The sequence below is a fragment of the Antechinus flavipes genome, chromosome 2 (genome assembly GCF_016432865.1).
Source record: "Antechinus flavipes isolate AdamAnt ecotype Samford, QLD, Australia chromosome 2, AdamAnt_v2, whole genome shotgun sequence".
Taxonomy (NCBI): Eukaryota; Metazoa; Chordata; class Mammalia; order Dasyuromorphia; family Dasyuridae; genus Antechinus; species Antechinus flavipes.
The window spans coordinates 75,953,479-76,025,567 of record NC_067399.1 but is presented as its reverse complement, the minus strand read 5'-3'; the positions used below and the strand labels follow the sequence as shown (position 1 = coordinate 76,025,567).

Genomic DNA, 72,089 nt, shown 5'->3' with positions numbered 1-72,089 from the left:
AATTTTTAGCTCTTAATTCTTTTGTAGTAGAATTTATTTATTAAAGTGCCATCTAAAAATAATTATTACAGAAGTGGTAGGAGGGACAAGCTTAGCAAGCTTGACAAAGGTGACTTTGAGCAGCTGCTGCTGCTGCAGTGCATCAGATGGGAGACTTAGGTGTAGAGTTGGGGAGATGGTGTAAGTCAGGGCATTCTCTCAGCTTTGGGTAGAAATAAGAGTGAAAATGTTTTGTAATCGTAGAAGTAATGATTGTGTCAGAGATGCTATTATAATTTTAGTTGCTTAAAATTGCACTAAGACTTTTGGGGCATCTTATATTAACATCACCTATTGATAGTGACAATTAACATGTTCCTTTTCCAAAGTATATTACAAACAACAGAGGCAAGACATATTCAAGTGAGAAGTTTAGTAATAATGAAGTATTTAAATAAAATTTCAAGATACAGTAGGAAAGATTTTTGCCAATTTGTACATAAAGAATTGCTAAATGAGAGATAAACACTGAGTGATTCAGGAGTTCAGAAAAAAGTTAATTGATTTCTCTGTGGGACGGTCAGGGAAGACTTTAGGAAACTGGTGTCTTATACAGGGTCTAGTATATTATATTTATTCAATAAATGTGAGTTGAATGAATGAATAAAGAGAAATTTTAGTTGAATTTTAGAGGATAAAGAAAATTGAATAACAAAAGTAATGTAGCATGGAGAGATAAATAGAGGCCATGAGGAGACCAATTTGTTTTGAATGTAGGGAAGCATGGGAGATAAAGCAGAAAAAGTTAGTCGGGGCTCAGAATATTGAAAAGTTCTTAAGTATGGGAGAGGTTTAAAAAAGAGTTGTTTTAGAAAAAGTAATCTGAGAGTGCTGCGCAAGATTTTGGGAAAAGAATGGGAGAAAACAAAAACAAGATCAGATAATTTGTCATTATACAGGCATCATACTATAAATTCTTATCCTCATTAGAAAGACTTGTACTACAAAGCTCAGCATTATGGTCTCAGAGAGAGGGGAATTTTCTTGCAGCCAGAAGCTTCCTGAAGGCTCCTTTCATGTCTTGATTCCTCAGACTATAGATAAAAGGATTTAGCATTGGTGTTACCACAGTGTACATGATTGACATGACTGTCTCCTTGACTGTGGAGTTGTTTGTTGAAGGGCACAAGTAAAGGCCAATGACTGTTCCATAGAAGAGAGAGACCACTGAGAGATGGGAACCACAAGTAGAGAAGGCTTTGCGGATGCCCCTCACAGAGGGCACCCTGAGGATAGAAGAGATGATACGAGCATAAGATGTGATAATTAGCAGGAATGGCACAACCAAAATCAGTCCCCCCATGACAAAGATTACCAATTCATTTAGCTGGGTGTCTGAACAGGCTAATTTCAGTAGGGCAGACATGTCACAGAAGAAGTGGGGGATAATGTTGTTGACACAGAAAGATAATCGAGACATGAGCAGGGTGTGCAGTAAGGCATGGAAGGCAGTAAGGACCCAGGAAAGCACCACAAGAGAGCTGCACAACTTGGGGTTCATCATGACTGTGTAGTGTAGTGGATAGCAGATGGCTACATAGCGGTCATAGGCCATGGCTACCAGCAGGAAGCTCTCTAAGTCTGCAAAAAAAAGGAAGAAGTACATCTGGGTCAGGCAGCCAGGATAGGCAATGGCTGGTTTTTTGCTTTGCATGTTTACCAGCAGTTTGGGAATGGTGACAGAAGAGAAACATATGTCAGAGAAGGACAGGTTGCTGAGGAACAGATACATGGGTGTGTGCAGGTGGGAATCCACATGAATCAAGAGGATAATAAGCATGTTCCCAAGGACTGTAGTAAGATACATAGTCAGGAAGAGGGCATAGAAAGGAGCCTTCATCTCTGGATGGATTGGCAGGCCCAGGAGAAGGAACTCAGAGATAATGGTTTGGTTTTCCTTTTCATTATGAACTTGCTTCATCTGAAAGAAAAAAAAATTACTTACTATTTAATTTAAAGAAAGTGAAACAATCAATTTTAATAAATATACAAATATCCTGAGATTCAGTTCCTAGAATTTCAGAGTTGGAAGAAATCTTGGAAAACACCAAATTCAACTCCTAATTTTACACGTACAAATTGAATTCCTGAGAAGTGATTTGATCAAGGTCTCACAATAAATTAATGTCTGAATAGGGATTTGAACTCAGATGTCCTGAATTCAAGTCCAGTTCTCGGCTACTTGTCTCTTTCTTTATAGTTCATCATGCCATAGGAGCAGAAATTTAATAGAAGTTAATAGAACATTTAGGGCAGGAAAATTTATGCAGAGGGATTCCAACTCTCTAATTATACAGATGAAGAAACTGAGACCCAAAGGTTACTTGCTCAGATTTACACTGATAGTATCGAAGGTGAGATTCTAACCCAGGTCTTTTTGAATCTAATTACCATGCTCTTTCCATGGCCTCGCAACTAAGAACTACCAATCATGCTTGGGTTATTCTAAAAGTTAAAAAACAGAAACAATAACAATCTCTAAGAAATGAGTCATATTGGGACTGGTTACTTTAATAGGCAATAAAATTCTTTTGCTAGAATTCAGTCTAGTCTGGGTTGACACTTATTAGGGATAACATAAAAGGGATTCCTACTGTGGTAGGGAGTAAAACTGGAAGGTCTAATGAGTAAAAGCTATTAAGATGTACATTCTTCTAAGATCTTTTCAAGTTTTAAGATTATTGGGTTCTATGAATTTAATCTACTCATTTTCCTATTTAATTCCTCATTAATTATGAAAGATCCTTTCTTTTTTTTTTTAATTTTTTATTTAATAATTACTTTATATTGACACTCGTTTCTGTTCCGATTTTTTTTTCCCCTCCCTCCCTCCACCCCCTCCCCTAGATGGCAAGCAATCCTTTATATGTTGGATATGTTGCAGTATATCCTAGATACAATATATGTTTGCAGAACCGAACAGTTCTCTTGTTGCATAGGGAGAATTGGATTCAGAAGGTATAAATAACCCGGGAAGAAAAACAAAAATGCAGATAGTTCACATTTGTTTCCCAGTGTTCTATGAAAGATCCTTTCTACATAAATTCTCAGGTCATAGGACTCTTTATCCTACAAGTCAAGGTCCTAAATAATTTGGGATGCCAGTCCATTTGTTCTACATTACTAGAATGCATAAGCTGTGGCTACTATCTCTTGGGAGAGAACAATATTTTTTTTTAATAGAAGAGTTACTAAAATTTTTAAGCAGGGAGAATTTCCTGTCAATGTACTTATACTCTTATCTCTAATCATTTTGTGAAAATAGGGATATGATATATCTCTTTCCCTCCTCCCTTCCAATTTGTATTCTCCTCTTCCCTCAGGTAATCTTGTCAGTCTCTGGTCTAGATGAGATCAGAGAGTCATAGAATTTCTATTTTGGAACTTCAGTGGTTATCTAATTAACTTTACATAAAAAGAATATACAACCTATACATAAGAAGAATTCCTTTTATAATATGCCTGGAAAATGATGATTCCAATCTCTGATCAAAGATTTTCAGTGTTGGACAGATTACTACCTTCCTGGAAGGTCACTCCATTATTGGTAGATTCCCCTTTTTTTCCCCCTGATAGGGTCTTAATCCAAGCTCTGACCTATAAAGAGAAAATGGAAAGGATGTTGGTTTGGAAGCCAGAAGACCTAATTTCTAATCCCATTTTAACTATTTTTTCATTGTGTGAGCAAATTTCTTCTTGGCCTATTTCCTCACCTGATAATAGAAGCTGGGCAAGGTGATCACTTTTGATTCATTTTAGCTCTGATATTAAATGGTTTTATGAAATCATTTATTTTTTATTTAAAAATTATATTTATTTCCAAATGAATTTTTTTGGGGTAAATATTACTATATTTCTCATTTATCTCAAGCAAGATCATCATGAAAAAGGTAACTAAATCATCATTTCTAAATTTCTTCTTCTCTTGCCTATTTTTTCAAAGCATCAGATTCTTGTAGATTTCCTCTTCTGGACTCATATATTAAATGTAATGGCATCTTATCAACATGTTGATATACTTCAATTTCTGCTTATCCATACTAATTTATTTTTTCCTGATTAACCTGTAATTTACAAAATCCTCAAATTCTGTTGTGTATGTATAGTCCCTAATATAGCTTATACTATTTATTGCCAGCTCTAATAGGAAAAAAATTTTTTTTCCTCCCATTATGTTAAATTTTTTTTTTCATAATTTTCATTCAGTGAATCTAATTTTTATGTAGATACGAAGCAAAACAAGTCCAACACCTTTTAAATATTTGAAGAAAGCAATAATCTTCTTCTCCTATTCACTCAACAATGCTTCTATTCTTCCAAATACATATCTCTAGTTCCTTAGTGGATATGCAGTCAATCTCCTGACTTCAAATTCTTTCAAAAGGTCTTTAGGAAAAACTTTGATTGTTGCATACTATAGAAGGAATTCAAAAGGCATAGGTATATATAGTATATATAGGTATATATCTTAGGTATAGGTATAGGTATGACTAGGTAACCTCTGAACTCCATTCTGATTTTATATTCTATATTTTTGTTATAATACAAAGTTTTGAATTTAATCAACCTGCTCTGGATATGCTTTTTGTCATTGTCCCTCTCTTCAATGAGATATGTAGACAAAAACTTTTTTTAATTTAATTTTTGAAATTAATTTTATGAAAGTACTCTTAAGATCACACTTTTTTTTGACAGGATGATGTCATGGTTGTTTTGTACTGATCTTGCAGTACAATCAAACTCCAAGGTCTTTGGAATATGTCTTCCCCATCTTATATTTTTGCAACTGATATTTCAAATTGAAATATAATACTTTACATTTTTTCACTATTAAATTTTATGTTGCTAGCTTTGGCCAATATTACAGCCTGTTGGTATTTTTTTTTGGTCCAAATTTTATCGAAGGTGTTAACTATTTCTTCAATTTAGTGTTAATTTTAGATGTAGTAAATATATGTCTTTATTCAAATCATTAATAAAAATATTAAAGAGAACATGACCAAGGAAAGAATCCTGAATTCCTGCCTTAGAAACTTTTCTCAGGGTTGATTAAGTCCATTAATCCATACACTTTGGACATAGTCCTGTAATAATTGATTTAAAACCCAGTTTGCTCCTCTTCATCTTATATATTGAGATTATCATGAGAGGTTATGTTAAATGCCTCAGTAAATTATTAAAACATGTCAATATAATTTTGAACTCTAATGAACAGCAATTTTCTTCTTAAATGCTCAGAAAGAATTCTTCTGTTAATTCAAAATTTCTAGCAGTAGAAGTCAAACTCACTGGTTTGAAGAATTCACGTTTTTCTTTCTTTTCTTAAATTTTGAAATATTTGGCCATATTTCACACAAGGTTTCTATTCACTCTGAGACTAAAAATAATTTAATGATCATGTGCTTATGTATATTCTTTGGTGAAATTAATCTGTTACTTAAACTCACAGACAAGCTAGCTGCTCTCTAACATCTTCTTAGTCATATTGGATTTTAATTCCATATTTGAGGTGACTCCCAATTTGCCATTTCAAAGCCTGGGAACAGTGATGCCCATTGGTTAGTGTTCTGAGATGAAACATGGCTTTTAATTTTAGTTGATATGAGTACACATCAATCTTTGGTTGAAATTCTACCATTGAATTTCTTATAGAGTAGACTTATAGAGGAAAAATGATTCATGCCAGTATTAGAGAGCATGACACTAACTTCTTCAATCTTATCACTCTCTGAAATTCAACCTACACTTTTCATTCTTGTCCTATTAATCTTATCATAGGACCTGAAATCTGAGAGACTGGATAAAAAACCTCCAGGGGAGTAAGGAGGAAGAAGAAATCGCTCAGCTCCTTTTTTAACATGGATGACATTCATAGAAAAATTCGAATTAACTTCAATTTAACAAATATTTCATTAAGCATTTAATTATTTTAATATATGCATACACTGTGCTAGATCCTGAGGTTACAAAGACAAAAATAAAACAGGTTCTAGCTTTTTAGAAGATTATATTCCATTCTTTATATCCTACTTTTACATATACTTATAGCATATAGTTAGCATTTGTATTGCATTTAAGGTCTGCAAAACACTTTACAAATATTATTTAATTTTAACACTCACAACATCTATGAGGGGTATATGATATTATTATCCCTATTTGATAAGATGAGGAAACTGAGACAGAAATTAAATGATTTTTTTTTGAGAGTCACAATGTAGTAAGTGTCTAAGGGTAGATTTCAACTTAGATCCAGGTCTATTACTCTATCTGTTGCACTCCCTAATTCTGTATAATAATATAAAGTGTTGAGAATGGGGAGTGAGATGACATAATAGATAGAGAATAGGGCCTGAAATCAGGAAAATTCATTTTCTTGAGTTAAAATCGAGTCTTAAACATTTAAATCTGTAGCCATTTGTAAAAGGAGCTGGAGAAGGAAATGGCAAACCTCTTCACTATCTTTGCCAAGAAAACCCCAAATGGGATCATGAAAAGTCACACATGACTAAAATAATTCAACAACAAAATTTAGAATGGAGAGAACATTAACTATTTTTGAGGGAAAGTTTCATGGAGAAATTGAATTTTAAAAGTAGAATTTTGAAGGACAGCAAGGCTTTTGATAGTTGTGCCTCCAGAGATAAGAGATGATTGGTGAGAATGTAGTGAGATGAGAGAGAGAGGTTGAGTTTGGAGAGAACTGGTTAGTCCATTCAGGCTGGAACACAGAATATGTGAAGGGCAATAATGTAAAATAAATTTGAAAGGTAGATTGGAGCCAGATGATGAAGGGCTTTGAACACTAATTTCGTATGGCTAAGGAATTTGCCTATTATCTCAGAAGCCATATGAAGCTATTCATTGATCTTTGAGGAAATCCAGAATCTTTGGGAAAGAAAGAGGCATGTTGCAGGGGGACTGTGGATTTCGTCATATTTTAGGAGCTGCAATCTAGATAGTAAAGTAACCCATGTTTTCCAAGTTAAAAATAGTAGCATTTGCATAATACTTAAGCTTTTCAAACATTATCATTTGATACTCACAATACCTCTGGGAGTTGTTATTTCCATTTTTTTAAAAGAGGAAACTGAGGTAGGTAGCAATTAAGTGCTGATCCAGGTCACAAAGCTCATTCCCTCCCAGTTTACCTGGCTATCTTGAGTGAGACTCCTGGACATTCTTCCTGTTTCCTGCTCATCTGTGGCTTTCTCCTTTCTCCTTCATATAGAATTTTTCACCTTTACCTGTTTCTCTCTCTACTTCCTTTCTTTGATGTCTCAGTCACTGGGGACTTCTGGTCTCTGGGAAATTTGTTAGTGACAAATATGGGAATTTTCTCATGACTAGGTCCCTTTCTCCCTCACCAACTAGAAAGATCTCTCTGGGACATTCTTCTTAAGTATTTGGGGATAATATTTATCCTCTTAGCCATCCACTGGGGCACAGAAAGTCTCTTCCATGATGCCTCTCTTCCTGACTACTACAGACTATCTTGATCGGAATTGTAGTTTTTTGGGCTGAACTTTTCATTATATTTCTTTATTTTAAAATTTTATTTCCATTAAAAATTATTAAAATTATTGTTTCACTGTTGTAATTCTCTTTAATAAAATGGATTGTTTTTATGATTTGTCCTTTGACCCATTTGTTTTTTAGGATTAGATTATTTTGTTTCTATTTTTTAATATGTGCTTCCAAGTCCCTTTACTGAATATAATTTTATTATATTATTGTCAGGGAAAAATGTATTTTGTATTTCTGTTTTTTTTTAATTTTTGCATTTGTTTGTGAGGTTTTTTTGCCCTAATGAATGGTTCATTTTTATGAAGGTGTTTTAAAAATATGAGAAAAAGCTATACTCATTTCTTCTTTTTCTTTTTTTTCCCCTAAGGAAATTGGAGTTAAATGACTTGTTCAGGATCACACAGCTAGGAATTATTAAGTGATTGAGGTCAGATTTGAACTTGGGTCCTGCTGACTTCAGAGCTGGTACTCTATCCACTGTACCATCTAGCTGCCATGGTATACTCATTTCTATTACCATTCAGTTTTCTCTGGAAGTCTATCATACCTAACTTTGCTAAAATTCTATTCATCTCCTTAACTTCTCTCATATATTTTATGATTAGATTTATCTAATTTTGAGTGGTAAAGTGAGTTCTATCACTTGTATATTCTACTGTTTATTTTCTCTTTTAATTAATTTAACTTTTCCTTTAAGAATTTATTTGTTATGGCATTTGGTATATATGTGTTTAATATTTATATTACTTCGTTGTTTACTGCATCTTTTAGCACAATGTTATTTCTCTGATTACCTCTTTCCATTAGGTTTACTTCTGCTTTGTCCGAGATTATGACTATTTTTCATCTTTTTTACATCAGCTGAAGTGTGATAGATTTTGCTCCATTTATTACTATGTGTGTCTTAATGTTTCAAGTATGTTTCTCATAATACTTGTTGTATTATGATTTCAAATATATTCTGATTTCTGATTCTATTTTATAATGAATTCACCATATTTACACTCACAGTTTTGATTTACTGTGTATTTCCCCCCATTCTATTTTTTTTTTCTGTTTACTTTCTCTTTTTAATAGTGCTCCTCCTCAAAAATCTACTTTTCTTCTAACCACTGTCTCCCTCAATCTGCCCTTCTTCTTATCACTCCCACCCCCTTTTTTCTTAGTCCCTTCCCCTCCTACTTCCCTGTTGGATAAAAGAAATGTGTGTGTGTGTGTGTGTGTGTGTGTGTGTGTGTGTGTGTATGTGTGGTGTGTAGGTATATATATGTATATATGCATATATTCTTTCCTTTTTGAACCAATTCAGATCAGAGTGAGGTTTAAACATTGCTTACTCACCTCTATTTCCCTCTCCACTTAAAAAGCAAAACAAAACAAAACAAAAGTCTACACTTTTATGTGTGAGGATTTTCCTCATTCTTTCTTTTTCTTTCCTCTTCTCCCAGGGCATTCCTTTTTTTTTCACCCATCTATTTTTTGAAATTATCCCAACATAATCAAGTCACAGCCATATCCTTTAATAACTCTTTTTAACAGCCTCAATAGTGATAATGTTCTTAGGAGTTACACATAAGATCTTCCCATAAAAAATGTAAAAAGTTTAACCTTAAGTCTCTAATGATTTATCTTTCATGCTTATTGTTTTATATTTCTCTTAAATCTTGTATTTCAATATTAAATTTTCTATTCATCTCTGGTCTTTTCATAAGGATTGCTTGAAAATTCTCTAATTAAATATCCATTCCTCTTCTCCCCTCCCCTCTGGATTCTACTTAATTTTTTTGGAGGAGAGAGGTATGGTTATTCTTGGTTGTGATCCTATCATTTTTGCCTTCTGGAATATCATATTACTGTGGTAGTTGTTAAATCTTGTTTGATTTTGATTGTGGCTTCATGGTTCATTTCTAGATGCTTTGAAGTATTTTCTCCTTAATTTGTGAACTCTGAAAATTGTCTATAACATTCTGGGACTTTATATTTTTGAATCTCTTTCAAGTATTGATTAGTGCATTCCTTTAATGTTTATTCTGTTCTTTGGTTCTGAGATGTAAGGGTAGTTATCTTTTATAACTTCTTGAAATATGTTATTTTGGCTCTTGTGGTAGTCCAACAATTCTTAAATTATCCCTCTTGGCTATACTTTTTAATTCACTTGTTTTTAATGAGATATGTCATATTTTCTTCTATTTTTCATTCTTTCAAATTTGTTTTACTGTTTTTAAGTATTTTATGAAGTCCCTAGCTTCTATTTGACCAATTCAGTGAAATTTTAAAAACTCTTTTATTATTTGACAAATTCTGTTTTTTAAGGTGATATTTTCTTTAGCATTTTTGTGTAACAATGTGCTAACACCCAGGGCACCCCAGAATTAGCCAGAATCAGGATAAGCAAAAGTCCTTAGTCTTTATTCTTGGTCTTTAGATGCAGGATTGAACAGGATGGAAGCAGAATCTCTGCAACGCCTTTTTCCTTGTCTACCCCAAAAAGTGATTGGCTCCTCTTACTCCACCCCCTAGTCCCTCCTACAATCCTCTGTATACGCCAATCATCGAGCCAGCACAGGATAGGGGGAAGGACCATTTTCCAAGCATATGCCCATAGAGTATTGTCCAATCAGTAACTAGCCCTAAGTGCTTGAACCGACCTCAGTACAACAACTCAAGAGTTTCAGCCCTCCACATTTTTGTATCTCTTTTATCAAACTATTAATTTTGTTTCATAATTTTCTTTCATTGTTCTCATTTATTTTTTCCCATTTTCCTCTTCCACTTTTTCAGATAACTAGAGAGGTTATTTCTCTAAGATCACAAGTAGAAATTGTAGGAAATAGAATTTGAATCTGGATTCTTTGACACAAATTTGGTACTTTTCCCACTGTTTCAGACTGTCTCTCTAACTCTTAAGCACGAATTTAGTTTCAGGAAAATTAGAGAAATTTATTCAATCAATGAGAATCTATTAAGAGGTTACTATGTACTGGATATTGTGAATTGGCATATGTAAGATAAATATAAAGTAGGTCCAAAGTAAGCTTAAGAAGGAATGTGAATAGCTAGGAAGGCTGGGAAAGTCCTCTTTTAGAAGTAGCATTTTAAGGTGAATCCTGAAGCAAGGAAAGAATTCTAAAAGGAGATGAGGAGGGAAAACATTCTAGATATAAAGGACAGCTAATGAAAGAGATAAGAAATAGAATGCTGTGAATGAGAAAAAACAATTCGTCCAGCATAGCTGGATCATAGAGAGTGTGAAGGAGGAAAGAAGGAATGGTGAATCCATTCAATCTATACATTCAATCTATTTCATCTTCTTGACTCTATACTGTTCTATCTCCTCTCATTCAGTTATACAATAATTCAAGCATTCATTTCTTCTCATGTTATTCACATATAAATTCATAACACCAGAAAGTGTTCATAACTGTTCATTCAGAACTCTATTTACATATTTTAAAATCATTCTATTCATTTAGTAAATAATTATTAATCTTCATTTATAGATGTGTTCTCTTACTGTGTGTAGTCTGTCAGCCAGCCCACAAACAAGATTCTTAAGCAGGGTAGCTCTTCCATAAATGTTTGATAACATTTCAGAGTCAAAGATAAGGCAGGAGAAACCAGACCAGTGTTTTTGTATTTCTCTTTCTGGACATCTTCTATGAGCTAGAACACCACTGACTAATCTTTAGATTCTTCCTATTTGTACTTCTAATTCATGATTGAGAACCTATTGTGTTTCCTGAATTTATCTTTGATGAACTTTGTCTTTAGGGACTATTGAGTTGATATTAAGTAGGAAATGGTTTCTTTTTGTCTTGGATCCTAATTCTTTCTCTCTGTAATTCTTTGTCCCTATTTCTTTTCAGAGTCTCGAAATTTTTGAGCTGGAAGGAACCTTTGCAGATAAATACTTAGTAAATTTAATCATTGTTACAGCTCAGTAAATAGTTGCCCTAAAGAGAAATGACTTGTTGAAGATGATACAGTGAGAACTATTTGGGGATGAGAATTTAGTTTTCCTGAATTCTAGTCCTATGTTTTTGCTGCATGATATGTTTTACCTTTACACTTATCTCTTTATCTTTGTATTTATATGTGGTAGGATACAAATGTCTATATGGTTGTTTTCATATTCTAACTGGACTGTGACTTCATCAGTGTGAATATTTACTTCCTTGAGGCAAATTACAATTCTTATTTCTATTTCTTATGTCTATGGTTTCTCATAAATCTTTCAAAGAGGATCCACCCAAAATACTGGAAATCTTTTTCTTTTAATATCTAGAAGGTAGCAGTAGTTCAGAGAATGTGCTATCTTTCCAGAGCTATTGAAAATGAGCCCAATCTTGGCATTTGAGAAGAACATAGGCCATTCCCAGAGCTTCTTCCTTGTCTTCCCCTATCTTTTTAGGAGGATAAAGAATCACCATGTTCAAACCTAATGGCTTTAAATCTAAGCATAAATTAGTAACCTGCTTCCTCTTTCTCCGTTGGGAAAGAGGTTGGGCACAAATTTTTATTCTCTTATTTTAGCTTGGGAAAGAATAGATTGTTAGTTTGCTTCTTTGATACCTAGAATGCTAAAGAATTAATTTCCTTTGAAGGCATCCCTTTCTTTTTTGGAGTGCTTCTAATTGCTAAAAACTTCTTTCTTACGTTGAATTTTAATCTTCTATTGCATGGCCCCAATACTTCCAGACTTCCATGGAAGTCAAGCAAAAGAAATCTAATCCCTTTCCCTCATAGAAATCTTTTAAATATTTAATAAGAGATATCTTACTCTTCTTCCTTAAGTTTTCACCAAATTAAATACCTGCTATTCTTTCAACCATCATATAGCATAGTTTGAATACTCCCATCATCCATCCAACTTCCTTATGAACTGGACATACTTTTTTATCCAGTACAATCTTTGTCCATGTCCCTCTGTCATTCCTTCACAAGGAACTTTGCCCAATATTTTGGGGGCCCTTTTTTAGGTTTCTGAACATTACTGGTATATCAATGAGGCATGTATATAACTCACACATACACAAACATACAATACTGTTCATTTTTTGTCTTTTGCTCCATGATTGCCCTACCTTCTTATCTGATCACAGAGTTCTTTAATGATATTTTCATTAAGTAGTCATTACTCCAATCTATAACCACAAAGAATATCATGCTTCAATAATATTTTTATAATAGAACATTTTAAAATCTTACCATCTAAATCTGTTATGAAAAATGCATGTATATATATTTGGCTGAGGCAGTTGGGGTTAAGTGACTTGCCCAGGGTCACAGAGCTAGGAAGTGTTAAGTGGGCTGAGGCCAGATTTGAACTCTGGTCCTCTTGACTTCAGGGCTGGTGCTCTATCCACTGTGCCACCTAGCTGCCCTAAAGTGTATATATTTAAAAAAAGTAATACTATATTTGTATTTTCAAAAACAGTATCTGTAACTTCATTGGTATAGGGGAGTCTTGGTAAGGAAACTTCTTTCACAAATATGTTAATAAATCTGTAACTTACACTTTTAATGAGTTACATGGAGTTTAGAGTAATTAGTAATCATTTTTAAATTAAGCTGTTTTAGTTAAAAATTTCTCCTTCCCCCAATGAAAAGGCATTATAATATTCCCATCTTAGGGAAAACTATGCTAATAATATCAACATAACTGAAACAGCACTCCTGTGAAGTCCTGGTTTTGATGGTTACTAGCTATGTAATTTTGGGAAAACTACTTCATATGACCCTACAATATTTTGTAAAATGAGGGTAGTAATTCTAAGTGTACTATTTACTTCATAGTTATTGTAAAGATTACATTAAACAATGCGTATAAAAATGGTTTATAATCTTAGAGTGACATTGTCAACTATTAATAGTGATGATTGAAATGTTCCTTCTTCTAAAAGATCTTACAATCTATCTGGGTGAGATAGGACCTTGACATGTGAAAAGCTTAGTAATCTCAATATATTGAAATAACTGTCCTAGTTATAGGAAAAATATTTAGTAAGACTGAATATAAAAAAATTGTTAAATGAATGATAGAGGCAAAATGTTTTAGGAGTTTTGAGGATAGATTTATCTATCCTTAGGCAGAGATGGTCCTTGAATGCTTTTGAAAGTTAGTGTCTAATAAAAAGTCTAACAATACTATTTTGTTATTCAGTCATTTCAATTGTGCCCAACTCTTCATTATCTCCACTTGTTGTTTTGTTGGCAAAGACAGAGGATTAGTTTGCCATTTTCTTTTCTAGCTTATTTTATAGATGAGAAAACAAGGTTAAGTGACTTGTTCAGTGTTATGCAGCTAGTAAGTATTTGAGGCCAGATTTGAACTCAGAAAGATGAGTCTTCCTGACTCCAGGTGCAGCACTTGACCCATTGCACTATTTAGTTGTCCACTAGCAACAGTATATATTTAATAAAAATTGATTGAATGAATGAAGATGAATTTGAGCTGGATTTTTAAGGATAAGGTGAACTGAAATATGAAGGTGGGGAAATGTGGTGTACAAAACTAGACTGGCTGGAATGTAGACTATGGGCAGGGGAGTAGGGAGACTTGAAGCAGGAAAAGTCAGTCAGGGATGGAAATATTGAATGGTATTTGTTCAGGGGAGAAATGTAATAAAAAGTGTATTGAACAAAGATAATTTGCTATGAGGATAAATGGGAAAGGAATCAGTGAAATAGAAGCAAAGTGATCAAAAAGGATATGTTTTACATTCCAATTTCCCAAATTATTATTATAATATATATTCTCATCTTTATTTTAAAGAATTGTGATACAAGCCTCAACATCAGAGTTTCAAAAAGAAGGGGAATTTTCTTCCTTCCAGGAGTTTCTTGAAAGCCCCTTTCATATCTTGATTCCTTAGACTATAGATAAAAGGGTTCAGCATTGGTGTTACCACAGTGTACATGATGGACATGACTGTCTCCTTGACTGTGGAATTATTGGCTGAAGGGCACAAGTAGAGCCCAATGATTGTACCATAGAAGAGAGAGACTACAGAGAGGTGGGAGCTACAGGTAGAAAAGGCTTTGCGGATGCCCCTCACAGAGGGCACCTTGAGTATAGAAAAGAGAATACAGGAATAAGATGCAATAATTAGCAGGAATGGAACTACAAGAACAAACCCCCCAAAGATAAAGATCATGAGCTCATTGATGTGGATGTCTGAACAAGCCAGTTTCAGCAGAGCAGACATGTCACAGAAGAAATGGAGGATTATGTTGCTGTCACAGAAGACTACCTGGGATACTAGTAGGGTATGCAGTAAGGAAATGGAGAAAGTCAAGGCCCAGGACAGTGCCAGAAGAGAACCACATAACTTAGGGCTCATCATGACTGTGTAGTGCAATGGGTAGCAGATGGCCACATACCGGTCATAGGCCATGGCTACCAGCAGGAAGCTCTCCACATCTGCAAACAAAAGGAAGAAGTACAATTGGGTCAGACAGTTAGTGTAAGAGATGATTGGCTTTGAGCTCTGCATGTTTACCAGCAGTTTGGGAATTGTCACAGAAGAGAAGCACATATCAGAGAAGGACAGATTGCTGAGGAACAAATACATGGGTGTATGTAGGTGGGAATCCACATAGATCAAGAGGATGATGAGCATGTTCCCAAGGACTGTTGTAAGGTACATAGTAAGAAAGAGGGCATAGAAAGGCGCTTTTAGCTCTGGTTGAATAGGCATGCCCAGGAGAAGGAACTCAGAGATAATAGTTTGATTCCCATTTTCATCATGAATTTGCTTCATCTGAAAGAAAACAAAAATTCATTCATTAGAGAAAATTAAACTAAATTTTGTTTTGTTTTGTTTTGTTTTTGATTTTTAAATGATTTTTAATAAACACATATCTCTTTTAGGAGTTTGTTTCTAGCATTACAGGGTTGAAAGGAAACTTAGCAATCATCAAGTCTAGTCCATAATTTTATGTGAAGAAATAGTTCATAGAATTTGAAGAATATTTATGTGAAGAAATAGTTCATAGAATAGATATGTGAATAAATGGTTGAACTGGGATTTAAACAGGTCCCCAGTTTTATCACATACTCTTTCCGCTTGTCTGTTCTCAGCTGATAGTGGACCAAATTAGTTTGTTAGGCAGTGAAGTCCAGTCACCTTGACTTCAAATTTAGGTTGAATGGACACCTGTTAGGGATATTTCTGAGAGTATTCCTCTTCTGGGTAAATGATTGACTTAAGAGTCTATGAATTTCAGCTGTTCATCTTCCAATTAACCATCTTACTAGTTATGTGGTCTTGTGATGATCATATTTTGTGACCAGCATTTGTTACCCTGAAATGTTCAACCAAGACCTGTTTCCTAGCACATAAACCCAATTCATTACTGTAGCATTCAAGATCTTGCTAATTAGGGGAGCAATGTATCTGGGCTGAAAAAGTAGAATAAAACAACTCTGGCCAATATATCTGAGGAAAGTATTAGCATCCTTTCCAGAATGAATTCCAGAATCCAGTTGGGCAAATGGAATTGAATAAATTTGGCCAAATCTTTTGAAGGAAACAGTATGAGTTCCACTGAAGATATGTTAGGTAGACCCACCTACCAAGGAAAATAATAATGTTTAAGTAACTAGGGAGAACATTGTGGCTTGTGGCTTGTGAATTTTCTTATAGATTTTCTTATCTTTCCTTGATCAAATTGAAATCAGAGAATCATGGAATTTTAGAGTTGGAAGGAGTCTCAGAGACTCTTATTTGAACAAAAATCCCCTTTATAATATTCCTGACAAATGGTCATCTCACCTCTTCTTGAAGATTTCCAGACTTAGAAAGCTCACTGCCTTTCAAAAAAGTTTGTTCTATGGTTGGTAGGATCTTAATCCAAACAATGATCTATGAAAATAGAAAAACAAAAGGAGTACTGGCTTGGGAGTTGGGAGATTTGACTTAGAATTTCAATTCAACTATTTGTTTACTGTTTGACTCAGGATAACGGTCTTTTTTGGGCAACAGTTTTTTCACTTACAAAATGAGGAGTTTAGATGAAATCTCAGATCTCTTCCATATCTTACACTCTTAGGTTCTATATGATCTTGAAAATACATATTTATTAAAATGTATGATTTAAAAAAGTGATTATCCCTGGCAATTGTTTTTGATTTTTAAATGATTTTTTAATAAATACATGTCTTTTAGGAGTTTGTTTCTGGCATTACAGGGTTGAAAGGAAACTTAGCAATCATCAAGTCTAGTCCCTTCCAGCTTAAGTAAGAAAAATAAATTCTAGTTTAAGTAAAAAAAAAAAAACATGAATTGGGAAAAAAAAATCATCTTTGTTTAAATTCTTTATTCTCAACCTGTCCATTTATCCAGAACAGAAGATTCTTTCTTATACTCTCCTTTAAATCAGATGTTCTAGAAAACAGTTTCATCCTCCTCGTGATACAATTGATTTCTGCCTGTACATATGCATTTATTTTTTTCCTCAGTCACCTGACTTCTGCAAGCAATCCCATTTTTCTGGTGAATATGTAGGATTACCTGATATTGCTCATGCCAGATATGGACAGCTCTCGCAGTTTAAAAACAAGATTTGTCTTCTGTTTCCAAATATATCTCTTTGTAATTTTTACTTATTTGATATAGTTTTGCTTCAAGGGACAAGAACAAAGTTAATACCTCTTATAAAATATATCATTTAATATTTTAAAAAGAAGTAATTTCACTTTCCAACTTCTTAAATAGGGCTTCTCTCTCTCTCTCTTTTTTAGACAAAATGTATCAAATTTCTTTAAGTAAGCAAACTGGATAGTGTGACATAATGCAAAGAACAATTTGGAATCAGTTGTTGTGGTTTCAGGGTAAACTTAGATATTCCCATCTTGTATAGTTCTGAATTTGAGGTACTATTCAAATGAGAAAATCTCATTTTGTGATATTGCATGGCTTTGCTCACCATCCTTGCCTCTCTTCTCAAACATAATGAAGTATGTCACTGTATTTGCCTGACACCCAGATAGAATCATAACCCTGCAAATGTGGTTTCGCTAGGCAGAGAATAGTGGGACTAGAATCTCCCTCCCTTTGGACATTGCAGTTCTGTCAGTGGTAGTCTAAAATCACATTTGCTTCTATATGTATGATATCACTATTGATTCTTACTGACAAATATTTGCAGTCTAGTAAAATCCTTAGTTTTTTTTTTTTTTTTTTTTTTTTGCTAAGGCAATTGGAGTTAAGTGACTTGCCCAAGGTCACACAGTTAGAAAGTGTAAAGTGTTAAGTATCTGAGGTCAAATTTGAACTCAGGTCCTCTTGACTTCAGGGCTGGTGCTCTATGCACTGCACCACCTAGCTATCCTAATCCTCAGCTTCTTTGTACATCATATGCTTCTTAGCCAAGTTTTCCACATCATGTGTTTGTATAATTGATGTTTTAAATATAAGGTTAAGAAATAATATTAATAGGCTTACATTATATATTACATTGCATGTGTTACACATAACACAATGGGTAATCATAAAATACACACATGTTATATGCAATAATCATATGAAATATAATGCATTAATGATATATAATATACAAATATGATATGACTATTATACCTTATTGGTATCTTTTTGTATTTAAAGCCTATTATTCAATGTATTAATAACTTCTTCCACTTAATATTTAATACAAATTTGTTAAGCATCCTGTCTTTGTCTTCAATCAAGTCATTGATAAAAGTATTTAAACAGACCAAAAAAAGAACCTTGAGGTACCATTCTAGAGACTTACCACTCTGAGTTCAAATGGATCCAATAATTATTTGGGTACTTTGGGTACAATCGTGAAATTTAGACTTAGGAGCAACAATTATCCAGACAACATCTTTTTTTAATCTTATATACAAAAATATCATGTGAGACTATGCCAAATGGCTTGCCAAAATCTGGCTATCCTTTGTTTGCAGTATTTCCTTCCTCTAGTCATTTAGGAAACATCAAAAAATGAAATGGGATTAGTCTGGTATGATTTGTTTTCAATGAACAAATTCTCTTTTAGAGAATATTGATTCTCTTACTACTGCTTTCAGAAACCATTCCTATATAAATGTAGCAGTTAATAATATGGTTCTATAATAGGCTTTGCATTTACCATGAATTTTAGAAGCAGTTCAGTAATCATATTCTTAAAAGTTCTATATCCTATTCCATAATTAAGTTTGAACTTATCAAGGATAAAGGCAATTAGGTGATGCAGTGGATAGAGCACTAAGCCTAGAGTCAGGAAATTCTGAATTCAAATTTAGACTCAGTTGCTCCCTAGCTAATCACTTAAACCTTCTGTGTCTCAGTTACATCATATGTACGGTGAGTTGAAAATTGGTGATGTTTCTTAATATTCAAAGAGGGTTAAAATGACACTGTATATGTCAATGTACAGTGTACAGTGTGTTTGGCTGTGGCTACAAGCTAGATAGGCTCTATTGTATGTTGGACACAAATAGGCTGTACAAATATTTGGAATGGAGATGTCTCTAAATTTGTGCCACTGCAATTCTGCTTTACTCAGAGAGCTGGAGACAGAAATGATAAACCACTTCAGCATCTTGGTAAAGAAAACCACAAATGAAGTTATGAAGAGTTGAACACAAACACCTTTGAACATAACAACTGAACAAAAACAACATGCACATCTTGCAGTTTTCTACTGTATACTTAATTCTCTCTCTTTTTTTTTTTTTGTTTGAATTTTTTGTTTGAATTGTCTTGGGAGATATTATTTACACTCTGGAAAAAGCTCACACTATTGGTGAATGAGCTGTGATGAGACACAGCATTTGATTTCATTTGATGTTTTGTGATGAGGACCTGAATAGTGTTGGACAGAGAGAAACTGAAGAACTGGTTCTTGAGGCAATCAGGAAAAAGGCACTGATAGATATTAGTTTAGCTCTGGTGTTCCAACTTCTGTAGGTCATTCAGTCAAAAATCTAAGTTAAGTCAAATCCCTGAGACTCACCCTCTGCAGGATTCTTAGGCAATCTCACTTTATTATGTCCTGTCAGAAATTCCAGTCATGTCCCTGAGGTTCTACCTATATCCCATCCCTTGATTGTCCTCCTTTAGATCAGTCTGCCCTAGTACTCTGTCTCATGATGTCTTTCTCCATATCACTCCCCCATCTACATGATGACTCTCTTAACTCCAGTGTGTTTTTCAACCTCACTTCTTGTAGCTAACTAATTCTTTTAGGGTAACTTCTCTATGGATTTAGCTTGCTAACTAAGGACATGTCCCAACCTCATGGGGTTCTCCCTTTCTACTGGATAAGTTGAGTTCCACTAAGGAACTTGTCATATTCTCCCACTCTATTTCATATTTACCATTCCTGGTATCCATTGTATCCCTTCATTTTGTCTGTGACCTCTTCCCTAAATAAATCTGCCTTTTGCCAAAGGCAATGGTCATTGTGAATTCTTCACATAACTGAATCCCAATGTCTGGTGTTTACATTAGCTATATCACTTTGGATTTATAGATTCTTGTCTAAGATGGTTCTCTCCATTGGTAAGCTACTGCTAGGGATCTACAGTGTGGCACTCATTTCTCTCTTCAATTTTACCTTTTTCTGTCATCCAACTGTACTTCTTATTGCTGTCTAAAGCTGAATTATGAGAAAGAGATAGAAGCCTGAGGGAATGCAGTAAACATCAGAATAAAAGGATATCATCCAGTAACTTTAGGGTTACTGATTCAATTCAGAAGAGACATTAAAATCACTTCCACAATTTTCCAAAATCAAATACCTATTATCCCTATTAATAGTGTTAATCAAGGCAAAAACAAAAAAATTCCTTGACTTGACATTGTATTCTATAAAAGAAATATTTAGCCATTAAAATACTTAAAAAAGGAAATTTGTCTCTTTGAGAACAATTCACTTTGCATTGGGATCATAGGTCACAACTTTTATGATACCTGAAATGCAGACATTAAAAATCATCTCTTCCTAGCTCCCTTCCAGCTTACCTGATTATCCTGAGTGGAGTTTGAGGACATTGTTTCTTGTTTCTGTTTTCTTGAAGCATTCTTGACCCTCCTCAAGTCAGGATTTTTCACCTTTACTCTCTCTCTCCCTCCTTCCCATCTCTCTCTCTCTCTCTTTCTCTCTCTCCCTCTCTCTTTCTCTTGTCTCTTGTCTCTTTCTCCTTCTTCCATATCCCAGACACTGGGGACCTTTGCTCCCTGAGAAACTTATTAGTTATAAACATGTGTCCAGGTTCCCCTGTTCTTTCCCCTATAAAGAAGTTCTCTCTGAGACATAATGTTTATGTATGTTCATACACCTAATTTTTAGGACTCAGAATCTCCTCCAGAACTTGATCCTAATCTACTTCATTCTATTCTAGTTAAACCCTTCTTTGTAGTCCAGTAATATTATTCTTTTCCCCATATCCCATTCATACATTATAGTCCTGAATCATTCTTTCATTCATTTGCTCTCATTCAGTGCTCTATGCCATTAAAAATGGGGAATGCAAAATAGAAGCAAGGAAAACAGGTTCTGTTCTTGAGGAGTTTACATTTTAACAGGGAAAGATAATATATAAGGAATGGTGACCAGGAAGGAATGTTTTGGTTGGGGAAGTCTGAAGAAATAGTGATTAGAATTATAGGATAAATGATTGATGTGTCCTTTCCAAGAATAGTAGTATTGATTTGATTGTGTTTTCAGAGCAAGAATTAGAAAGAGGAGGGATGGAAATGTGAGAGGAATTTCACTCTGGGCCATGGTATGAAGAAAGCAATATGGGCTGGATGGGAGGAGAGGAAAGGAGAGGCAGTTTAAGATCAAGACAAAATAAAAGTTCATCAATGGGAGCACAGTATCACAGAGTGGAAGTTTTAGCAGTTGGTAGAGAAGAGGGTAGGGTGGAGCTGTAAGACACAGCAAGTTTCATGGAAAAGGAAATTATGTTCTCAAAGGGAAATTTCCTGATAGTCTTATATTTTTAAGTCTTATTTCCTTGTCCAGTCTACCAAGTCTTCATTAGCAGAAATCTTTTCTTAAGAAGGTCTCCTAGCAATACAGTTAAATTCAGCATATATTAAAAACAACAATTTGCTGTTGTATACTGGAGAAATAAAGATGAAAAATGGCATATTATTTTTCCACAAGAAATATACTATGTAGCACAGTGGATTGGAATAGACACAATGGAATATGATAGATGCATAGGAATGGTCAGATTGATTCAGTAGTGTTTTGTTGCTTATAGCTGTGTGCATTAGGAAGTGCTTCATAGAGGCTATATCACCTGCCCTTTGCCTTGAAAATGGTATGTATTTCCACAAATAGAATTACATGGGAATTCCATTCTAGTAACTGGCTTCAGTCATATTCCAATCTCTAAAGAAAAAATGATCATTAGAACAATCTAGCTGCAACTTAGGGCATGAAAGTTATGGGGGGGGGTGAACCCTGAAACTGTCCAGACTCTCCTTTGAAAGAGTCTCCACCCTTCAGGGCATTTAAGTGGTCTCATTCAGTTAGAGATTAGTCTGGGACCAGTCCCAGTAGCTCAACTCCTAAAATAAGAGATCTCTTTTCTATTAGAGATCTAAGCTCCAAGAATTGATAATATTGAAGGAATCTCATTCAATTTTGAATGAGAGCCCAAGCCTCAGACAGTTAATAAAAGACAACTCTGAACTCCAAATCTTTGCGGAAGTCCAAAATAGGATTATGCTTTGCCAAGGAAGCTCTCTTCTTAGCAAAGTTGCCTGTCAGGACTCTTGTCCACTGTGAAGATATTTTCTTATCAGTGTTAACTTTTGTTATTTCCCTGACAGGATCTTACAAACTGAGAAGTCTGTCTTTCTAATAAAGCTGGATTCTCAGTGCCAATAAAAATTCCTTTTTCCATACAGACTTTTTGGGTTTGCAAATTCTTCCGCATTGGACCTGCGCTAACCGGGGGGATTCTCAACCCCAATTCTCGACCACTAGCTTCATCATTTGCATCACAGCAAAATGAAGTTTTAAGCAAAAGTTTGAAAATAAAGGTAGAATTTGGATTGTGAAGGTCCTTGAATGCCAAGATGGTTTTGTATTCAGACAATAAGATATCTTTGAAGATGTTTGAGAAAGTTAGTAACATTATGAGACATGCCACTTAGGCATGTTTTTTTTTTTGAACTGAACTGATTTAATATTTAATATTCTTGTTTGAAACTATAAAGTTACAGAGTACACACAATTTTTAGCAATAACAGTAAGACGCATTTATGCCAATTTCATGGGAATATGTTTCTTTTTTAAATTTTTTATTATAACTTTTTATTGACAGAACCCATGCCTGGGTAATTTTTTTTACAACATCATCCCTTGCACTCACTTCTGTTCCGATTTTTCCCTTCCCTCCCTTCACCTCTTCCCCCAGATGGCAAGCAGTCCTATACATGTTGAATATGTCACCATATATCCTAGATACAATATATATGTGCAGAACCGAAGTTCTCTTGTTGCACAGGAAGAATTGGATTCAGAAGGTAAAAAATAACCCAGGAAGAAAAACAAAAATGCATTTTTTTTTTACATTTGTTTCCCAGTGTTCTTTCTTTGGGTGTAGCTGCTTCTGTCCATCCTTGATCAATTGAAACTGAGTTAGATCTCTTTGTTGAAGAAATCCATTTCCTTCAGAATACATCCTCATATAGTATTGTTGTTGAGGTATATAATGATCTCCTGATTCTGCTCAATTCACTTAGCATCAGTTCATGTAAGTCTCTCCAAGCCTCTCTGTATTCATCCTGCTGGTCATTTCTTACAGAACAATAATATTCCATAACATTCATATACCACAATTTACCCAACCATTCTCCAACTGATGGGCATCCATTCATTTTCCAGTTAGGCATGTTGTTTTGACAGTTTTGAAGTATATATTGAAGAATATTGGAGGCAGTGAATCCAATTTGGAGGATGTCATGACCATATATTTGAGAAGCAATGAGAGTAAGAACTAGAATAGTTATAATAGGAATGGAATAGAGGGAAAGAATGGGTTATTATTGAGGTAAAATCAATAGAATGTAATAATTGATTAGATGGGCACAAGGGAGAGGAAACGAGTCTAAGAGTTCAAAACTAAGTGGCTTTTGAATAAATTGTGGTATATGGATATTATGGAATATTATTGTTCGGTAAGAAATGACCAACAGGATGATTTAAGAAAGACTTGAAGAGACTTACATGAACTTATACTGAGTGAAATGAGCAGGACCAGGAGATCATTATATACTTCAACAACAATACTATATGATGATCATTTCTGATGGACGTGGCCCTCTTCACCAATGAGATGAACCAAATCAGCTCCAATAGAGCAGTAATGAATTGAACCAGCTACACCCAGCAAAAGAACTCTGGGAAATGACTATGAACCATTACACAGAATTCCCAATCTCTATATTTTTGTCTGCCTGCATTTTTGATTTCCTTCACAGGCTAATAGTACACTATTTCAAACTCTGATTCTTTTTGTACAGCAAAATAATTGTTAGGACATGTATGCTTATATTGTATTTAATTTATACTTTAATATACTTAACATGTATTGTTCAACCTGCCATCGAGTGATGGGGGAGATGGAGGGAAGGATGGGAAAAATTGGAACAAAAGGTTTGGCAATTGTCAATGCTGTAAAATTACCCATGCATATAACTTGTAAATAAAAAGCTATAATTAAAAAAAAAAGAAAAAAAAAAGAAAAAAAAAACTAACTGGCTTTGAAAATGCTGATACCCTTGATAGAGATAGGGAGAATAGAAGAGGAGTTAGGTTTAGAAGCAGAGATAATTATTTCTTTTTTGACCATATGATTTGTATATTGATTTAAAATCCTGGTTGTGATGGGAGTGGAGAGGAGGAATACTCAGCCTCATATTTCAGTTGACTTTTAGAATTGTGAAATTTAAGCTTTTTTGGGAAGGATATCATGGGTGAAGACCCAAATTTAAGAGTAATTTTTAAGAGTAAAATTTTGTGGAGGCAATAATTGAAACTATGGAAGTAGATGAAATTAAGGGAGACTGTAATGAGAAAAGACATTCAAAGGACTAAGCTCCTTAAACTGGGGAAGTTTTTACGGGATATAGGAAACATTAAAGAAAGATAGCTTATGTTTTAGTGGAATGAGTGCTTAATTTTGAATCAAAACTTTACCTAATCTTGACTATTCTAACTTATCTGTTCTGTGACTGGCAAAATCACCTCACCTTTCTAGGAATCTATTTCCCCAAATATAAAATGAAAATATCTATTAGGTCATCATTTCTAATTCTAGATACTGGATCTTTGTTGAAGGGATTAATTTTCAGGAACTAGAGTCATGATGTACTTATCCCATCTGTTAATCAACTTTTAATACCTGCTTTCACCCTTACAGCAACTTGCCTTGTCTTGTGTGCTTATATTCATATCCAGTTTTCATGTGTGCATTTCTTACTTTTCCCTGGGATAGAAAATTACTTTTTCATTGACAGTCTGGCTGATTCAGGTGGTATTTGTCTTTAATTTTTGAGGACCAAGTAGAGGAATTCTGTGAGTTCCATTTTGATCAACAGGTGTCCATTTGTAACATCCACATCTCCTTGGTAACCCCAGAGGTGCTTGCTACATCTATATATAAAGTCAGAATTTCTTCATAATTTATTATGCATTCCTAACTTTTAAATTCATTTATTCCATTCATTCATTCAACATTTGCTCATCACTTGTTCTGAGATAAGTCTTCTGTTACTTTATGCAGAAATCTAGAATATTGTTGCTGCTCCATGGAGCTGGAGATGAGGGCTAGGGAAACCAAACTGGTGTTCTGATGTTTTCTGAGTTTCTTCTGTAAACTAGAGCACCAGTGGCTCCTCTCCAAGCATTTCCTGACAACATATTCTTTCACCATGACTGGAATTGTCTTGACCACTGTCTCTGATTTTCTCTAGAGATACAAGACATTCAGTTGATATTAAGGAAGAAAAAAGTACTACTACCTAGTCTTATCTCTCTTTAGCTCTTTCTCTATGTATTTATTTTCAGAAATTCATAAAATTCTTTGAGCTAGAAGGAAACTTTGCAGAGATCTAAGTCATTCTAGTAAATTTTACTGTTTAGTCATTCTAAGAAATTTTATTGTTTAGGAAAATTCACCTTCCTCTTCTCCCCCAAAGGGAAGTAATTTGATCAGGATTGCACAATGAGCAAGTGGTTGAATCAGGACAAAAATCTAGGTCTTTACCCTTCTATTCTTGTGTTGTTTTTATGGTATTGTTGGGACAAATGGACCCCAGAAAAATACTATCCAGTGTCTGGGTGGATCCTCACTAAAGAGCAAACTGACCCTGTTGTGATTTCTGCTCTGGTAACAAACTAGTACCCTTGACTTGGCACCAAACTTTGGCTTCAATTCATTTCTGTAGCATTGGAATCCCACAGTTCATTGTATTTTATTTCCAGCTTCTGGACATTACTTAACGAGTGTCCCTGGATTTGGCCCCTAAAATTTCAGTATTGGTTCCTTAGATTCCATTCTATTTAGGGACCCTCAACTCACTTTTCAAAAGATTTCTTTAGCAAATTAAAACAATGGATAAATGATGAGGTCCTGAATAACTGTGTGCGATTTGAAGAGGACTGGATTATTGATGGGATTGTGTCTTGGGGAGGCAGGGAAGGACACTGATAGGGATCAGTTTAATCCCAAAGTCCAACCCTTTGTGGAGGTTGTGGGTAGCCTTACTTGTTATGTTTGGTCAGAAATCCAAATAATATCAAATCCCTGAGATTGAATTTCCCCAATAAATATGTCCATGGCTCATGCCATCTTTGCTGAATCCCTTTTGGTTTATAGCCCATCATGACACTCTGCCTCATGGTATCTCTTCTCCCCTTCCTTCCACATCTCATGTGGTGTCCCTCCTTTCATCCTCTACCATGCCTCTATTCTTTCTCCTTATAGCTAACTAACTCTTTTAGGATGCTAAATATTTTGTGCTATTTAGCCTGCCAGCTAAATCTTTTTTTTTTTTTTTTGCTAAAGTCTGCCATATTCCAACCTCATGGGATGTTCTCTTTCTGCTGGTTAATTGTGAGTTCCACAGGGAACTTGTCTTTTTCATCATTAATTGTTAAAACCTCTTTCCTTGTTGCCAAGATGCCCTCCCAATGATATTTCATATTTACTATTCTTGGTGTCTTTTGCATTTTTTCATTTTGCCTGTAATTGCCTAAATAAATCTACCTTTTGTCAAAGACAATGGCCCTGGTCACTTGATTGAACCCCAAAATTTGGTGCCCACATCAAGCTCAATATTTGGTGCTGAACTTTAGATCGCATCATTTGGGACCAGCAATTGCTCTCACATTATATCATTTGATTCCAAATCCCATCAGTATCATGCATTCTGTTTATGTACTTAATTCCTTGGCTCAGTATTTGTGTGTGGTGGCAAGATGACTCCAATGGGCACTTTAGAAGATTAAAAAAAAAAGCTGAATAGATTCCAGACTGAAAATAATAACACTCCCCTTCCCCTGTGTAACCTTAATTCTTTGGACCTGACCCAGATAATAGTTTACTTGTATTCTCAGAAAGAAATATATTTCCACAATAAATGCTAGACATATGAATAGAAATACAAAATAGATTTGGGAGTGCGTAATGATTAGTGACACAAAGAAATTAGGTCAGAGATATCTATTACAGGTTACAGAGCATTGCAATTTATTATATGAAATAGCTCATAGACTTAACCAAATGTGACTTAGCAAGGCAGAGTCACTCTGATTAAGCAGCATGCTATTTTTGGGGAAATCAATTTTAAAATCTCAAATTGAGGAGGAACAAGGGCAGGATCCAGGGAGGAGTTTGGTTATTTAATGATATGCTAATCAAGGCAGTTTCAGAGATTGGAATACTAATGATGGGAGACCTAGAACTGATTCCAAAGCTCCAACTTGATTTTATGCTGAAGACAACCTGGAAAAACTTATTTTATAATAATCAATAATGGGAACAGCATGGGCCAGTTTTAGCAATTCCTGAGAATAACTGGTTTAGAATTCACATCATTTACTGATTGATTATGAGGGAGAAGACCTTCTGATTCTATCCCTGCTGGTTACTGGCTATGTGATCTTTGGAAAATTATTTCAGTTCATTGAGCCTCAGTTATTTACTCTATTAAAAATAGAGTGATAACAACACTTGAATTATTTACCTTAAAGATTTGGGAGGATCCTAAGAAACAATGATGCAAAAATGCTTCTTAACTGATGTGGTACTAGTGGTAGAGAATTGAAGTGGGGAATCCCCTGTGGTTGGAGATTCAGATACAATGCAAAAAAATTCACAAACCCGAAATCTGGATGGCAAAAGGAATTTTTATTAGCACTGAGAAGCGAGATTTGCAAGACAGACTTCTCAATGGGTAAAGTCCTGTTAGGGAAAATGGCAAAGGTTAACACTGAGAAGAGAACCAACTTCACAGTGGGCAAGAGTCCCAACAGGCAGCTTTGCCAAGAAGAGAGTTTCCTTGACAAAGCTAATTCCTGTTTCAGACTCCTGCAGAGATTTGGAGTTCAGAATTGTCTTTAATTAGCTGTCTGAGGTTAGGGTTTCCATTCAGAATTGAATGAGAATCCCTCAATGTTGTCAAGGCCTCCAGGCCTAGATTTCCAGTTGAAAAAAGAGGACTTATCTTGGAGTTTCAAGCCACTCAATAGGAATATTAGGCCAAGATCTCCAACTAAGACCACTTAAGTGGGATTGGGAGTGGTCCTAGGCTAATCTTCAACTCAATAGAGGATGCAAAATTTTCCTTCAAGATTTCCAATTGAATGAAACCACTTAAGAGGGCATTGTCTGAGAGAGATATTCTTTTCCCAGGGGAGAGCTTGAGACCCCGAATCTCCCTTCTTTTACAGATTAAAGGGGACACAGTTTCAGGGTTCACCCTCATCATAACCATACAGAGATATGTTAATGTTCTTTATTGATATTGGTGATTGACTTGGTGCAGTGAATAAAGCCCTAGAGTTAGAGTCAAAAAGGCTTGAATTAAAATCTTGACTCAGACACTGACTATCAGTGTGAACCTGGGCAAGTCATTTGACATCTCTTAACTCCAGTTTTCTTATCTGAAAAATAAGGATGATAAGAGCATCTATCTGTTATGGGCCAGAACTTGAAACAAGGTATTAAGTGGAATTGAGGAGACAATAACTAAATCTAGTTTAGCATTGATTTAATCCTACAACAAATAATGGTTTCCTAGTGATATAATAATTGGTTTATACTCAGAGCCTATAAGCTAGAAGCTTCAGTCAGGTAGATTTGAAGAGAAGCTGGCAGAGGCAAAGGATTGGTGGCAGGAGCTCAAGCTCTCAGAACCAAGGACAGAGATAGGCCTCTAAGAAAGCTAATCGGGCCCCAGGAAAGGGGATAAGACTTTGAATGAAATGATAAAGGATTTAGATTTTAACTCCTGGCAACTCCTATGGTGATTACTCTGAACTGAAAAGAAGGCTGCTTCCAGAAGCCCCCAAGAAACCTGCTCCAAAAAAACTTCACATTTTGGTGCCCAATGTGGGCTTTAAAACCAGCAGCCAAAGAGAAAGCCCGAGTGGTCACTGAATTTCTTATACAAGCTTTTGCAATTATGGGTGTGCCACAAGCAATAAAAACAGATAATGGACCTGCATATATTTCTAAACATTTTGCACACTTTTGTGCCCAGTATCAGATTTTACACACCACTGGCATACCTTTTAATCCTCAAGGTCAATAGTAGAGAGGAGAAATAGAGACATTAAGACATTAAGACATTCCTCCAAAAACAAAAGAAAGGGGGGGGCACAGGTAACCCTAGAGAACTTCTAAATTTAGCTCTCTATACCATGAATTTTTAAATTTTTGGTAACGATGCACTGTTCCGGCAGACAGGTCTTATAACCCAACAGAAGGGCAGTGTCCAGTGTGAGCAGCTCTACTATCTTTAGATAATCACCAGGTGATGTGGAGAGATCGAGAAAGTGGTGAATGGAAGGGACCACAATTTAACTGCTTGGGGGAGAAGGTTTACTTGTATCTCTACAGATGGAGAAAGAATCAGATGGGTGCCAATGAGCCGTATTTGTCTCGTCCATTGGAGAGAGATAGAAAAAAAAGAAAAACCTCAAAACAAAGACGACCTTCTGACACTGAAAGAAATATCTGATACTGAAAGAACATGGCTGATAATGAGACTGTTACAGAACTTCAAAACCAGCAAGAATCAATGGAGTTCCTGAGATGAAAAATTGTTCATAAGACTGTTACAGAACTTCAGAACCAGCAGGAATCATTGGATTCCCTGACACATGGTGAGAATATTGCAGGACTTCAAAACTTGCAGGAATCATTGGATTCTCTACACATGTGAAGTAATGGACAATAATGGATTGGTTTTGGACTATTTCTAGGACTTATGGACATGTATAAATCTTCATGTTGATTCATGTTATTTATTACATCACTACTAGCCTGTGTTACTATATGCTTATGTAATTTATGTAATTATGTGTAATACCTCCCATGTTGATGTTATGTATATTTGTTTCAAATGAGACCCTTCAAAAACCCACTTATCTGATTTGATTCCCCATTTCCTTTGGTGTTTTCATCTCCCTTCCTGAGATGTCAGGGAGGGTATGATCACCTCCTTTTATGGTGTTCTCACCCCCTTTTTGGGCAGTCAGGGAGGGTGTGATCACTTCCTTATTTGGGGTTCTCACCTTCTTGAGAAGTCAGGGAGGTCATGACCACCTATGTTCTAAAATCAAAAAAAAGTGGGAGATGTTATGGGCCAGAACTTGAAACAAGGTACTAAGTGGAATTGAGGTGACAATGACTAAATCTAGTTTAGCACTGATTTAATCCTACAACAAATAATGATTTCCTAGTGATATAATGATTGGTTTATACTCAGAGCATATAAGCTAGAAGCCTCAGTCAGGTAGATTTGGAGAGAAGCTGGCAGAGGCAAGGATTAGTGGCAGGAGGTCAAGCTCTCAGAACCAAGGAGAGAGATAGGCTTCTAAGAAAGCTAATTGGGCCCCAGGAAAGGGGATAAGACTTTGAAAGACATAATAAAGGATTTGGACTTTAACTTCTGACAACTCTTGTGGTGATCACTCTGAATTGAAATGAAGGCTACTTCCAGAAGCCCCCAAGAAACCTGCTCCCAAAGAACTTTACACTTATTCCAGAGGCAAGGTGTGAAGATCAAATAAATTAACATACATAAAGCTCTTTGTTAATAATAATGCACTCCATAAATGTGAGCTATTGTGGTTATTTTTATTATAAATTAGGGGCTTTTAAGCTGAGATGCATGGATTTAAAAAAATGGTAATTCTATCCCAATATAATTAGTGTCCTTTATTACACTAGGGTATTTTATCTTATTTGCTTCACAATGTAATTCTGAGCAGGAATCTATAGGTGGTTCAGGGTGTTCATTGCATCAAAGCAATTAAGAAGTCCCATTCTAAAGGATCATACATTCTACCTGTGGAAGACAAGAGAGTCACATGGGAAAAATTTAGTAATAATGAAATATTCAAAGAAGCATTCAAAGCTCAAATAAGAAGCCAGTAGCCAAAATAAGGTGTCAGTACAAGGAGATATGGGTGCTGGGATTAGACTGAGAGAAAAATAAACATGCAGACAGAGATGGAGGGAGAGAACAGGGAAGGGGTGAAACAGGGAAAAGAAGAATGAGGAGGAGGAGGAGGAAGAGATGATGATAAGAGATTAAGCAAGGCTGAAGGAGTTGGAATGGAAGGAATTAAGTCCTTTGGATGGGCAACTTTATTAGGAGAGACTAAAAGGAAAAAAAAGAAGAAAATATGAGAAGATAGCTTGAGATATAGATGAGGTAAATCATATTAGATAGGCTTAATCTTCTTAAATAGAAAGTATAGAGTAAAAATATCACTACAGAACTTAGTGTTTAGATAAACTTTGTCAGAATTATAAAAGTGCAGAATCATGGAGTTTCAGATTTTAAAGAGAGCTTAATAGCCCTCTGGTTCAACCTATATTCTATCACTTTTACAATATTAAAAAAAATAAATCATTAATTTTTTTGACAATTTACATATAAAGACAAGTCATTGAATATTACTTAGATGTCTTTATTTTTAAATTTTGTTTTTTATATTTTTTAAAAGTAATTTGGTTCATGGTATCATGGTATCTATAATAATGGAAATTTTCTCAAGCAATGGAGAGAAGCAACCTGTCTGAGAATCATATTTTTAGAAAGTTGTCTTAGGCATGGTATGTTGAAAAGTATTGTTTAAATTAAACTGTTTTAACCAATCAAACTGCCAAAAATTATTTTAATTTTAATAGAAAATAATAGAAAAATAAAAAAAATAGAAAAAGCTCAATTATTTGGAGAGCTAGAAAAAAATAACAATTCATCTGGAATAACAAAAAGTCAAGAATTTCAAGAGAATTAATTGAAAAAACAACAGTAGGTGGTCTAGCAAGATCAGATATCAAATTATATTGTAAAGAAGTAATCATCAAAATCATGTGGCACTGGTTAAGAAATAGATTTATGGTAGATTACTAGAAGAGCTTATGTACACAAGACACATTAATAGCAGATGGCCATATTAACTTAGTGTTTGAAAAACCCAAAGACCTCAGCTTTTGAGATAAGAACACACTATTTGACAAAAACTGCTGGAAAAACTGAATAATAATAGAATACAAAAAAGGTATAGAACAAAAGTTATATCATAGTCTATTCTGAGATAAAGTCAAAATGGGATAGAAAGGGTGATACCATAAGTAAAATGGAAGAACAAGTAATAGCCTATCTTTCAGATCTATGTAGAAGGAAAGAATTGGTGACCAAATGAGATAGAGAACACTAAAAAACATGTGAAATACATAATTGTGATTCTATTAAATTAAAAAGCTTTTGTATAAATGAAACTATTGAAACTAAGATTAAAAGGGAAGCTGAAATCTGGGAAACAATCTTTATAGTTAGTGTTTCTGATAAAGAATTCATATATAGAGAAAATTGAGTCAAGTTTATAAGAAAACAAAACATTCCTCAATTGATAAATGGTCAAAGAATATGAACAGGTGGTTTTCAAATGAAGACATCAAAACTATCTATAGGCATATGAAGAAGTGCTATAAATCACTTTTAATTGGAAAAATGCAAATTAAAACAGCTTTGAGGTATTACCATATGCCTGTCAGATTGGTCAATATGACAAAAAAGGAAAATGATGACTGTTGGAGAAGATAGGGAAAATTAGGACACTCATGCACTATTGGTGGAGCAGCAAACTGAAACAACTATTCTGTAGAGCAATTTGGAACTATGCCCAAAGGACAACTAAACTATGTACACTCTTTGATCCAGCAATAGCACTACAAAATTCCTATCCCAAAGAGATAATTTGAAAAAGGAAAATGCCCTACATATGCAAATATATATATAGTAGGTAGCAAATAATTGGAAATTGAGAGGATACCTATCAATTGGAGAATTGCTGTCATATATAACTGTAATGGAAAACTATTGTGCAGTAAGAAATAATAAGCAAGCAGATTTCAGAAAAAGCTGGAAAGATGTATAAAATGATCCAAATGAAATGAGTAGAACCAGGAAAACATTTATCAGCAACATTGCATAGTAATCAGCTATTAATAACTCAGTTCTTCTTAGCAGTACAATGATTGAAGACAAATATAAAGGACTCATTTAGAAAAATGTTATACTCTATATCCAGACAAAGAACCAATGGACTCAATGTAGAGAGAAGCATATTTTATCACATATTCTATTCTTATTATTATTGTTTTTTTCTTTTTGATCTATTTCTTTTTTCACAATTGCGACTAATATGAAAGTATGTTTTATATGATAGCACATGTATAATCTTTATCAAATTGCCTACCATTTTTGGAAGAATGAAGGTGGAGGGAAAGTGGGAGAAAAATTTGGAACTCAAAAATCTGGTAAAAATTAATGCTAAAAATTGTCTTGACATGTTGTTTGGAAAAATACTCTAAATTAAAATTCTTTAGTTAAGAATTCTTTTCTCTCCTCCCAAACAATGATAGCACTCTCATATCTAGGTAGAATTATGCTTGCATCCTAAAAGGAGATTTGGACATAAAGAATTGCTAAATTTAGTGACTTTTGGGGATCTGGAGGAGAGATTCAATCACTTCAGTCAGGAATGGTTGAGAAGACATGAGAGCTGTACCTAATGTAGGAAATAATACAATGTAACTAATGTTTTTAAAATGATTTAAAAATAAATCCATATAGGAGAATTTAAACTGTACTTTAAAGGGTATAGAATGTTGAAAAAAAGAGAGGAGAGCATTTCATCTGGGAAAGTAGATAATAGGAGGGATAGCAATAGGAACTGTGATGGTCTGGTTGCAAGTACAAGGAACAGGGGGAGAGAAGAAAGAAAAAGTCAGTCTTAAAATAATGTAAAATATCTGAGTAGGTGAGGAATGTAATAGAAGGGGTTTTAAGGAAGAATACTCTGGTAATGTAGAATACATAGGAATGAATGGGAGGAAAGGAAGCAAAGAGACCATATAGGATATTTTTCTAGTTTCTACATTATTATTATATTACACAATATCATTGTAATTTTAAAGAGTTATGTTAGAAGCTTCAGTATCAGAGTGCTAGGATGTTGGAAAATTTTCTTCCTTCTAGGAGTTTCTTGAAGGCCCCTTTCATGTCTTGATTCCTCAGACTATAGATGAAGGGGTTTAGCATTGGTGTTACCACAGTGTACATGATTGACATGATTGTTTCCTTTAATGTGGAATTATTGGCTGAAGGGCACAAGTAGAGTCCAATAATTGTCCCATAGAAGAGAGAGACCACTGATAGGTGGGAACCACAAGTAGAAAAAGCCTTGCGGATGCCCCTCACAGAGGGCACCCGGAGGATAGAAGAGAGGATACGAGTATAGGATGTGACAATTAGCAGGAATGGTACAACGATAACCAGCCCACCCATGACAAATATTACTAGCTCATTGATGTGGATATCTGAACAAGCTAGTTTCAGAAGGGCAGACATGTCACAGAAGAAGTGGGGGATAATGTTGTTATCACAGAAAGATACTCGAGACATGAGCAGGGTATGAAGCATTGCATGAAGGGTAGTTAGGACCCAGGAGAGCACCACAAGAGATCTGCATAGCTTGGGGCTCATCATGACTGTGTAGTGCAATGGGTAACAGATGGCCACATAGCGATCATAAGCCATGGCCACCAACAGAAAGCTCTCCAGCTCTCCAAAGAAAAGGAAGAAGTACATCTGGGTCAGGCATCCAGGATAAGGGATGACTGGTTTCATGCTCTGCATATTTATCAACAGTTTGGGAATGGTCACAGAAGAGAAGCACATGTCAGAGAAGGACAGATTTCTGAGGAACAGATACATGGGTGTGTGTAGGCGAGAATCCAGAGAAATCAAGAGTATAATGAGCATGTTCCCGAGGACTGTAGTTAGGTACATGGCCAGGAAGAAAGCATAGACAATGGCCTTTAGCTCTGGTTGGATAGGCAGGCCCAGGAGAATGAATTCAGAAATAATGGTTTGGTTCCTATTTTCATCTTGCTTCATCTAAAAAAAAAACACACAAAAAATGCCAATTATTTCTTTGAAAAGAAATTTTAGTAAAAATAGATTTTTCATGAGACAGAGTTTATAGAGTTTCAGAGATGGAAGAAACCTGAGAGATCACCAAGTCTAACTTCCAATTTTTATAAGTGAAGAAACTAATATCTAGAGAAGTGATTGAGATGGGATTAAAATCTAGATGTCTAGTTTATTGGTCATCCCAATCTAAGCCTCTTTTGCAACTCATACATTTATGGTCATTTCTAAGAGGTTAAAAAGTTATTCTTATTTTGAACCAAACTATATTTCTTTGTAATTTACTGTGGGTTAAATCACAAATTAAATACCTCAACACAGCCTTTAAAACATTTGATAAGAGAAGTGATCTCTTCCTACCTAAATGATGCATCTGTTTTCTTGATTAAGCATATATGGTGTGTTCAAATGAGTCACCTTCTACTATACCGCTATATGGTATAGTAAAAGGAACAGTGAATGTGGAGTCACTGGTTCTAGTTTCAAATCCTTTTAAAACAGTTTTCAAGTGAAGAACATCTTTTGAGATATTGTAAAGGGAATTCATGAACTCATGAATTTTACTAGATGTTCTCTGAGTTGCCTTAGAAGCCTGAAATTTTGTGCTTTTGAGATATTGCATATTTAAAATTTTGTTTATCACATTTGCCTGCGTCCTCTGGACATTATGTAGCTTGTAATTGTCTTTTCCTTAAACCCAATGTCCAGATAGAGAATTGTATGACTAACATAATGCTGAAAACTATACTTAAATCAATGATAGCTCCAGATTACATTTATTTTTGTTTATGTTACTTTGAAGTATATTCACATAAATCAATGCTTGCAGTAACAGTATCCTAAGTTTTTCAGCACACGATGTGCTTTCTATCTCTTTTTTCCCTGTCTATATCTGTATATCTATGTATATCTATGTAATCTGTGCAATTGATATTTTGAACCAAAATACAAGACATTTCTCCCCCATTCAATTTGTTGCTTTAAGTCACTCTTATAGTCTACTGAGACATTTTAGATTAAAAAAACAACAACATGCTGTCTATATCTTCTTTCCTATTACTGCTAAAATTGTTGAATAGAATGAGGCCAAAGAAAGGACTGCAGGGGATTGCCCTATAAATTATCCTCTAAGTTGATATTGGTTCATTAATGAACACTCTTAGAGCATACTGAGATGATGATTTCAGAACCTAAGTAACTATATTATTTACTCCAATGGTTCAAGCTCAAATAGAATTGAAATCCTGTGAGATGCATATAGAGTTTGAAAACTACAATAGCTTGTTTTATTGTATATCTAATTATTTTGTTAAATGTTTCTCAATTATATTTTAATGTGGGTTGTGTTACATGTCCCTACAACATCTGATCTAATCCATATTTTGAGAGACTGTGTCAGATGATCTGTTGAAATCCGAGCAAACCATGCTTAATTTCCATTTCTTTAATCTTTTGTGAAATCTATTACAAATAAAGAAGGATTCATCTGGTGGTGTGGTTTGTTTTTGATGAACCCATGTAGTCTTATAGTAAATGTGGATCCTCTTACTGTGTGTTGAGGAATTGTCTCTGTATTAAAGCTACCTCCCTATCCTTGGAACTAAGTTGAAACTCCTTAGTCTCCCATTTGAAGAATACATTTTTTTTTTCTGTAGTGACGATTAGGATACTTAATCATCTCTAGTTCTGCAACAAATCTCCCATTCACTGGGAACCTTTGAAGTAGTTAAGAAATCTCATTGATAGCTCTCCTATGAAGATGTTCACAGTTATTCCTGGTGATTTGAACTTATCTAGGGCAATTAGCTTTTTATCTTTAAAACATCCAGAAATTTGTAGTGAACATGCAGTTTGCTAATACAACTCATACCATTTATGGTCATGTCGAAGATATCTGTTCTCAGATAGTTTGGCTCAGATAGCTATGTGGTGCAGTGGAAAGAATGCTGGGCTGCAGTCAAGAAGATTTGAGTTCACTTGTAGTCTCAGACACTTACTAGCTGTGTGACCTTTGTTGACCAAATCAAATTACTTACCCTCTGTTTATCTCAGGTTCCTCATCTATAACAGGGGCACAATCATAGCATCTATTTTCTATTGGTGTTGCAAGAATCCAAAGAGATAATATAGATGTTAGATATATTTATGAAGCATCTTCTATGTGCATTCAATCTACTAAGCCTAAAGATCAAAGTTCATTGTCTGAAGGACATTGCATTCCACATTTATTTGAGTCAGTATAATGGAATGAAATTTGAGCATGAGGATGTGTCTATATCTGGTGGCATCAGGCAACTATTCTTAGTGAAATTGGTGCTTGAATAGAATTTTTAAGAGTAATAAGGATTCGGTCATAGGAAGATATGGAGAGAGTGCATTTAAAGCATAAGGAATGGCTTGTGAGAATGTATGGAGGTGGGAGAGAGGATGTTGACTTTGAGAAATAGTTTGTAGGTCAGTTTATCTGTATACTCAATATGTGAATGCAAGTCATGTGAAGTTAATCTCAGAAAATAGTTTGGAACAAATGGTGGGAGGCCTTGAACATCAGAGTAAAAGTTTCTATTTTTATCTCAGAGGACAGTTGGAACCATATGAGGTGTGTGTGTGTGTGTGTGTGTGTGTGTGTGTGTGTGTGTGTGTAAACTAGTGTCTTTGCAAAGAAAAGAATAGATTTCAGATAGATCAGGAATAATAGCATGTTAGAGTCAGGAATCCAGACAGTGAAATTCTCAGCTTCTTCTCAACTTACCTAGATAGCCTGAATGAGATCTTAGGATCTTGATCCTTGTTTCTGCCCTCTCCTCTGTTTTCCATGGTTTTTTGCCTGGGTCTTTCCTTTTCTTCAGTGTCCTTGACCCTGGAGACCTTAAGTCCCTGAGAAATTCATTAGTGACAAATGTGAAGATTTTCTTGTGTTCAAGTTCTCTTCCTCTGTGCCCCTGTAAGTTGATCTTTCTCTGGGCCAGACTTCATAAATACTTGAAGTTTTCATACGCTTAAACTTCCCTTGGAACTTAGAAAGTATCCTTTATTTTAACTGTCCTCTTATTTGTAGTGTAGTAGTACTTTTTATCAGAACCACCCACTATATTCCTGGTTCATATTCTCACAGGGACAATTATCCACTTGTTTTCACCTTTGTGAATTGTGAGGACCCTCTGTCCACTGGACCCTCTGTCCAGTCCCCTCCTTATCTCTACCTTCGCCTATACTTTAACCTTGCTTACCCAATAATAAACTTCTTTTATCAATCTAGCTCTCCGGGCCAATAAATGCTTTTATTAGGAACTCACGCCGCTACTAGACCCCATTTACTGCTGTATCCTTGCACCGAAACCCTAATTTCATTTAGGTACCCCAAATCTAGACCTCAACAGTGAATCATCTCCCTTTGCTCAGATTATGAACTCTACTCTTTCATCCATTGAGAAGACAAAAATGTCCTTGCCCGCCAAATCCTAACAAACCATTATAAACATGTATAGTCACAAAATAAATGTTCATATTAGCCATGTTCCAAAAATAAGAGCAAAGAAAGAAATTGAGGCAAGATTTAGACTTAGGTTTTCCTGGCTCCAAGTCAGAACTCCATTTATTGCATCATCTGACTGTCCAAGATGATACCTCAGAGTGGCTGTTATATGAATTTTGCTATTTTATATTATTTATATATATTATTATTGATTTAGAGCATTTTTTCTTCCTCTATTTGTAGAGGGTCACAGATAGTATGGAACCCTGGGCAAGGTATAAGACCCTTTAGTCTGGTAAAATGAACCCTGCTGACAGGTCTGCTTTGGTTTCCCCATTCCCCCAGGGGTGTCTTGGCTTTCCTGAGAAGTTAGGGAGCATGAGAACCTGTGTTGTAATTAAAGCAGAGTTATATTAAAATAGTAAGGAAGCATCTGCACACAATAGCAAGTTGTTTATGTGGTTCTGCATGTGCAATATCTTATAATTCATGCATGTGCAGTGAGCTATAATTAGGCAAGTGTATTAGGATATATAAGGCTAAGAAAATTTTGAATAAATGGACTTCTGTATGACCCTTCGTGAGTTCTGCCCCTTCACTCCTCATCCATGATCAGGATTCAGACTGGTATGGAAATCCTCTAGTGAGCAGGTTCAGACATCTGTTGATAGCTTTGATTTCTTCCTCTGCAAACTGTATATCCAAAATCTATCAATTGGAGGATGGATTTTATTATTGTAAATTTGCCTTGGTTCCATACTTATTTTATTAATAAAACTTTTATTGAGAAATTATCTTTAATGATCTCTCTTTCTTTTTTTTAAATACATATATGCATATTTATCCATTTTAATTATTGTTTAATATGCCATTGTGTTAATCTAATCTATTTTTATTGGGCTGCTTCCTAGTTTTCAGAGTAGGCATTTTTTTTTAAATTTTATTTTATTTAATAATAACTTTGTATTGACAGAATCCATGCCAGGGTAATTTTTTACAACATTATCCCTTGCACTCGCTTATGTTTCGTTTTTTCCCCTTCCTCCCTCCACCCCCCCCAAGATGGCAAGCAGTCCTATATATGTTAAATATATTGCAGTATATCCTAGATACAATACATATTTGCAGAACCGAATAGTTCTCTTGTTGCACAGGGAGAATTGGATTCAGAAGGTAAAAATAACTCGGGAAGAAAATCAAAAATGCAAATAGTTCACATTCATTTCCCAGTGTTCCTTCTTTGGGTGTAGCTGTTTCTGTCCAATGATCTCTCTCTCTCTCTCTCTCTCTCTCTCTCTCTCTCTCTCTCTCCCCTTTCTCTTCCCCTTTGTATATTTCTGTGTATCTCTGTCTCTGTCTCTCTCTGTGTGTCTCTGTTCTGTCTGTCTCTGCCTGTCTCAACTTATTTTTTCTTGATGATTTTTTTCATTAGGATGGAAGATTTATGTTTCCTTTCACAACTTCACTTTATGGAAATGTTTTGCATAACTTCACATGTGATTTCTTAATTGTGGGTGGGGATGAGAGTCAAAAATTTTAAAAGCAAATGTAAAAAAAAAATTCTTTGAATGTAACTGGGTGAAAATATTAAATAAATAAATCAAAAGCAAAGCCAAAAAAATCAATTGGGGAATTACTAAGCAAGTTGCAGAATATTATTGTAATGGAATACTATTGTACAATAAGAAATGATGAATAGATGGGATTGAGGGAAAAACACTGGAAAGACATACAAAGTGATGCAAAATGAAATGAATAGGACCAGGTAAACACTGTATGCAGTATCAGCAACATTTCATTATGATCAGATATGAATGACTTAAGTTCTTCTTAGCAACATAGTGATCTAAGACAAGTACAAAAGACTCACAAAGAAATGATGGATTCTAAATGCAGAGTGAAACCTTTTGATCTATTTCTTCTATCAAAACTATGCCTATAATAGCACACATATAACATAAATTGCCTACCATTTTTGGAATAGGGGAGGGATAAGAAGGGGAGAGAAAAATGGAATTCATCTTTTAAATATTAATTCTAAAAATTGTCGATGTCATTGGGAAAAATAAAATGCTCTAAATGAAAATGCTTTAATTAAGAATTCTTTTCACTTTTCTTCAAACCATGATAATATTCTCATATCCAGGTGGAATGATGTTTGTATCATAAGAGTATTCTTAAAAGTGTTCATCAGAAATTGCTAAATTAGAAAATTTAGTGATTTAGGAGTTGAGATGAGGTATTTAATCACATCAATGAAGGATGGTTGAGAACACATAAAAGAGCTATACCTTATACAAGATCTAATACTTAGTATATAACTAACATGTCCAAAATATATCCATAAAGGGGAATATATGTTGAGCATTAAAGTTCAAAGAATGTTGAGAAAGGGAGAGAGCACTCTATCTGGAAAAATGGGTAGCAGTAGAGATAGCAATAGGGACTGTGATGAGACAAATCTGGTTGTAATACCCAGTATAAGTAAAGGTATAAGGGGAAGGAAGAGAGGAAGAGTAAGACTTGGAAGACTGAATAGTATTTGAGTAGGAGAGGAATATAATAGAAGAAGATTTAAGGAAGAATATTCTGATAGTGTAGAATAGATGGGATGAAATGTAAGCAAGGAGACGATATATGATATGTTTCCAGTGTCTTCATTATTATTATTCTATGCATTCCCTTTGTAATTGTAAAGTATTATGTTAGAAAGTTCAGTATCATAGTCCCAGGGTGTTGGGGATTTTTCTTCCTTCTAGGAGTTTCTTGAAGGCCCCTTTTATGTCTTGATTCCTCAGACTATAGATGAAGGGGTTCAGCATTGGTGTTACCACAGTGTACATGATTGACATGACTGTCTCCTTTAATGTGGAGTTATTGGCTGAAGGGCACAAGTAGAGTCCAATGATCATCCCATAGAAGAGAGAGACCACTGAGAGATGGGAACCACAGGTAGAGAAGGCTTTGCGGATGCCCCTCACAGAGGGCACCCTGAGAATAGAAGAGAGGATACGAGCATAGGATATGACAATTAGCAGAAATGGTATAACAATAATCAGTCCTACTGCCATGAATAGTACTAGCTCATTGATGTGGATATCTGAACAAGCCAGTTTTAGCAGGGCAGACGTATCACAGAAGAAGTGGGGGATAATGTTGTTATCACAGAAGGATATTCGAGACATGAGCAGGGTTTGCAGCATTGCATGAAAAGTAGTTAGGACCCACGAGAGCACCACAAGAATGCTGCATAGTTTGGGGCTCATCATGACTGTGTAGTGCAGTGGGTAACAGATGGCCACATAACGGTCATAGGCCATGGCTACTAGCAGGAAGCTCTCCAGGTCTCCAAAGAAAAGGAAGAAGTACATCTGGGTCAGGCAGCCAGGATAGGGTATAGCTGGTTTCTTGCTCTCCATATTTATTAACAGTTTGGGGATGGTCACAGAAGAGAAGCACATGTCAGAGAAGGACAGATTGCTGAGGAACAGATACATGGGTGTATGTAGGTGGGAATCCAGAGAGATCAAGAGGATGATGAGCATGTTCCCAAGGATTGTAGTCAGGTACATGGCCAGAAAGAGGGCATAGAAAAGGGCCTTTAGCTCTGGTTGGATAGGCAGGCCCAGGAGAATGAATTCAGAGATAATGGTTTGATTCCCATTTTCATCATTAACTTGCTTCATCTGAGAGAAAACAAAAATACCAATCATTTCTTTCAAAAGAAATTTTAGTAAATATATCTTGTTCATGAAACAAACTTCGTAGAGATTCAGATCTAGAAGAAACCCTAGTTATCACCAAATACGACTTCTAATTCTTATAAGTGAGGAAATTTATATTTGGAGAAGTGATCTGACCTATGTCCTGCTATTTGAGATGGGCTTAACCTAGCTATCCTCTTTACTGGTCATCCTAATTCAAGTCTCTTTCTAGTCATTGTTCTTTTGTAAAGTTTATGTCATTAATTTGTAGCTGATAAAAATGAGATAGTCTGACTTGATAACCCGTGGGCACTTGTCACAGTAAGTACAAAAAACAAGTGGTTGGATTCCTGTTCAGAAATTATTTAGCAGGAATTCCTATAATTGGACAACAAGATGACTTCTAATTTTAAAGTGAACTAAATGAACCTAAGATTTGGTTCTACAAATTGCAGCTATTAATCTTTACAGTTGCCATAATCTTCATTAACCACATGGACTTAATTTCCAAGTCATCCTTTGTCAAAGTGTTCAACATGTCACTATCCCCAAAAGGATAAAAGCCAGATTTGCTTTCCTATCAATCAAGTTCTTTCATGATTTAAGAATATAACATACCTACACATTAGGAGAAGGATGGAACAGCTATAACCAGTAACCTTCAAAAGTAAAGCAGTCTCTTTTTCCTCTTTGCCTTTATTCAATTACATAAGCAGGGGAAAAGTTTTCAGCTACTATTTTCAGTCAAAAGTGTTACTAAGCTAGCCTCTCATTTTTGGGGGAGAAGGAAGAACAGATGACTTTGTCTTCTTTGATGTCTGACCAAGCTCAAAGAACTTCATAGAACTTGCTTCAGCTACCCTCATGACTGTTGTAATAAATTGTTCTATTCTGCCCATCCCACCATGGGATCCATAGGCTTGAGTAGATATTCTCCTAACTCAGTGAGTGGTTTGAGACCTCTAAGTTGCCCTTAACCTTGTCTATCCTATCTGCTCAATGATTTACTGTAGTTCAGTTGTGTGCAGGCTAAAACTTTTTGAAACCATAATTAAGAGTTAGGTGGATGAGGGAGACACCAAAGGTGAAAGCAGTTCTGAAAAGTGATTGGCAGCTCTTACACCAGAGATACTAGTTTTCCTGATCCCCTATACCCTATATACTTCATCTCAAGCCATCACTAGTTGTGTTGACTCTGCCTTGCCACTGCAATGGGATGACTGGAAGAGAGAGTAGGGTCAGTAACTTAGTACAGTTCTGCCTCAGTATAATCCAATTGATAAATGAATCAAAAAAATTTACCCAAATCATTTTACCTTTTTTTAAAAACCAATTTCAAAGTGCTCTGGCAACAGGCAATGATGAAATAGAAGTAATGGATAGACTGGGAGATATAGTCACCATTCTGCACACAGATAGGCCAAGCTATATGATTCTCTTGCCATTGGAAGCAGCAGTGGGATTTAGCAACCCTTATGAAGTCTAAGCAGCCTTTTAATTACCACAATGCTTACTTTCTGGTTTGAGGAAAGGGCTAGAAAAGATTTCCTAAAAAATTTCTACTTATCTAGCCTTGGATTGGTTTGCCAAACCAGACTGGGATCTTATTCTGTGACCAAAGCATACAAAAAATGTACAAAAATCTTCACAAAATGATTCCACTTTCTATCAGTACATAAGACTATCAGTACATATCAGTACATATTATTACATATGTATTATGTAGACCTTCAAGTTGAACAGCTCTTATTGCAAGTGAATTCAGCAGATATTGCATCCAAATAGCAGCCCTGAGCGACACAAGACTAAAAATATTAAATGCTGTGGATAAATTCTCTTATCTTGATGGTGTATCTTCCAGTGATAAACACATAGATGTTGAGGTTCATATATGCTAGCTCTGGCTAGCCCAGTGATATACTCAGCTCCAGAGGAAAGTGTGGGAGAGAAGAGGTATTAGACTAATTACTGAAAAGAAGTGCTACAGGGCTATTGTGCAGGTCTCATTTTCATATGGCCACAAAATCTGGAATATACTAATGCCATGTCAGGAAACTGGATGGCTTCTGTTTGAACAGTCTTTGGAAGATTCTCAAGATCACCTAGCAGGGTAAGGTACCCAAGGCTGACTTCCTTTCTGGAACTGAATTGCCAAGCATTCAAACTCTACTGCAAACAGTATAATTCTGATAGGATTGCCATGTTATTTGGATGGCAAATTTATGCTTGCCTGAAAAACTCTTTTATAGAGAAATCAAACAAGGTAAGCACTCCTGTAGTGGTCAGAAGAAGCAATACAAAATCCCTGTCTAGGGTTCTCTGAAGAACTTTGGATTTGAGTATGCATCATGGAAGATGCTGGCACAGAACTGTCCATGACGGGGTGCCTTCATGTAAAAGGTGATGTGATCTATGAGAAAAGAAGAATTGGCCTAAATCAAAAGAAATTCCAGATGTCCAAATTTAGAAAATCTAGCCCCTAATGTTCTCATGGAGTATTTGTACCCAAGCTGTGGTAGAGACTTTTGAGTTGTATTGGCCTGCTGATCAATCATCGTTAGAGATAATGCAGTTTCCTGAAAAATAATCATGTAATTTTGATCCCCTTTAAGGATGAAGGACAACAACCAATCAGCCAATGAAGAGAAGTTCACATTTTTAAATAAGAAAGCATAAAAGTAAATGACTTGTTTAATTCTTCCAAGATGCTTTGTCCATCTGTGGTCAAAATATGATCTGTGAATCAGAATTTCAAAAGGGGAATCTACCGAAGTGTTCATCTAGTTCAACCCATATCTGTGTAGGCCAGTCTTTCCTAATGTATCTGACAAAAGGTTATCCAACCATGGTTGAAAAATTCCATAGATTGCTGTAATTCAAGGAAAGATATCCCATTGTTTATTCAATAAGGGTACCACCAGTTAGTGGTGCTTTCCCATCTAAAGTTATTTTTGTTTACTTAGTATATACCTTGTAGATGCCTATATGTTCACATGTTGTCTCCCCTATTAGAAAGTAAGCTCTTTGAGAGCAGGTATTTTTTTTTTTCTTTATACATATAGTTTTTTATGTATTGCCTGGAGCTTAGTAAATGCTTGATAATGCTTATCCACTGATTTATGGCAAATTCTTAATCCTTCCTGGGACTTAAGAAGATTGCTTTATGAAATTGTTCAAAGAATTGCTTAATGAAAGTTAAAGAAAATTAAATGTTTTAGAAATTCAGAAGATGAATGAATCATCTTAGGCTGGGATGAGTGGGAAGATTTAAGGTCTTAAGTAGTTGACTAATAGGCCAGCATGATCAGTTAACAGATAGTGCCAGTTCTGGGGTGATGAAGACCCATCAAAACTGCCCTCAGACAATTATTAGCTGTGTGTACCAGGGAAAGTCACTTAACACCATTTGTTAGTTTCCTCCTCTGAAAAATGAGTTGGAGGAGGAAATGGTAAAGTACTCCAGAATTTTGCCAAGAAAACCCCAAATGGACTCATGAAGAGTAATTGAAATAACCAAACAACAATAAAGTGCATTTAATAACAATATTTTCTGAATTACTCACAAAATTACTCAATGAAGTGGAATGTGAATAGGACTTGGGAAATGTCAAGATTTCCAGCCTGAGACCATCCCTTTCTTTTTACTATTTTCCCAACCTAGGTTCTAACAAGCGAATTGTGCTCTGAACTTTGCATAACAGCAATCTTTATGTTCCTCTTCTTGATGAATTTTTATGTAAGAGAATCCCAGAATTGTTACATGGCAGCCTCAGGTATTCCTTGAGCTTGGACAAACACCTGCAGTAAGCATGTTCTGGGCATGTAACTGTGCCAGGAGCTAAACTTGTCTCATTGTTACTGTTACCCTGTTGGAATCTTTACAAACTGCTAACTCTTTAGAGTGGATGTTTTGGGCCAGAACCTGAAACAAGGTACTAAGTAGAACTAATTGATACAATGCTTGTGTTCACAACTTTACTCATTGGAGTTCACAAGTATGGGAGTTTCACAAAGTAAACTTTGTGAATTCACACCTTCCTTGAAGCTCTTAGGGCCAGAGAGCACTATGGGAAGAAACCCATAATCTCTCTCTCTCTCTCATATCCCACAATTCCTCTCTCTCATATATGAGAAACAGACGGAGGCAAGAAAGATTCATTACAACTTAAACTTGGTGCTGGCTCTGGAGGTTGAAGAAAGCAGAGGCAGAAGCAAAGGACAAAGCTGCGAGAGCTCTTAGAACCAAGGAGAGAGAGAGGCCTCTAAGAAAAGCTAACCAGGCTATATTGGAGATTGAGAGCCAGAAGCCCTCTCTCAGAGGCAAGAGAGATTCATTCCATTTTCCAACTGGCTGGCTGGAGGCTGAAAGACAAACCTTTGGATTTGGAGACATTTGGAGGGAGGAAAGTCCCAGATCCTCTTGTCCAAGACCCTTGAAGAGAGGCCAGTAGGCAGTTGAGAAGAGTTTGGAGATAAGTGTTAGAATCTCTTAGAGGGCAAATAGTAGGAGGGGAAATACGATGAGGGGGAGTTTCTGGGGAACAGCGCGGTTTGCATAGAGCTGGGCTACAGCTGCATTGGGATTGCCTTGGGCAGGGTCAAACCACATCTGAATGCAGCGCTCACTGCCCTGTCTCCTTGGTGGCCTTGTAAGAGTTGTTCCAGATCTTCTCACAGAGCTCAGCTGGGGTTGGAAAATAGTGAGGGAAAGGGCGACAGAGGGCCAGGGCAGAACAATCGTTCTTACCTGGGCTCCAGGCAGAATCTTTGTTCCAGGCAGATTTGCAGGTAAAAGAGATATGGCAGTCTTCAGATTTGCAGGTAAAAGAGGTACAGCAGTCTTCTCAATCTATGCAGACAGCCTCTTCTATAAGATCAACATCTTTCTTTTCTTTTACGCAAAGTTATAGAATGGTGGTGGCTAGGGCTGCTGGCTGCAACCGTGGTCCAGACTGAAAGGGAGCTGCTCAATATTTGTATGGATGCTAAACACCACAAGAAGGAACCAGGACCTGAAAATGAGCTCCATGAACAGTGTATTCCCTGGAAGGATAATGCCTGCTGCACTGCGAACACAAGCTGGGGAATTCACATGGACATGTCTCCTCTATACATTTTCAACTTTGGACATTGTGGTGTGGTGACCCCCAGCTGTAAGAAGCAATTTATCCAAGATGCCTGCCTCTATGAGTGTTCCCCAAACCCGGGACCCTGGATCCAGAAGGTGAAGTCAAGTTGGAGGAAGGAGCGTGTCCTGAATGTGCCTCTTTGCTGGGAAGATTGTAAAGAATGGTGGGAAGACTGCCGTACCTCTTTTACCTGCAAATCTGCCTGGAACAAAGATTCTGCCTGGAGTCCAGGTAAGAATGATTGTTCTGCCCTGGCCCTCTGTCGCCCTTTCCCTCACTATTTCCCAACCCCAGCTGAGTTCTGTGAGAAGATCTGGAACAACTCTTACAAGGCCACCAAGGAGAGACTGGGCAGTGGGCGCTACATTCAGATGTGGTTTGACCCTGCCCAAGGCAATCCCAATGCAGCTGCTCTATGCAAACCGCGCTGTTCCCCAGAAACTCCCCCTCATCGTATTTCCCCTCCTACTATTTGCCCTCTAAGAGATTCTAACACTTATCTCCAAATTCTTCTCAACTGCCTACTGGCCTCTCTTCAAGGGTCTTGGATAAGAGGATCTGGGACTTTCCTTAGTACCTTGTTTCAGGTTCTGGCCCAAAACATCAACTCTAATGAGTTAGCAGTTTGTAAAGATTCCAACATTACCCCTCATTGTCACCATTCCAGGTTACTGCGTAGCCTCTGCTATAGGTGTCAAGGTTTGTCCTCAGCAATGAGAAGTCTCCTCCCAGACATGTGTGTCTAATTCCCCTCCTCTAGTGATATAAAGAAAGCTTTCATCCTCATGTGGCTAGCTCTTTGATTTTTTTGTTACATTTTTATTGTATTTCTTAGAGTTAATTGTGATTTCAGTGATCTCCTTTATATTTTTTTCAGACAACTGTGGTTGTGATAATTTATGAGAGCTCTGGTATTTTCAGAGTTAACAGCAGTTACATGACCTCTGTGGCTCTGATTATGTTTTCAGAGAGGAGATTTGTTTTTTTAATTCAATATTTGTTCATTTTATGATCTTGGGATGGTGATATATGTTGAAGGTAGCTCAAACTGGCTGATGAGAACTGCTTATTGAATTTTCAGTGTGAGGATTTACACCACAGAAATTGGCAGTGGCAATAAATCAAGGCCTGATTTGTTGTTTTGTCAATTAGTCATAAAGTGATTGAAAAGATATTAATAAGGCAGATTACACTTAAAACTATGATATGTGGATATTTTTTCCTCAGTGATTGATTTGATAAATATTTAGTACCCTATACTTAATCTTGAGTAAATTCCTTGCCTGGCTATTTATTTCCTCCTTTGTAAAGTGAATAGAAAGGACTAGATGATCTCCTCATATTCTTTCCAGATTTGACATTTTATAGAACTAGGGATCTGACATGATTTCCTTGGTCTTGAAAGCTCTGAGGTTAGGAAACACCCTCTACTAACACAAGTTGGGCCCTTTTCCAAAACAATTTTAGAATTCTGAGAGGTGGTGACTCATCTAGGATTACACAAATGTATTAGGGGTGAGATTTATACTCATGTTTTCATGGTTTTAAAGTTAGCCATCCATTCAATAGACATAATGCTTCTCTGACATTTATGGTTTTATGAAATCATTAAATAAATATATTTCTTAAAATATGTAGGTTTTAAAAAAGAAGTTGGTTTTTCCTTCCATCTTCCATTTCTTCCATTACAGTTCCAGCACAAAAAAGGGAACAAAAATTGTCATCTTAATTTAAATTTCTTCTTTTTAGCCTTTCCATCTGACAAAACCAGTAGATACTAATTTATACATTCTATTAGGGCAGGTACATAACTTATCCTAGAGTAAGAGGGTCAAATTCAACTGGAAGGGGAAGGTCTAATTTACATAGGCTTCCTATAGGCTACATTTTGATTTACTTTTAAATGTAAGGTTCACTCTGTTTTATGGTATTTTTATTTATTTTGTTAAATATCTCCCAATTACTTTTTAACCTGATTTGGTCTACACTTAGAAGTGATATAAATGCTCAACACCTCTTTCTTATTGAACCTTGTTATCATCTTAGTGATACTGCTGAATTCCTATTTATACACACTATTATCTATTTCTTATTAACTTGTTATCTGCAAACACCCCCAATTTTCTGGCAATGATGCACAGTCTCCTAATGCAATTCATACCATCTATGGGCAGTTCTAGTAGGTTGAAAAATGATATTTTTGAGGCAAAATAGATTTCTTTGCAATTTTCACTCCTTGGCTCTGATTTTATACCATGGGTCAATTTGCAAATTACATATCACAACACAATAAACAGTCTTTAAAACATTTGATAAGAGAAATGATCTCCTCCTACCTAAATGATGCATCTGTTTTCTTGAATAAGTATATCTAGTGCCTTCAAATAAACCATCTAGACTATATGTTGTAGTGGAAGAACCATGAATGTGAAGTCAATGGTTCAAGTTTCAAATTCTTTTAAAAAAAATTAAGTGAAGAACAACGTTTGGTAATATTATGAAGGGAATTTATGAACAGTTAAGAATTTCACTAGAAGTGCTATGATGATGTGCCTTACAAGTCTGAAATTTTATGATTTTGTGATATTGCACATTTAAATTTTGCTCACTATCTTTGCCTGCCTTCTATGGACATTATGCATATTGCCATTATCCTTTCCTATAACACAACGTTGAGATACAATCAAAATATTGCAAATGTTGTCTGACCAGGTAGAGAATTGTAGGTCTAGTATGTTCATTACTCTGGACACTATACTTACATTAGTCATAGGTCAAGATTATGTTTATTTTTGTGTATGCGACTTTACAATGTATTCATATGAATAAATATTTGCAGAAACATGTTGTCTTAAGTTCTTTAGCACATATTGTGCTGTTTCCCTTTTCACTAATGTATATTTTTAATCTGTAGAATTGGTCTTTTGAATGAATATATAAGGCATTTAATCCCTATTAAACTTTAACTTATTGCTTGAAGTCACTCTTATAGTCTATTGAAACATTCCAGATTAAAATAAAAACAAAACAAAACAAAACAAAAAAAAACCATGTTGTCTATGTTTTCATTCACATTATGTTAAAAATATTGAATAGAAATGACCCAGGGGACTACCCTAGAAATTGTCCTCTATGCTGATATTAGTTCATCAATGGGCACTCTTTAATTCTAATGATGATATTAGAATCTATGTAACTATTATTTACTGCAATGGGTTCAAACTCAAATGAAATTGAAACCTCATGGGTTGCATATTGACTTAGCAAACTACAATTGTCTGCTTTATTATATTTCTAATTACTTTGTTAAACATTTCTCAATTACATTTTAATGTTGTTTGAGTTACATGTCCCTGAAATGAATTTGACATCTCTGATCTAATCCATATTTTGAGAGGCTGTGCGAGATGACCTGATGAAATCTGAGCATACTATGCTTGCATTTTTTTCCTTCTTCTAATCTTTTAGGAAATCTATCACAAATAAAGTAGGATTAATCTGGTGTTATGATTTGCTCTTAGTGAATTTATGTAGTTTTATTGTGTTTTGGGGAATCATTTCTGTATTAAGGCTTCCCTCTTTACCTTGGAACTAAGTTGAAATTCATTGACCTCTGGTTTGAAAAATCCATTTTTTTTCTGTAATGAAGATTGGGACATTTGGTCATCTCTAGTTCTGCAACAAGTCTCCCATTCACTGTGAATCTCATTGTTAGCTCTCCTGTATATGTATTTCTGGTCATTTGAACTCATCTAGGGTACTTAGCTGTTCTCAGATAGTTGTGACTCAGAGAGCTATATGGTGTAGTGGAAAGAGTGCTGGGCTGCAGTCAGGAAGACCTGAGTTCAGTTGGAGCTCCAGACACTTACTAGTTGTGTGCCCTTTGTTGACCAAATTACTTAACCTCTGTTTGTCTCAGTTTCCTCATCTATGAAAGGGGCATATTTATAGCATATATCTTCTATGGGTATTGCAAAAATCCAATGAGATAATAATTATAAAGTGCTAAGTATGGTATCTGATACATAATAGACATTAATTATTTGTTATTATTATTATATTGTAACTTTCAATTTCCTTAGTGTATTGACTCCTGAGAAATCATTATAGTATCTGGAAATAATTATCACCATTGGTAAGTGGTCTGTAATGAAACATGGCATTTGGTTTAGTTTTTTGCTGTGGACCTATAGATCCTTGACTGAGATGACTTCTAGCATTGAGGGGTTGTTGCTAGGAATTTAGAGCATGACATTCATTTTCTCTTTTCTTTACCTCTCCCTAAACTTTGACCTATATATGTCAGTGAAATCAGGTGGAAGTTGAATTGTAAGATATTGGGGTAGTCGTGGTGGTGGTAAAAAAACAAAGAAGAAAACAACTTTAGAAAATGAAAACAAGAAGGAAAAGGAAGTCACTAGGTCTATTTTTGGATCAATGGTGCCTCCCTCTCAGAGGAAAATTTCAGTTCATCTTAATTCAATAAATATTTATGAAGCATATTCTACATGCATTCAATGCATTAAGCCTAAAAACCAAAGTTTCTTGCCTCAAGGAGATGGCATTCCACATTTATATAAGTAGGTACAACAGAAAGGAGTTTTAGGTAGGAGGATGTGGGAATATCTGGTAGCATTTGGAAACTATTAGTGAAACTGGTGTCTTAGTAGAACTAAGTAGAATTTAAGATTAATAAAGATTCTGCCATGTGAAGATATGGAGAGAGTGCATTTGCAGCATAGGAAATGGCTTATGAGAATGTATGGAGATGGGAGAGAGGATTTTGAATTTGAGGAGTATTTTTACATGGATACTAAATATGTGAATGCAAGTCATATGAAGTTAATCTGGAAAAATTCTTTGGAACAAATGGTGGAAGGCCTTAAGCATCAGAGTAAAGAATTTCTATTTTATCCCAGCGGTTGTATGAAACCATATAAAATGCATGCCTGTGTATATGAACTAGTGCCTTTGGAAAGAAAACAATAGATGTCAGATAGATCAGGAATAATAATGTTAGATCAGGAATCCAGACAGTGAAATTCTCTGCTTCTTCTCAACTTACCTGGATAGCCTGAATGATATTCTAGGATATTGGTCCTTGTTTCTGCCCTCTCTTCTGTTATCTCCATGATTCTTTGCCTGTGTCTTTCTCTTTCTTCAGTGTCCTTGTCTCTGGAGACCTTAGATCCCTGAGAAATTCATTAGTGGTTAATATGAGGATTTTTTGTATTCAAGTTCCCTTCCTCTGTCCCCATGCAAACTGATCTCTTTGGATCAGACTTCATAAATGGTTGTAGAAGTTTTTATACTTTTAAACTTCCTTTGGGACTTAGAAAGTATCTTTTATTTTAATAATCCTCTTATTAATAGTGTAGTAGTACTTTTTAAAAAAAACTCAGAACCCCCCATTATATTCTTAGTCCATATCCTTACAAGGAAGCTATCTAATTGTTTAATTTTTGTGAATCATCTCTTTTTGCTCAGTTTATGAACTCTGCTCCGTTCCTTGAGATGGCAATATTCTTGAAACCTTTATCAATCGGGAAACAATTTTTATTCTTGTAAATTTACCTTGGTTCCATACATATTTTAGAAATGAAATTTTTATTGAGAATTTAGTTTTAATGACTTCTCAGTCTTCTCTGACTGTCTGTCTGTCTGTCTTTCTCTCTGTCTCTGCCTCTGTCTCTCTCTCTCTCTCTCCCTGCCTGTGCCAAACCCTTTAATTTGATATAACAAAATTATCCATTTTACCTGCTTTGAACTTCTCTGATTCTTATAGGGTCATAAACTCTTTTCCTATTCACAGATCTGATAAATAATTTCCCCCATTCTCTATTAATTTACTTATGATATCACCCTTTATGTATCCATGTACTCATTTGGGGCTTATTTTATCATACAATATGAAATATTGATCAATGCCAATTTTTAGCCAGACTGTTTTCTACTTTTCCCAAAAAAGTTTTTTTTTCAATTTGTATCCCAACCTCTGTGAAATTATTTGAATTTTTTTGAGTAGTTTAATTGGTATGACACTGAATAAGTATGTTAATTTAAGTAGTATTGTCATTTTCTTATATTGGTTTGGGTTACTCATCAAAAGATTTCTAATTCTTCACTTTTTATATCAAAGTGGTATTGTCTGCATATCTGAGAAACCCTCATTTGTTTTATTTTTTTGCTTGTGTGTTTGTTTGTTTTAGCTTTAATGAAATTATTGATTTTTTTTGAGTTGTTCTTTAATATATTGATTTTATAGGATGAGATTATTTTGTTCCCAACAAATTTTTTAATCTCTGCTCCAAAGTCCCTTTATAAAATATGATATTTATTGAATTATAATCAGAAAAAGGTGTGCTTCATATATTTACTATTTTGCTTTTGCTTGTGAAGCTTTTATACACTAAGGATATGGTCCTGGAGAGATTGGTTAACACTTCCATTGTGTTCTCACCAGATTGTCATCAATCAAAATTGAATCTATTGACCATTTACCTCAGGTTTCAAACACTCTCATTCTGAAGTTCCAACTGAAGAAGAGGTTTTGAATGCCATTAGGCTATTTTCTTGTGGTAAAGCACCAAGTGCTGATTATATTTCAGATGAAATTTTTAAGGTGGGGGATCCATTATTAATACAAAATCTGACTGATTAAATGACAAAAGAAGTTATACTCCAGAAGTTCAAGGATACTGCCATTGTCCATATTTACAAAGGTAAAGAGAATATATGGTGCTGTGACAACCACAGGGATTTCTCTCTCTTAGACATTACTGACAAACTTCTTGCCAGAGCCTCCTTAGTAGACTGACCTGACTCTCAGGAAAAAGGTCATCTACCTAAAAGCCAGTGTGGCTTCAGAGGAGGCTGAAGAATAGTTGAAATGATGTTATACTGCCGGATTCCAGGAAAAATTCTAGGAGCAGAATAGAGGTCTGTATATAACATGTATAGATCTGGTCAAGGTCTTTGATACTGTCAGCCATTAAAAGAAAGTCTGATTGCTTGTTCATTGATTTGAGCTTTGCAAATTTCCAACCTGGATTTGGTTCTGAGAAAAAGCAGTTTGCTTCTAGGCTTGGCCTCAATCAGCCAGCTGAAAATCAGTTAGGTCTGAGTTACAGAATAGTAGGATCCTCTTAGGCCTGTGATTCCTGTTTTAGTTATTCACTTGTAGGCTGGTCTAAATGGTGGAAATGACACCTTACTATGGTGAATGTCTGGGCCACACCCTAGCTGCTACTGATTTCTGAATCTTCAAACACAGCTTAGGGCCTTTCTTCCAAAGAATGTCACCCTTATACCAGTTATTTTTCATAAACAGCTTTGAGTCTGTGACCCATACCTAGGTGACAGAGTTGACAAATTTTTTGAGCTGATAATATAATTAGATGGCATATTAGAAATATGACTGACAATGTTAAGAATGAAAGAGTGAACAAGAAAATACTAGAAAAAAGACTTTGCTTAAGAAGTTACTAGGATGTTGTATTATAGAATTAATAAAAGTTTTACCCTATTTGAATGGATTGGAAATAGAAAGGAAAAGATAGAAGTAAAAGATATTATAGACATAGAATTAAAGAACTTTGGCCTTATGGATGATTCAGGTCAGACAATCAACTAAGGCTTATTACTCACTTATGTGTAAGGCACTGTGTTACATGCTGGAGATACTACAAAGACAAAAAGTAGTCTCTGCACTCAAGGACCTCACATGGAAAAAAAGGAGAGAGAGAGAGACAAAGGGAAAAAAAAGAGAGACAGAGAGACAGAGATGTAAACAGAGACAGAGAGAGAGAGACAAAGAGAAAGACAGAAAGAAAAAGACAGAGAGAGAAACAGAGAGAGGTAGAGAGATAATATTAAAGAGAAAAAGAGACAGAAAAATTGAGACAAAGAAAGAGAAACAGAGAGAGGCAGAGAGACAGTGATAGAAAGAGACAGAAACAGAAACACTGAGACAGAGAAACAGAGAGAAAGAGGCAGATAGGAATAAAAAAAATAGATATATAGACAGAGAAATACACACACATACAGACACATAGAGAGAAAAAGAGAGAGAGAGAGAGAGAGAGAGAGAGAGAGACAGAGAGACAGAGAGACTCAGAAAGAGAAAGAGACACAAAGAGACTCAGAGATAGAGAGAAAGAGAGAGACTATCATAGAAGCCAAAGAAGATTTAATTTTTTCTTTTTTTAAATTAAAGCCTTTTATTTTCAAAATATACACATGGATAATTTTCAACATTAATCCTTACAAACCTTGTATTTTAATTTTTTCCCTTCCTTCCCTCCACCCTCCCCTAGATGGCAAGTGATCCAATATATGTTAAACATGTGCAATTTTTCTATACATATTTCCACAAACATCATGTTGCATAAGAAAAATCAGATAAAAAAGAAAAAAAATGAAAACAAAAACAAAATACAAACAATACTAATAAAAGTGAAAACACTGTATTGTGGCCCACATTCAGTTCCCACTGTCCTTTCTCTGCATGCAGATGGCTTCTTCTTCACAAAACCATTGGAACTGGTCAACCATTGTTGACAAGAGCCATGTCCATTAGAATTGATCATCATATAATCTTGCTGTTGTCTTGTATAATAATCTCCTGGTTCTGCTCATTTCACTTAACATCAGTTCATGTAAGTTTCTCCAGGACTCTCTGAAATCATCCTGATCATTTCTTATAGAACAGTAATATTCCATAACATTCATATTCTATAACTTATTCAGTCATTCCCCAATTAATGGACATCCCCTCAGTTTCCAGTTTCTTGCCACTACAAAAGGGCTACCCCAAATATTATTTCATCTGTGGTCCCTTACCCTACTTTATGATCTATTTGGGATACAACCCCAGTAGAAACACTGCTGAATAAAATGATATGCACATTTCCTTTTTTTTTTTAATAACTTTTTATTGACAGAACCCATGCCAGGGTAATTTTTTACAACATTATCCCTTGCAATCACTTCTGTTCCAATTTTTCCCCTCCCTCTCTCCATCCCCTCCCCCAGTTGGCAAGCAGTCCTATACATGTTAAATAGGTTACAGTATATCCTAGATACAATATATGTATGCAGAACCGAACAGTCCTCTTGTTGCACAGGGAGAATTGGATTCAGAAGGTATAAATAACCCAGGAAGAAAAACAAAAATGCAAGGAGTTTATATTCATTTCCTAGTGTTCTTTCTTCGGGTATAGCTGCTTCTGTCCATCCTTGAGCAATTGAAACTGAGTTAGATCTCTTTGTCGAAGAAATCCATTTCCATCAGAATACATCCTCATACAGTATCGTTGCTGAGGTATATAATGATCTCCTGGTTCTACTCATTTCACTTAGCATCAGTTCATGTTAAGTCTCCCCAGTCCTCTCTGTATTCATCCTGCTGGTCATTTCTTACAGAACAATAATATTCCATAATGTTCATATACCACAATTTACTCAACTGTTCTCCAATTGATGACCATCCATTCATTTTCCAGCTTCTAACCACTACAAACAGGGCTGCCACAAACATTTTGGCACATACAGGTCCCTTTTCCTTCTTTAGTATCTTTTTGGGATATAAGTCCAATAGAAACACTGCTGGATCAAAGGGTATGCACAGTATGATAACTTTTTGAGCATAGTTCCAAATTGCTCTCCAGAATGGCTGGATGTGTTCACAATTCCACCAACAATGTATCAGTGTCCCTGTTTTCCCATATCCACTCCAACATTCCACATTATCTTTCCCTGTCATTCTAGCCAATCTGACAGGTGTGTAGTGGTATCTCAGAGTTGTCTTAATTTGCATTTCTCTGATTAATAATGATTTGGAGCATATTTTCATATGGCTATAAATAGTTTTAATTTCTTTGAGAATTGTCTATTCATATCCTTTGAACATTTATCAATTGGAGAATGGCTTGATTTCTTATAAATTAGAGTCAATTCTCTATACATTTTGGAAATGAGGCCTTTATCAGAACCTTTGACTGTAAAAATGTTTTCCCAGTTTGTTTCCCTTCTAATCTTGTCTGCATTAGTTTTGTTTGTACAAAAACTTTTCAATTTGATATAATCAAAATTTTCTATTTTGTGGTCAATAGTGATCTCTAGTTCTTCTTTGGTCATAAATTCCTTCCTCTTCCACAGGTCTGAGAGGCAAACTATCCTATGCTCTTCCAATTATATTTATAATCTCATTCTTTATGCCTAGGTCATGAACACATTTTGACCTTATCTTGGTGTACGGTGTTAAGTGTGGGTCAATGCCTAGTTTCTGCCATACTCATTTCCAATTTTCCCAGCAATTTTTTGTCAAAGGCATTCTTATCCCCAAAACCGGGGTCTTTGGGTTTGTCAAACACTAGATTATTAAAGTTACTAGCTGTTTTGTCCTTTGAACCTAACCTATTCCATTGATCAACTTAGCCAATACTAGATGGTTTTAGTAACTGCTAGTTTAAAATATAATTTTAGATCTGATACAACTAGGCCATCTTCATTTGATTTTTTTTCATTAATTCCCTTGAAATTCTCCACCTTTTCTTTTTCCATATGAACTTTATTGTTATTTTTTCTAGGTCATCAAAATAGTTTTTTGGGAGTCTGATTGGTATAGCACTAAATAAATAGATTAGTTTAGGTAGCATTGTCATCTTTATTATATTTGCTAGCCCAATCCATGAGCATTTAATATTTTTCCAGTTGGTTAGATCAGACTTAATTTGTGTGGAAAGTGTTTTGTAGTTTTGCTCATAAAGTTTCTGATTTTCCCTTGGCAGATAGATTCCTAAATATTTTATACAATCAGGAGTTACTTTAAATGGAATTTCTCTTTGTAACTCTAACTGTTGGGTTTTGTTAGTGATGTATAAGAACTTTGATGACTTATGTGGGCTTATTTTGCATCCTGCAACTTTACTAAAGGTATGGATTGCTTCTAATAACTTTTTAATAGAATCTCTGGGATTCTCTAAGTATACCATCATATCATCAGCAAAGAGTGATAATTTGGTTTCCTCATTGCCTATTCTTATTCCTTTAATCTCTTTCTCAACTCTTATTGCCAAAGCTAGCATTTCTAATACAATATTAAATAGTAACGGTGATAGTGGGCAACCTTGTTTCACTCCTGATTTTATTGGGAATGGTTGCAGTTTGTCCCCATTACATATGATGCTTACTGCTGATTAAATAGATGCTACTGATTATTTTAAGGAAAAGTCCATTTAGTCCTATACTCTCAAGAGTTTTTAATAGGAATGGATGATGGATTTTATCAAATGCTTTTTCTGCATCTATTGAGATGATCATATGGTTTTTGTTAATTTGATTATTAATATGGCCAATTATACTGATAGTTTTCCTAATATTGAACCAGCCCTGCATTCCTGGTATAAATCCTACTTGATCATGGTGTATTATCCTGGGGATGATTTTCTGTAGTCTTTTTGCTAATATCTTATTTAAGATTTTAGCATCAATATTCATTAGGGAGATTGGTCTATAATTTTCTTTCTCTGTTTTTCAACCTACCTGGTTTAGGTATCAGTACCATGTCTGTGTCATAAAAGGAATTTGGTAGAACTCCTTCATTCTGTATTTTTTCAAATAGTTTATAAAGCATTGGGACTAATTGTTCTTTGAATGTTTGGTAGAATTCACATGTAAATCCATCTGATCCCGGGGATTTTTTTTTTTTTTAGGGAGTTGATTAATAGCTTGTTCTATTTCTTTTTCTGAAATGGGACTATTTAAGCAATTTACTTCCTCCTCTGATAATCTGGGAAGCCTATATTTTTGGAGGTAGTCATCCATTTCGCTTAGGTTATCAAATTTATTGGCATAAAGTTGGGCAAAGTAACCCCTTATTATTTCTTTAATTTTCTCTTCATTGGTGGAAAGTTCTCCCTTTTCATTTTTAAGACTATGAATTTGATTTCCCCCTCTCCTTTTTCTAATCAGATTTACCAAAGGTTTATCAATTTTATTGTTTTTTTCATAAAACCAACTCTTAGTTTTATTTATTAGTTCAATAGTTTTTTTTACTTTCTATATTATTAATTTTTCCTTTTAATTTTAGAATTTCAAGTTTAGTAATTGATTGGGGGTTTTTAATTTGGTCTTTTTCTAGCTTTTTAAGTTGCAGGCCCAATTCATTGATCTTCTCTTTCTCTATTTTATTCAAGTAAGCCTCTAAGGATATAAAATTTCCCCTTATTACCGCTTTGGCTGCATCCCATAAATTTTGGTATGATGTCTCACTATTGTCATTATTTTGATTGAAATTATTAATTGTGTCTATAATTTGCTGTTTCATCCAATCATTCTTTAAGATAAGCTTATTTAATTTCCAATTACTTTTTGGTCTATTTACACCTAACTTTTTGTTGAATGTAGTTTTTATTGCATTGTGATCTCAAAAGAAAGCATTTACTATTTCTGCTTTCCTGCATTTAATTTTGAGATCTTTATGTCCTAACATATGGTCAATTTTTGTGTAGGTTCCATGAATTGCTGAGAAGGAAGTATACTCCTTTCTGTCACCATTCAGTTTTCTCCAGAGATCTATCATACCTAATTTTTCTAATATTCTATTTACCTCTTTAATTTTTTTCTTATTTGTTTTGTGATTTGATTTATCTAAATCTGAGAGTGCAAGGTTGAGATCTCCCACTATTATAGTTTTGCTGTCTATTTCTTCTCACAACTTTCTTACCTTCTCCTTTAGGAAGTTAGATGCTATATCACTTGGTGCATATATGTTTAATACTGATATTGCTTCATTGTCTATATTATCCTTTAGCAAGACATAGTTTCCTTCCTTATCTCTTTTAATTAGATCAATTTTTGCTTTTACTTGATCTGAGATAAGGATGGCTACCCCTGCTTTTTTGACTTCACCTGAAGCATAATAGATTCTGCTCCAGCCTTTTACCTTTACTCTGTATGTATCTCCCTGTTTTAAATGTGTTTTCTGTGAACAACATATTGTAGGGTTCTGACTTTTGATCCAGTCTGCTATCCACCTCCTCTTTATGGGAGAGTTCATCCCATTCACATTTACAGTTAAAATTAGTAATTCTGTATTTCATGCCATCCTAATATCTCCAGATTATGCTTTTCTTTTTCTTGCCCTCTTTCCATTCTTCCCTTCTTCCCTTCTATTAAACTTATTGGTCCCACTTGTGTCACACAGCTCTCCCTCTTTAGTATCCCTTCCAACTCCCTTTGAATTCCTTCTCCTTTCTTGTATCCTTCCCTTATTACTCTTTTTCCTTTTCCCTTTCCCTCTCCCACTTTTTAATGAAGTGAGAGAAGATTCTCTGTAAAACAAATATGTCAATTATTTCCTCTTTGAGCCAACTCTGATGAGAGTAGAATTCACACAATGTTCCTCCCTTTCCCTAACTTCCCTCAGATATGACAGGTTTCCTTTGCCTCATCATCACATGTAGTTTCCCTCTTTTTATCTCCCCTTTTCCCTTTTTCTGACACTATTCCCTTTCTATTTCTACTTCCTGTTTTTATGTTATATCAGTAAAATCAAATTGTACATATGGTTTTTATGTATATCTACAACAGAAGTTCAGTTCTCAAGAGTTCCTTTTACCTTTTTCTACTTCTCTTGAGTCCTGTTGTTGGAGATCAATTTTTTTTTTTTTGTTTAAGTCTGGTTTTTTTCCTTAGAAATAAATGGAATTCCTCTGTTTCATTTAATGTCCATCTTCTTCCATGGGAAAAATACTCAGCTTAGCTGGGTAGTTTATTCTTAGCTGCATTCCAAACTCTTTTGTCTTTTGGAATATCTGATTCCAGGCCCTTTGATCCTTTAATGTTGAGGCAGCCAAATCTTGCGTGACCTTTATTGTGGCACCTCGGTATTTGAACTGTTTTTTCCTGGCTGCTTGTAAAATTTTTTCTTTAGTCTGAAAATTCTGAAGTTTGGAGTTCTGGAGAGTCTTTCAGTCTGGCCTTGGTTCCGAGAGCTTGAGCTCCCACTTGCCTTCTCTGGCTTCTGAATTTCCGTGACTGAATCCTGGCTGAGGCTCTGAGAGTTTCTAGTACACTTGCCCTTCTGGCCCTTAGAGCTTCTTGCTTATATGCTCCACACTGAGTATACACCAATCATTATACCACTAGGAAACCATTATTTGTTGTAGGATTAAATCAATGCTAAACTAATAAAATTAACCATTGCCTCCTCAATTCCCCTTAGTACCTTGTTTCAAGTTCTGGCCCATAACATCTCCTTGTAGGATTAAATCAATCTTACTGAACCATGCTAAATTAGATAGTTATTGTCTCTGTCAATTCCACTGAATTAGTACCTTGTAAGAATCCTTTGTTTCAAGTTCAGAGTTCTGGCTCATAACAGGGAGGGATCAGTACCAAAATGCTTTTGAAGAGGGAAGTGTGAAAGGAGAGAGAGAATAAATGGAGCAGAATAAAGTTTGGAAGAGTAATTGTAAAAAGAATTTTGAAGCAAGTTCCTTTGATAAGGCCTCATTTCTCAAAGATGGAGGAAACTGAGTCAAATTTATAAAAGATAAAAGCCATATCCCAATTGATTAAAGACTAAAAAATATGATCTGTGCCCAAAGAGGTATAAATTCATACATATTCTTTAACTTAACAACACCATTACTAGGCATGAATACCAAAAGAGATTTTAAAAAAAGGAAAATGACCTACATATAGAAACATATTCAAACCAATACTAAGAAGGGCAAAAATTTGGCAACTGAGGGGATGCCCATCAATTGGGGAATGACTCAGCAAACAGTTCGATGTGTTTGTGATGGAATATTATTGTTCTATGAGAAATGATAAGTAGGATGCTCTCAGAAAAAACAAAAAACAAAACAAAACAAAACCAAAAAAGCTGGAAAGTCTTCCACAAACCAAGCAAAGTGAAATGTACTCTATATCAAGTAATAGCAATGCTCTGGGATTAGCAGTTATAAATGACTTTGCTATTCTCAGTAGAACAATCATCTATGACCTCTATGAAGGATTTATGATGAAAAATCTTATCTAAAGGAACTGATTGTGTCTGAATACATAATGAAGCATTCTCTCTGTGTGTGTGTATCTCTTTTTCTCTATCTGTCTGTCTCTCTCAACTTCATTTTTCTTGACGGTTTTTTTTTCTGTTAGGATGGGAGATCTATCTTTTCTTTCACAATGTTTTGCATAACTTCACATGTGGTTTCTTAATTGTGGATGGGGGTAAGAGAACTCAAAAATTTTAAAAGTAAATGTAAAAAAAATAATTTGAATGTAACTGGGTAAAAATATTAAATAAATAAATCAAAAGTAAAACTAAAAAAATCAATTGGGTATTTGTTGAACAAGTTTCAGTATATGAATGTAATGGAATCATATTATGAAATTAGAAATGATGAACAGATGAAATATAGAAAAAACTGAAAAGATGTACAAAATGATGCAAAGCAAAATGAGTAGAACTACAAAATCACTGTGTGTGATGTCAATAACATTTCATGATCAGCTTATGGATGACAAGTTCTTAGTAACACAGTAATCCAAGACAAATACAGAAGACTCACAAAGGAAAATGCTATCCACATTCAAATAAAGAAATGATGGATTCTAAATGCAGAACGAAGCATATTTCCACCCACTTATTTTGTTCTTTTTTTTGTTTTTTTCTTTTGAACTATTTCTCTTTCAAAACCATTCCTATGATAGCACATATATAATTTATATCAAATTGCCTACCATTTTTGGAATAGAAGAGGGAAAGGAGAGAAGGTGGGAGAAAAATTTGGAATTCAAAATCTTTAAAATCAATTCTAAAAATTGTTGAGCACCAAACCTGAAGAGAGAGGGAAAAACTGGCCTCCAATCCTTAATACGTCCTAGCTGTGTGACCCTGGGCAAGTCACTTAACTCCAATTGCCTCAGAAAATTTTAAAAAATATATATACTATAGCAATGAAGGGGATTATAAGCTGGACTTTAAAAGGCAAAGAATGTTGAGAAAAGGAGAGAGTACTCTATTTGAGAAAGGGTGTAATAGGAACTGTGATGAGACTAGTTTGGTTGTAAGTACAGGAACAGGGAGAGAGAAGACAGGAAAAGCCAATTTTGGAAGACTGTAAAATTTCTGAGTAGAACAGAGATATAATAGAAAGAGGATTTAAGGAAGAATACCTTGGTAGTATAAAAAGTGGGAACGAATGGGAGGAAAATGGAAGCGAGGAGACTATAGGATATTTTTCTAGTCTCTACATTATTATTATAGTATACATTCTCCTTGTAATTGTAAAGTATTATATTAGAAGGTTCAGTATCACAGTCTCAGGGAGTTGGGAATTTTCTTCCTTCTAGGAGTTTCTTAAAGGCCCCTTTCATGTCTTGATTCCTCAGACTATAGATGAAGGGGTTCAGCATTGGTGTTACCATAGTGTACATGATTGACATGACTGTTTCCTTTAATGTGGAATTATTGGCTGAAGGGCACAAATAAAGTCCAATGATTGTCCCATAGAAGAGAGATACCACTGAAAGATGGGAGCCACAGGTAGAAAAAGCCTTGCGGATGCCCCTCATAGAGGGCACCCTGAGAATAGAAGAGAGGATACGAGCATAAGATGTGACAATTAGCAAGAATGGTACAACAATAATCAGTCCTGCTGTGATGAATATTACTAGCTCATTGATGTGGATATCTGAACAAGCCAGTTTCAGAAGAGCAGACATGTCACAGAAGAAGTGGGGGATAAAGTTGTTATCACAGAAAGATAATTGAGACATGAGCAGGGTATGCAGCAATGCATGAAAGGTAGTTAGGACCCACGAGAGCACCACAAGAGAATTGCATAACTTGGGGCTCATCATGACTGTGTAGTGCAGTGGGTAGCAGATGGCCACATAACGGTCATAGGCCATGGCTACTAGCAGGAAGCTCTCCAGGTCTCCAAAGAAAAGGAAGAAGTACATCTGGGTCAGGCAGCCAGGATAGGGTATAGCTGGTTTCTTGCTCTCCATATTTATTAACAGTTTGGGGATGGTCACAGAAGAGAAGCACATGTCAGAGAAGGACAGATTGCTGAGGAACAGATACATAGGTGTGTGTAGGTGGGAATCCAGAGAGATCAAGAGGATGATGAGCATATTCCCAAGGATTGTAGTTAAGTACATGGCCAGGAAGAAGGCATAGAAAAGGGTCTTTAGCTCTGGTTGGATAGGCAGGCCCAGGAGAATGAATTCAGAGATAATGGTTTGGTTCCCATTTTCATCATGAACTGGCTTCATCTGAGAGACAACAAAAATACCAATTATTTCTTTGAAAAGGAATTTTAGTAAAAAATAGCTTGTCCATGAGACAGAATTTGTAGAGTTTCAGAGCTGGAAGAAACCCAAGATATCAACAAATATGACTTCTAATTCTTATACTTGAGGGAATTTATATCTGGAGAAGTGATATGATCTATTTCCTGATGTTTGAGGTGGGCTTAGCACTTAGGTATCCTCTTTATTGACCATCCTAATTCAAGTCTCTTTCTAGTCACCTGTTCCTTTGTAAAGTTCTTGTCATTAATTAGTAGTTCATAAAAATGAGCTACCCTGTCTTGCTAATTAGTGGGCAATTGTCACAGAAGTATTGAAATCAAGAGTTGGATACCTGTCAGAAATAGTCTAGCAGGAAATCCTATAATTGGACAACAAGATGGCTTCTAAGTTCATTTTAATACCTAAGAAGATACTATAGCTCTATATATTGCAGCTACTTATCTTCACAGTTGCCATATTCTTCATTAACTACATGGATCTAATTTCCAAGTTATTCTTTGTCAAAATATTCAATATGTCCCTGTCCCCCAGAGGATATCAGCCTAACTTGCTTTCTTACAAGTCAAGTTCTTTCATGATTTGGGAATATACCACATTTAGACATTAGAGGAACAGCTATGTCCAGTAGCTTTCAAGAATACAGCAGTCTCTTTTTACTCTTTACTTTCATTCAAGTACATAGCCAAGGAGGAAAGTTTTCAGTCAAAGGTATTAACAAGCAAACTTCTTATTGATTAGTAAGGGCAGAGCAGATAACCTTCGCTTCTTTGATGTCTAACCAAGCTCAAAGAGCTCCATAGAACTAGCTTCAGCTGCTTTCATGATTGTTGTAATAAATTGTTCTTTTCTGCCCACTGTGGGAAGTATTCAGAGATATTTAAGACACCTTCCTAACTCAGTGAGTGCTTTTAGATCTCTCAGTTGCCCTCAATCTTGTTTATCATACTTGCCCAGTGATTTACTACAGTTCAGCTGCTGTGCAGACTAAACACTTCTTGGAAGCACAGTTAAGAATTAGGTGGATGAGAGAGACACCAGTGGTGAAAAATATTTCTGAAAAGTGATTGGCAGCTCTTACACTAGAGATACTAGTCTTCCCTGATACCCTATATTCTACAATTCATCTTGAGCCATCATCAGTAGTGTTGGCTCTTCCTTGGCACTGCAACGTGTGACTCTGGAAGAGAGAGTAAGATCAATAACTTTGTTCATCTCTACCTTACTAAAATCCAATTAATGCTTAAACCAAAAGAAATCACCCAAATCAGTTTACTCTTTTTATCTACCTCAAAGTGCTCTGGCAACAAGCAAGTGATGAAATAGCCGGTATAGATAAACCTATGTATTTGCATAACCAAAACCAAAGTTCTTCAGAGAGACCTAGACAGGGTCTACTATGTAGCAGCATATGTGGTTTTTTTTTTTAAAGGGATTATATTTTCCTTCCATCTTCCATTTCTTCCATTTCAAGTGCAGCACCCAAAGGGAACAAAACCTGCCATTTAAATTTAAATTTCTTCTTCTTAGCCTTCCCATCCGACAAAATAGGTAGATGCTAATTTTTGTCTCTACTAGGACAGGTACATAATCTATCCTAGAGAGAGCAGGTCAAATTCAGCTTGAAAAGGATCAAAAATTCATACATAAGGTTCCCTGCAGGCTACATTTTGACTTACTTTTAAATGTAAGGTTCACTCTATTTTTTTTTTTTTGTATTTTTATGTATTTTGTTAAATATCTCCCAATTGCTTTTTAATGTGGTTTGGTCTATACTCAGGAGTGAGATAAATGCTTAACATCTCTATCCTAGAGAACTTATCATTTAGTGATTCATCTGAATTCCTACTTAATACACACTAAAATCTATTTCTTATTAACTTGTTATCTGCAAACATTCCCAATTTTCTGGTGATCATGTGCAGTCTCCTAATACAATTCATACCATTTATAGGCAGTTCTCATAGGTTAACAAATTATTATTCTTCTGAGGCAAAATAAATCTCTTTTAATTTTCACTCCTTGGATCTGATTTTATACTGTGGGTCAATTTGCAAGTGAAATATCACAGTGCAAAACAGTTTTTAAAACATTTGTTAAGAGATCTCCTACCTAAATGATGCATCTGTTTTTTTTTTGATTAAGCATATCTGGTGCCTTCAAATGAGCCAACTAGACTATATGACATAGTGTAAGACCAAAATTTTTTTAAGTTAATGACAACTTTTGGGAATATTGTAAAGGCAATTTATGAACAGCTATGAATTTCACTAGATGTACTCTAAAGTGCCTTACAAGTATGAAATTTTGTGATTTTGTGATATTGCACATTTAAAATTTTGCTCATCATCTTTGCCTCCTATGGACATTTGTAGCTTGTCATTGTCTTTTCCTTTAATACAATATCAAGCTATAACTAGAATATTGTATATTGTCTTACTAGGTAGAGAATTGTAAGACCATACTGTAGTGTATGTTCCTTACTTAATAATAAATGATAATAAATAATAAGTTTCTTACTTAAATTTATTTATGTGTACATGTGACTTTACAATGTATTCATATGAATAAATGTTTGCAGAAACATAGTATCTTAAGTTAGTTAGTGTATGATGTGCTTTTTATCTCTCTTTTCCACAATGTATATGTGTAATCTGTGCAATTCATCTTTTGAATGAATATGCAAGAAAGACATGTATCCCTATAAAACTTCTATTTATTGCTTTAAATCAATCTTATACCCTGTTATGACATTTTAGATGAAAAAATCCTAACCTGTTGCCTATGTTTTCATTCATGTTACTACTAAAAATGTTGAATAGAACAGGACCAAAGAAAAGAGCCTGGGGGAGCATCTTAGAAACTGTCCTATAAATTCATATTGGTTCATCAATGAGTACTCTGAGAGTTACATGTCCCTGGAATGAATTTGACATTTCAGATATAATCCATATTTTGAGAGGCTGTGTCGGATAACCTGCTGAAATCTGAGCTTACTATGCTTGCAGTTTTTCCTTCTTTTAATCTTTTAGGAAATCTATCACAAATAAAGTAGGATTAAGCTGGTGTTTTGATTTGCTTTTGATGAACCTATGTAGTGGTATAGTAAATGTGGATTTTACTATGTGTTGAGGAATCATCTCTCTATTAAGGCTCTCCTCTTAATCTTGGAACTAAATTGAAACCTATTGGCTTCTGGTTTGAAAAATCCAATTTTTTTTTCTGTAGTGAAGATTGGGGCATTTGGTCTTCTCTATCTCAGTAACAAGACTCCTGTTCAACTGTGAATCTTTGAAGTAGTTAAGAAATCTCATCATTAACTCTCCTATAAAATTGTTCATTTATTCCTGGTGACTTGAACTCATCTAGGACAGTTAGCTGTTCTCAGATAGTTGTGACTCAGATAGCTATGTGGTGCAGTGGAAAGAGTGCTGGGCTGTAGTCAGGAAGACCTAAGTTCCATTGTTGTTCCAAACACTGACTAGCTGTGTGACCTTTGTTGACCAAATCAAATCACTTAACCTCTGTTTGACTCAGGTTCCTCATCTGTGAAGGGACAGAATTATAGCACCTACTTTCTTTGGGTATTGCTAGGATCCAATGAGATAATAATTGTAAAGTGCTTAGTATGGTGCCTAGCACATATTAGGAACTATGTAAACATTAGCTATTTATCATTCTTATTATACTATGACTTTCAATTTCCCGAGTGAATTGACCCCAGAGAAATCATTATAGTGTCTGGAAGTAGATGTCACCACTAATGCATGGCCTATGATGAAGCATGACATTTGTGTTAGTTTTCTGCTATGGACCTATAGATCCTTGTCTGAGATGGCTTCCACCATTGAGGGATTGCTGCTAGGAATCTTGAGCATGACATTCATTTTCCCTCTTCTTTACCTCTCCCTATACCTTGATCTACATATGGGCAATGAAAACTGGCTCTTCTTTTTCAGAAGTTGAATTATGAGATATTCGGGTGATTAGGGAGGTGGTAAAAAACAAACAAAACCTTCACAACTTTAGAGAATGAAAAGAAGAGGGAAAAGTAAATTACCCAATCTCGTTTTGGGTCAATGATGCCATTCAGAAGAAAATTTCAATTTTTAAAATTCAATAAATATTTATCATCTATGTACATTCAGTGTATTAAATCTAAAGACCAAAATTCCTCATTTCAAGGACATTGCATTCCACATTTTTATGAGTCAATATAATGAAAAAGAATTCTAAGTATGAGGATATGCTAATATCTGGTAGCATTAGGCAACTATTCTTAGTCAAATTGGTGCCTGAGTAGAACTTTTAAGATTAATAAAGATTTGAAGATGTGGAGAGAGTGCATTTGAAGCATTGTGGGAGTGCATTCTGAGAATGCATAGAGGTGAGAGAAAGGTTGACTTTGAGGAATAGTTTGTAAGTCAGTTTACCTGGAGTATTGAATATGTGAATGCAAAATATGTAAAGTTAATCTGGAAAAATAGTTTGGAACCAAATGGTGGAAAGCCTTAATAAACACTAGAGTAAAGAATTTCTATTTTTATCCGAGATACTATATAGAACCATATAAGGTGCGTGTGTGTGTGTGTGTGTGTGTGTGTGTGTGTGTGTATAAATGAGTGCTTTTGGAAAGAAATGACTTCAGATAGATTAGGAATATCTACATCTTAAAGAGTCAGAAATCCAGATAGCAAAACTCTCAGTTTATTCTCAACTTACCTTGATAGCCTGAATGGGGTTCTAGGATATTGTTTCTTGTTTCTGTCCTCTTGTCTGCTATCTACATGATTCATTGCCTTTACCGAGTCTCCCTTGCTTCAGTGTTCTAATCCCTGGAGACCTTATGTCCCTGAGAAATTCATTAGTGATAAATGTGTGTATTTTCTTGTATTCAAGTTCCTTTCCTCTACTTTTATGGGAGATGATCTCTCTGGGCCAGACTTAAATGCTTGCAGAAGTGTTTACATTCTTAATCTTCTTTTGGGATTTAGAAGGAATTCTTTATTCTGATCATCCTCTTATCTGTAGTGAGATAGTATTTTTAATTAGAGCCACACATTATATTTCTCTATGCCACCTTCATGGAGGTTATCTGATTGTTTAGTCTTAGTGAATAATCTCTCATTGTTCAGTCTATGAGCTACTTTTCTCCATTTATTGATAAGGCAATAAAAAACAAAAAATATAAATAATTTCCATATTAACCATATTTCAGAAATAAAACCTAGAAATATATGAAACCGAAGTCAGATTTAAACTCAGGATTTACAGATTCCAGGTATAGAGTTCCTTCCATGATGTCACCTAGATACTCAAGGTGGTATCAGAGTTATTTTAATGTGTATTTCTCTGGTCATTAATGATTTAGAGCAATTTTTCTTTAGCTTTGATTTCTTCCTCTGAAAAGTGCATATTAGTATCTATTGTACATTTATCATTTGGACAATTATTCTTCTAAATTTGATTGATTCCTCATAAATTTATCAGAGAAATTTGCTTTAATGACTTTTCCCAAACTACTTTTCTTCTAATTTTATCTGTATTGTAATTTTATGTAATTAAAAACTCTCGTTTTAACTGCTTTGAACTTCTCTATTTCTATCTCTTGTAGAGTCATGAACTTTTGCTGTCTTCACAGATTTGTCAAGTTATTTCTCCCATGTTCTATTAATTTACTTATGATATTACACTTTATGTTCCCTTGTGCCCATTTAGAACTTATCTTAATGAGATGTTGGTTAATGCAGTTTTAACAAGACTACTTTCTAGTTTTCCCAATAAGTTTTTTTCATATAGTAGTTCTTATCCCAACAGCTGTTTGGGTTTATAAAAAATTAGATTATTATGTCCATTAGCTTCTTAGATTGTGTATCAAATCTGTTCTACTGATCAATCTATCTATTTCTAATCCAGTAATAAATTTTTTGATGATTCTAGTTTTGTAATATACCTTATGGTCTGGTATTAGAAGATCCCCTTCTTTCACATTAAAAAAAATTATTCCCTAGATATTCTTGAACTTTTTGTTTCTCTTGATGAATTATTTTTTTACTCATTTTATCTAGCTCTCTAAAGTAACTTTTTTTGTTAGATTGATTGTATGACAATAGGTAAATTAATTTAGGTAGTATTGTCATTTTTGTTATATTGGTTTGAGTTACTCATCAAGAAGCTTCTTTTTTTTTATCATAGCTTTTTATTGACAGAGCATATGCATGGGTAATTTTTATGACATTGTCCCTTGCCCTCACTTCTGTTCCAACTTTTCCCTTCCTTCCCTCCACTCCCTCCCCTAGATGGCAGGCAGTCTCATACATGTTAAACATGTTAAAGTATATCTTAGATACAATATATGTGTATAGATCTGTACAGTTCTCTTGTTGCACAAGAAAAATTGGATTCAGAAGGTAAAAATAACCTGGGAAGAAAAACAAAAATGCAAGTAGTCCACATTCATTTCTCAGTGTTCCTCAACAAGCTTCTTAATTTTTTCTTTACTTTCTGTATTAGAGTGGTATTGTCCATATACCCGATACTGCTGATATTTCTCCTAAAAACCCTTTTTTCCAGCTTCTGATTCATGCAGGCTGGAATTTCAAATGATATACTCTGCATACAAGTTAAATAAATAAGTGACAATATATAGTCTTGTCACGTTCCTTTCTCAATCTTTATCTAGTCATTTGTTTAAATTTTTTCCCCTAACTATTGCTTTTTGACTCACATATGGGTATCTCAGGAGTCAAGTAAGATAATCCAAAATTTCTGTTTCTTTGAGGATTTGCCCCATTTTATTGTAATCAAACATTAAAAATTTTCAATGTAGTCAGTGAAGTAGAAATAGATATTCTTCTGGAACCTCCTTCCTTGCTCCATGATCTAGTGAATGTTGATAATTTGGTCTCTAGTTCCTCTGCCTCTTTCAAAATCAGCCTGCTTGTCTATTAATTCTCAGCTCCCATATTGCTGAAGGCTTCCCTTGTTCCTATGTTCCTATTGTTCCTATTCCTATGTTCGAATTGTCAAGACCATCATGAAGATTAAGGGAGTTGGAGTCCAAACATTTCCTAAAAAGCTAGAATACAGGGCCAAATGTCATAAAATAAATCATAGTAGAAAAAAAAGTCTATACTTTGTTTGAAAATAAGAGTCA

At 35.2% G+C, this 72,089-nt stretch overlaps 6 protein-coding genes across 6 annotated transcripts; 1 reads left to right on the top strand and 5 right to left on the bottom strand.

Moving 5' to 3' along the window:
- Positions 1 to 1,003: 1,003 nt before the first annotated feature.
- LOC127546446 (olfactory receptor-like protein DTMT) lies at positions 1,004 to 1,960 on the bottom strand. Its single transcript, XM_051973559.1, has one exon. The coding sequence runs from the start codon at positions 1,958 to 1,960 to the stop codon at positions 1,004 to 1,006; it is 957 nt and encodes a 318-aa protein (XP_051829519.1).
- Positions 1,961 to 14,363: 12,403 nt separating this feature from the next.
- On the bottom strand, positions 14,364 to 15,329 carry LOC127546445 (olfactory receptor 1E5-like). Its single transcript, XM_051973558.1, has one exon. The coding sequence runs from the start codon at positions 15,327 to 15,329 to the stop codon at positions 14,364 to 14,366; it is 966 nt and encodes a 321-aa protein (XP_051829518.1).
- An 18,975-nt stretch (positions 15,330 to 34,304) lies between these two features.
- Positions 34,305 to 35,264, bottom strand: LOC127546444 (olfactory receptor-like protein DTMT). Its single transcript, XM_051973557.1, has one exon. It carries the CDS (start codon positions 35,262 to 35,264, stop codon positions 34,305 to 34,307), a length of 960 nt encoding a protein of 319 aa, XP_051829517.1.
- Positions 35,265 to 41,492: 6,228 nt separating this feature from the next.
- Positions 41,493 to 47,085, bottom strand: LOC127546442 (olfactory receptor 1-like). The gene is made up of 2 exons (XM_051973556.1): positions 46,996 to 47,085; positions 41,493 to 42,458 (listed from the first exon to the last, which is right to left on the bottom strand). Exons 1-2 carry the CDS (start codon positions 47,083 to 47,085, stop codon positions 41,493 to 41,495), a joined length of 1,056 nt encoding a protein of 351 aa, XP_051829516.1.
- A 4-nt stretch (positions 47,086 to 47,089) lies between these two features.
- Positions 47,090 to 48,508, top strand: LOC127546441 (folate receptor alpha-like). The gene is made up of 3 exons (XM_051973555.1): positions 47,090 to 47,264; positions 47,351 to 48,058; positions 48,483 to 48,508. The coding sequence occupies exons 1-3, from the start codon at positions 47,090 to 47,092 to the stop codon at positions 48,506 to 48,508; spliced, it is 909 nt and encodes a 302-aa protein (XP_051829515.1).
- A 15,432-nt stretch (positions 48,509 to 63,940) lies between these two features.
- Positions 63,941 to 65,758, bottom strand: LOC127546440 (olfactory receptor-like protein DTMT). The gene is made up of 2 exons (XM_051973554.1): positions 65,716 to 65,758; positions 63,941 to 64,926 (listed from the first exon to the last, which is right to left on the bottom strand). Exons 1-2 carry the CDS (start codon positions 65,756 to 65,758, stop codon positions 63,941 to 63,943), a joined length of 1,029 nt encoding a protein of 342 aa, XP_051829514.1.
- Positions 65,759 to 72,089: the final 6,331 nt, after the last annotated feature.

Coding starts and splice junctions, on each gene's coding strand:
- LOC127546446 (XM_051973559.1), bottom strand. CDS start 1,960: ATGAAGCAAGTTCATAATGAAAAGGAAAACCAAACCATTATCTCTGAG.
- LOC127546445 (XM_051973558.1), bottom strand. CDS start 15,329: ATGAAGCAAATTCATGATGAAAATGGGAATCAAACTATTATCTCTGAG.
- LOC127546444 (XM_051973557.1), bottom strand. CDS start 35,264: ATGAAGCAAGATGAAAATAGGAACCAAACCATTATTTCTGAATTCATT.
- LOC127546442 (XM_051973556.1), bottom strand. CDS start 47,085: ATGTGGTTTGACCCTGCCCAAGGCAATCCCAATGCAGCTGTAGCCCAG. Junction 42,459..46,995: donor CCCAGAAACTCCCCCTCATC/GTATTTCCCCTC, acceptor GTTTTCTCTCAG/ATGAAGCAAGTTAATGATGA.
- LOC127546441 (XM_051973555.1), top strand. CDS start 47,090: ATGCAGCGCTCACTGCCCTGTCTCCTTGGTGGCCTTGTAAGAGTTGTT. Junction 47,265..47,350: donor TGTTCCAGGCAGATTTGCAG/GTAAAAGAGATA, acceptor CTCTTCTATAAG/ATCAACATCTTTCTTTTCTT. Junction 48,059..48,482: donor CCCAGAAACTCCCCCTCATC/GTATTTCCCCTC, acceptor TATTTTTTTCAG/ACAACTGTGGTTGTGATAAT.
- LOC127546440 (XM_051973554.1), bottom strand. CDS start 65,758: ATGAAAGCAGCTGAAGCTAGTTCTATGGAGCTCTTTGAGCTTG. Junction 64,927..65,715: donor TATGGAGCTCTTTGAGCTTG/GTTAGACATCAA, acceptor TCCTTTTCAAAG/AAATAATTGGTATTTTTGTT.